Genomic DNA, 71391 nt, shown 5'->3' on the forward strand with positions numbered 1-71391 from the left:
CGAAGCCGAACAGGGATATAACTTCCACCCACTTAATTAAGGCCAAAAGAGGCAGAAGGATTTCCGTACAATTCGACGAACTTGATCTTGACTCTGCAGATGGTGACATGGTTACAGTAAGTTGTTCATACTAATAACCATACATAACACAAGACACAATACTTTAAACTTTAGTATGAGGAATAACTGGAAATCCACAAAAAAGGTAACACTTTGATATTATCTTTCAACTTTACGCTGCCGCGACCGCATCACAGATAACAAGCTGCACGTCGACTTTCTAGTAAATGTGTTTTCAATGTTTTAAGGAAGGGCAACCCGCATTGCAAACGTAAAAAGGCAAAACAACTAAATTATTTTCACTCTATAAATCCTATTGGTAAGATATCGCTTGTGTGTAGGTGAAGGACGGGCGTTCTAGCACTCTCTATCACGTCTACACAAGGAATAGTAATGATAGAAGAATTCACCTGGTTGTTGAAGACGCGTCAGGACGTGGGTAAGAACTGGTTCGGGATTTGCATTAAATACAATTAATGCCAACGAAGTGCATTCTGCTCAGCGGGGGGAGTGCAGACCGTGTGGTGGAAGAGCCGCTGGTGTTCCACGCTCAAACCAAGCGAGTGTTCGTCACCTACTACACAGAAAATTCGAGAAACAAAGCAGGATTTCGAGCCAGATATGAAAGTATGTCATTGGCGCCTTGAAATAAGATGACATAAAGAGTTTTGCGACTCATGCATCGAGCGTAATTGAATCACGCTTTGTCGTTTTCACATTTTTTACTTTTTAGACGCTTTGCTTCGAATTTTCAAGATAAATTACGGAATTATGTGTTGAAACATGAATATATATTTGGAGAAATACGTAAATAATGGGATATGTCGCAATTTTATTGATAATGACAAGGTTACTGAAAGAGAAAATTATTAGAAAACCCTGCAAGAACATTCACAACGCTATTTCGCACCATATTAGCCAAATTTCCTATTAATTCTGGTACTGAAAGCTGGTGTCGGAAGATTTCTTTAACTACTAATGTTTTTCAGCCTACCCAGACAACCTATGCTCAGTGTCTGACCTAAGCGTCAGAGACCCGAATCCCTCTTGCGACGGTTATGAAATCGCTCCAGTGGCCACTAGATGCTCCCACAGAATACAATGTAAAGAAAACTATGAACAATACGGGTATGTTGATGGCGCCTGACAACATCGGTTAAGCGCCCGACCTATTTACCAAAAACTGATCGGGATTGTTACTCAGGGCAACCTGGGTTCGAATTCCTGTGAGGTTAAATAAAACGGGTATTAGTTTCGCGGGGTAGACTATCTCATACGAAGCATTTGTCCAAGGGTTTCGAATGCCGCTTGGATATTTTTACAGAAACAAAATAATAAGAACATGAAGCTGAAAGCTTGTGACAGCAAATGTGATTCTTACATCAATTTACTACATCACAACTTTACACCGGAAAATAATTCCTGTTGCTGAATTGCAGGAATGCATTATGTGTTGCTGGAAGTTGGACGGACAATACGACTTGTCTGCCTAAGGAAACTCTCGTTGACCAATGCACAATCGATGAAACAGGGCTGGTAAGGATGTTATCTTGCGTTGGAAATAATCTTTACGAGAATGGACGCAAATGGATAATACATTAAACATTGCACAAACGTCTATTAAATGTGAACTGTTATTAGGGTTATTGGTAATTACCAAAAATAAACACGCCGCCCATTCGTATCAAAACTTTTTTCAGAAACCTCACCTGATTTTAAAGCAAATTATTACTTGACCTTCGTTTGAGGCGAACGGAAATAGTTTGAATATTTGTTTTGGTTATAGTCACACTGACTTTTTAATAAACCTCTAGAACGGCGTCATATCCTAAAAAAATCCGTGTTTGATGAAAAACTAAGTACGTTGAGATAAGATAACTGAGCACGCAAGTCCAAAGGAAGCAAATTTCTTAGAAATAAGCACCGTCACCCTTATTATATTGAATGTATTTCTAAAAACAGAACACAGACTGCCCGTTCAAGATTGAGGAACTGGTGGTGTTTTACGCAAAAACAGACGACAGTGGTATGATTGGCATGGATGTTGAACAAGGGCTGGGCAGGTCTTGGCAAAGCGGCTTTCGATCAACTTGTACCGACAAGATTTGTCATAAAATTGGCCGCAACTTCATTTTTAGCTGCTACAGTATTCGTGAGTCTCCCTGCTTAGAAAATGATTATAAACGTGTGAGCGTGAAGCAGCTTGTGCATTGTCACAATATATTTATTTGTATACGATTTTAGCGTATCCTAAAATCAGGTTAAGGAATACATTTCCGTATGTCAATTGTAACAAATGATAATTACCGCAAAAAACCCGAAACACGATTGCGTGCACGTTGTTTGAACAAAACTTACCACTACAGAAATATGGTTGTAAGCATATTGTGGTAATCACGTTGCTACTTTGCAGGTTATTATCAGAAACGTCGAATGTGCAGGATCTGTCAATATTATATATGCTCAAATCCTTGGGTCGCCATGGGCTGATCTCCTTTCAGAAACGAATTTCATCAGATCGCATTGGATTCTGTACAAATGTTTAATTTGTTTTCTTGAATGTAAATTGCAATAAATAAACCAACCAACATCGTGAAAAATCGCATTCGGATCAGAGATGCAGACAGTGTACACAGTTTCGACTCACAAGGACTTATCGACACAATATTCATAATTCATTATGATACCTGGTGGTCAAAGCCTATTTTCAGTTTACAATAAAGTTTCTTGAGCATCAAAACAGTACAATTCGCTTTTTGAAAAGTGGATGTTAGGAAAAAATTATGTGAGGGTCACATGTGGCGCATAGTAGTACGCAACCTTTTTATATAAAATTGTAGCGTAAAGGTTAAATGACAAGGGAAAAAATGTCAGATGTCATTTCAGCTGACTTAACGTTAACTAGTGGATGAAGTTTTCACGGGGGTGTTTGTAAAGCGGATACTCCCAGTCAAAACAGCTTGTATGAAATACGATGACATCCCAACAACTTATAGTACCCGTGATATAAGTACGTATGTGGACGATCAGTGTGTTGAATGGAGAGTGAGAGCCTTCCTGGCATTGCGCATCGACGAAACAAGACTAAAATGATAATGATTTCGCATTTGCAGTTGCTTTTGATGAAGCTAAGGGATTTCCGATGTTAAATCCATCCGTCATTATAGAACAGACATCGGCTGGTGTTATGACTCAAGCATAAAGCATGGTCGTCAAACTCTTTGAGTGCCTTAATACCTTTGACTTTTATGTACCTTTGGCAAAGCTCAGGTAGATATAATCGACATTTATACTAAGTTATGTTGCATGTACTTTTGCCTCCGCCATGTTTTAGGCAAACCAACATTTCCAAAAGAAACGTGGCGCAAGTTCTTTACTTAGGGTAACAAATTAGGCACCAGGAAGATTTCGTAGCAATCGTCTTTGATTGGAAGAGAAAGATAATGATTCTGTTTAAACTCTACTGGCCAAAAGTGAAAAATTATGGGGCCCTTAATATCTTGTACAAGGCAAAAGTTGTGCATGTCTCGCCTCAAATGTTCCCTATATGCTTTCCTATCGGTAATGTTTGTTCATAATTTGCAACGCCTTGGTGTGGTTGCTTGTTTTCTGATCACATGTCATATCTCTCTTTGCCTACCCGAAGCTTGTGACTCCGGCCTGTAAGCTAAATATTCGAAATCATGTTTCCGGACCAGAAACAACAGCATGTTTTCAAAACCGTGGCCCTGTACTTTAATGGTGTTACGCTGTGATCATGCGATGCCACACGCTTCATACACGCACCACCAAAACAGGTTGCACATTTAATGCAGCCACCACTAATTGTCATTGGGCGTAACATTATCCGACTAATACTTCGTCTTTGAAAGCCTATGCGTTATATGCCTGCACGCCATGCAAGAAAAGTTCCAGGGACTCTGGTGCTATTGATAGAATATGTTTACGATACAGCACAAGACAGCGGTAGTGCGGTCACTGATGGATAGAGCCGAGGCTCTGGTTTCCAGAGAAGAAGACCGTGAAAAAGAAGTGAAGTTCATCAAGAATGCATTGCGGAAGAATTTGTGTCCGTCATGGATGTTAAGAAGAAAGCCCACAGTCAAGTCACAAGGAACAGCGCCAACTACCGGTACGATCGTTTTGCCAAATGTACCTGTTTTAACAGACACGCTAAGGCGTATGATGTTGGACTATGGTATTGCGGTCTACACAAAGCCACACAGAACACTGGGCAGGATGTTGTCTCATCCTATCGAGAAGAGTACGGTCCAACCCAAAGGCGTTGTATATTACATTCCATGCAAGGACTGCGGTGGAGCGTACATCGGTTAAACCGGGAGAGCGTTGCAGACGCGGTTACAATAGCATCGCCGCGACGTTGCAGCGAAGAACAGCCAGAGGACAGCGCACTGGCAAAACAGGTTGCCACACTCGGCCACCGAGTTTACTTTGACGAGGTCCGAGTCCTAGAGAGGGAGGACGATCATACAAAACATCTGTTCCTGGAGACGCTCCACATTCACAAAAACGACCATTGTGTAAACGATAAGGAGCAATGTGTGTATTTTCCAGCTGTTTACAACAACTTGTTGTAAGTGTTACGCCCCGCTACACACCTGGTTCACGTGACGATGCAAGCGGTGCCAATGTTATCTATTCCTTTTTCCTTGTGTTTGTCTTGCGTTTTTCCTGCGCGTGATGCTTCACTGTTGACATAACGCTGAAGAAGCCTCGCCGGATGGCAGACGAAACGTTGGTTTTGAATAAAACTTTAGAAACTTAAATGCCAGAAGAACAATTCTTATCAATTAGTATGCCTGGCAGCAAAAATAGCAGTATGAATATGTTTACATATACGTGGACGCATAACTCCTATTCACAATTTTTATTTGGCTTCGGCAGCTTGCGAATTGCCCAAATCGAAGACGCCCAGGAGGCCAAACTGGAGGAGCAACGCTTGAAACGAAGCAAAGAGAAGATCGAGATACCACAGCTGCTTGGATAATTCTTTGGCCGAGAATTGAGCTGCTGTGCACGTCCTAATACCTTTTATCTTGTACAAGCCTTGGACTTTTTTCTTTTTCGCTTAGTTCCTTTTGTGTTCTTAGCGCAGCGGTTAAAATTGTGCTGATACGTCTATTTTATGTATTTTCTCACTATATGCAAGCGTTTCGCACGCCAATATTTTACAAGGTGCTTTGTGGCAAAGATTCCAGAGTTTAGAGCACAGCTATAATGTCACTCATTATCGTGCAGCATTTCTGAATAAACCAAAGACCGCAAAACTTATTTTTTGCTTTAACTTGTGGCAAATCATAATCGTAAACTGCTTTGTGCTGTAATAGATTCCGGTTTCCATAAAATCATATCCCTTCGAGCATCTTCATGATCAAGTGATACAATGGTACAGGTTCACCTAGACAGCGTTGTGTTTTGACATGTGTCTCGTTTCTGTGTGTTTTTACATCTATTTATTGCTTTCTTTTGTGCAATGTTTATGTTATTCGCCAACCAGTGCACGATGGCGGGTTATTTACGAGCAAGGCAGAAAGTTTTGTGCTGTGATTATTCTTTTTATAGACAACTAAATGGAGGTAAATTTCAACACCATACACTGTAGTATTGACAGGAAAATTACCTGCAATAAAAAAATTTCCAATTTTTTTTATTAGTGCAAAAGCAGTGGGTGTGATTGAGACTGACTAAAACATACAGGAAATAACTTGGAATATACGTTGTTAGTGAAGTTAGTGAAAACAATTAAAGGTAAACACTAATAAAACAAGGGAAATTATAAAATCTTTTAACTGTTCCCGTGTGTTTTCAAAAACAATTTGAAATAATTGTTGAGAGATTCTACATCAAGCGTCAATCATTGTGAACATACGCTAGACCTTTTTCGCTTTATTTGCGTGCGTTGGTCTGTCGTCCTTTTTTCATTCGTTTTAAGTGTCATATTGTCTATACAGGAAGGTATTGCAGAGCTGTGCACTTATTGGCGCACACTCTACTACGGCGTTTAGGAGTTGGGTGGTAGAGAAGCTCACCAGACAGTCAAGTTAATTAGAAATCTGACGACCATACAAGCAAAGCAATTTTTTATCTTTAGTCAGTGTACTTTGTAAGTTAAAATATTGGTTTTGTTTCAGTTCTTCCTTTAAGTGCATTGTTAAGTTTTTGCTTTGTGATTTTTAATTTTTAAGCGTGAGCAACAGCAAATCGAATATATACACAACACCACACGTTAAGCTTTTTATTTGGTCATGAACAAGATGACAAAACGTTGTCAGCACAATTGGAGAAAGTGGTAGCATCTATCCTTCACACACCATCGAAAATGTTTTTTAATATTTATTTTTTCACTTTTCTTTTGATGGTTTCTCCTTTATTGGGCAAGAACTCTCCAGGTATGTGGAATTTCAAAGTATACAGAATAAACAAAAAAAACTTGGGAAGTAATTAAGGGCAATTCAGGAAGTCGTTATCATGTTTATTGTCTTTGACCGGTTTGATGCCAAAAAAATTTAAGTAGTAACTCAGCATAAAAATATTTTTCTTAAAACTATCAATATTTCCATTCTTTTAAATTTTAGGTTTTCCTGAAGCTGTCGGTAAACATTTAAAATAACACACATTTTATATATACATACATTGATTTCAGGTTCTCCCTCTCTCTTGCTTGCCAATCATGCTGATATTCGACTAATACCAGCAAATGACCCGAATAACACAATGATTGTTGTAAATGGTTTGAAGCAGGCCTCTGCCATTGATTTCCTTTATAAGGATAGACTTGTCTTTTGGATTGATCTATGGGATGCAGGAAAGGTGCAGTGGTTTGCATTCATCAACATAGATTTTTAGACATTTTCTGATTAATGCTTGTTGAAATGTAAAATTAATATTGTTATTGCATGTCTATCAGGGTAATGAGTTACTGTTTAACTGCAACTACATTCATGTTTCTTTAGGGCAAGTTGCAGTTTGTTGACATGTCCAATCCAATTCGCCAAAAAAAGAACATCATTAAATCGGGTATGACAATGCCCGATGGTCTTGCCTGTGACTGGGTCGGCCGAAAATTATACTGGAGCGATGCACGAACTGATAGAATCGAAGTTTGTGAGTTAAATGGCACATCGAGAAAAGTACTCATTTGGAGTGACTTGGATCAGCCCAGGGCTATTGCAGTGGCACCAAAACAAGCGTAAGTGCAAAAACACACCCTATTTCATTTTGTGATGGCTAAGATAAAAATAAAAATGCTTCTTTTTTGAGCAAATAATTCTGTAACAGATGAGTCTTACGTTTACGTACTCGTCTTTCAACCAAAATTTTGTTGTAGGTACATGTTTTGGACGGATTGGGGAGAAAGTCCCAAGATTGAGCGAGCTGGAATGGATGGAAGTAATAGAACAATTTTGGTCGACAAGAAAATTTATTGGCCAAATGGCATCACAATTGATTATGAAACCAAAATGGTTTACTGGCTCGAAGCAAAGTACCATTTTATACACAGAATTAATATGGACGGCACTAACAGGTTTGACACAGTACCCTGAAATAATTTTAATAAGACTGTGGGTGTTTCTCTTTGGTCCACTAAATTTGTTTCTTGGCATATTATATCCATATGTATTTTAGGGTGGAAATTGTGAACAGCAATCAAATAGCACAAGCATTAGATCCAGCACCATCAACAAGAAGAAACAATAATTCGATGATGACTCCACCCTCAACTACCAACAATCCAAATAGCTTTGGAAGAGACCAAGGTCTGAATGAGGAATCCAAAGCAATATCTATACTGCAACACCCATTTGCCATTACCCTCTACAAGGATTATATTTACTGGACTGATTGGGAGACTGATTCTATTCACTACATGGCTAAAAATGGATCAGGATTACCTAAAGTTGTGAAGGGAAACTGGCAGGGAGACCTTTACCCTAATGACCTACAAGTTTACAACCCTAGAAGACAAAAGCCAAGTATGTATATATATATTAATCGGGATGATTAAAACAAAATCATATTGCACAGTAAATGTTTGGTTCTCAACCTTTATGCACGTCTCAGAAACACATGGCATGGTGGAATAATCTGTACCAAAGTGCTTTCACAACACTTATTTTAAAAGGTTTTTTTAGGTATATACATGTTTTCTAATTAGGGCTTCCAAATGAAAGATTTCTACAAATTTATTACACTTTTGTGTTTTTTTTTGCTCTTAAATGACAACCACAGTCACTTTTAGTAAGATGTGTGTCAATTCTAAGTGGTAGAAACTATTTTGATGCAATTGGATAGGTAAGCTATACCCAACAATAACCTACATCCATGTGCAGCCCGAAAAGTTGCCCGACTGTTGGCATTGCACAAACAGGCAAGTCACTGGGTTCGTGTCTTTGAGATCTGACAAATATTTGAACAGCTATTTGTCAGTGGCACGTGTATAAGACCAGATTGCTTGCCCACCAACCACATGTACTCTGCTGGTTCCCTCTATCTGCAATAGTATATGCCCACAAATTTGCAGGGTGTTAAACTTTGTGGATAGTGGTATTTGTAAATTTTGTACATCTCTTCTTGGGTCTCATTGCTTCTGAGATAGAGGGACAGTTCACAGTAAGTTTGGTGCGTCCAAGCTCCACACTAGTAAATTTATACCTGAGTTGCAAAAATTGGTTGATAAATATTTGTTGTGTGGACAACGTCTGTGGATCTCAGCAACTGTGAATTATTTCTGCAAGATACTTTGTACACAAGGGACCCATGCTTGTCTCCTCTCCTTTCCAAAGCTGCAAACACGCGAGACACAAAATAATAAACTAAATGCTAATAGCTCGTTGTTCACAAGTTACCACTAAAGACCCCAAGGGAAATTAGTTTCAATCAGGGGTCGAATGGTCCTTGTAGGTAGGTCTCTATCTTTGGTCCACAGGAGATGGGCTGGGCCTTCAACAAACTATAATTATATACTTGATCCACTTGTGGCTGTGCATGCTAAACTATTTGTCTTAAAACTGGCCTTCAAAATCTTTGGGCTCAGGAGTCAAAACTTAACTTGTATATGTCGACATACAAGTGATGGACAATCGGCAAGCAATATTTTCTTTGCCCCGCTGCCCCTTTAAGCACAGCAAACCGGCAAATCCCGTAATACCCGTTGTTTATTTAGATCCACGTTGTGATCTAGTAGAGCCCAAACGGCTGTATTTGGCAGCCAGCAGGTCTGTCCGTCTGCCCAGCCTGTATTGCCGTACTGCTTCGGGGTCCTGTCTGTATGGTAGAGCGGCTAGCTTTGATGTGATACCCGCGCGGAGCTCGCTGTCCTGTTGTGTGCGCGACGGTGCGGCAACATACTCTGGTAGTTAAAGTCTTCCACAAACCCCGTTGATGTTTCACAAAACAGACAATATTTTTATGTTTAAAGTTGACAGCCTAAGCTTGTTGTTGCTCAATAATTTTGAAAACAGATTGAAGTTAGTTGGTTATTGTAAACATTGTTCATTTTATCACATCATGTCATGTTCATTCCTGCAAAGTTAAGGACCAGTGTTTTTTCCTCTTATTTAGCGTCTTAACATGTGTACTCTTAATTTTTCCATGAAATCCAGGAAATTAATGTTTTTGAAGCACAATGGTAACACCAATCAGATTTCATTAGCGGCAAGTCCTTATTTGTAGAAAGTTTCTTTCAGCAGTTATTCGGTTGCAAACGCGTTCCCGTCACTCATTCGACCACTTTAAGTAGAAGAGCGTGCTGAAATTTCATACACGGGCAGCCAAAAGTTCAAGGCCGTGTCTGCATTTCTGTCATAAGTTGTCCTAAATGGAGCGTCACGTTTGTTGGCGGCTGGCGCGTGTTTTCCATTCTTCTGAATTGGCGACCTCCAAACTTTACTTGAAGTGCTTTAAGGGCATTTTCGCCTCAGAATCAGTTATTCGTAGGGGGTTTGCAGCGTATAAAATTTTGGGGTGTGGTTTTGTTTTCCAAAATCTATGTGATTCATTAGAGTTGAATGGTTTTTGAATTTGTCCACCTGCCCTAACAAATTAATTTATACAATCCGTTTGGACGAATTTCCACTGATATGTTGTCAAATTTCCGTGATACTTTTTAAATTTCCCGGTTGGCCGACATTATCTGTGAATTCTTGGACTGGATGAAGCATATGTGTTTGTGGATACAGCATAAATATTCTGGAACGATTTTTTATCGACCATTTCACGTGGTATTACATAATGAAAGGCGCATCCTGAAAGATATAAATGGTTGACAACCTTCATAAGCGAACAAAAAGCAGTTCAGTCGCGTGGCGCAGGGTGAGAAGTAATTACAAATCGCCCTGACTGCAAACTAGCGCGTTAAGTAACGGTCAAAATAACGCCCTGGATATCCTCGTGGCGACGAACAAAGGACTCCAACGCGGCAGTTAGCTAATTAACTCGGCGTGGACGGAGAACCAATTGCGCGGTGCCAAGGTCTAGTTCCCGCACTGACTTCTTGCTCTTAGAAGTGGTTTTTGTGGAATTTCGGCGCGATTTCGATTTTCTTGCCTTCTTCGCTTTGATCTTTGTGGAGGTGCGAATGTGTTTTGCAACTGTGGTTTTGGTTTATTTGCGGTCGCGGGGCCACCTCTGTGAATGGGCAATATTGCGCGGGGTTCTCATTTTCTTCGGCATCCTGCAATTATGGAAGTTATCTCGGTGGCTGCAGTCTGCTGTATACATTTTTCAGCTAAATCCTACTGTTCTGTATATTGTTGGCATTTAATCCACCAATCAGGCGCCAAGTTTGCAAAACAAAAGGTGGTTGTTTTTTGTTTGTGTGTAATCAAAAATTCACCCACTTTTTCCAGTTAACGTTCACCGCGTGTGCAAGCTCCCTCGCCTTTTTGGCAGCTGCCAATTCGCATTAATATCATGGAGTTTAGAGCTTTTTATTCGTCGTTCACTGTAAAGCCGAGGCGCTCGGGTAGTAACGGCGGCCCTTATGATGTTCCGCCTGTGTCTGATCGTTGTGCGCTCTTGTGATGCGATATGCGTCTCTTATGATCTACTGATCAATACTCCGCTAGACCGTGACAAAGCTTTACGACTGTTGCATTGTCCTGGCTTGCCTTTGTCGTCGGATGTGATGTGTTGAGCGACACGAATGTCCAAGGAAGTTGCAATTATTAGGATAATCAAAGGCAACTTTATTTATTCGCATATCTCAAAAAACGCCAATCCCTTACATGTAATTTTTCGGAACATTCCCCGAAAGGAGCTTGTGTAATAACTCATATGTTTATGACCGTCATAAATATACCTTATTTTCCCCGCTTTGCCAGGTGGAATGCATTAGCAAGTGATAATAAAATTTTTATCGTGCCGAAAAGACTATTTGGAACAGGTGTGAAGGTCAACGGCGGGTTAAAGCCGTTCGAAAGGGCACCTTTGCCACATGAGTGTCGTAATCCAGGGCACGGCCGTCGATTGTCGTCAAATGGTTGGCATTGGCCCACAGTAGGAGGACTCCTTAATCTCCCGGTTGAGTTTTTGTAGGTGCGAGTACGTCCGGCGTAAAGTTACTAGTTTATTTCGTCACTCGCCACTCGAAAATGCAATCCGGCGAACAGAAACCACTTCAGAATCCTCCCGGGTTCTCGGCAGTTCGTCTAAAGTTGCAACAACATTCCTATGCCCGAGCTGTGGTTTGACGTGCACAACGTGCCCAACTTGAAGCATAATGGTTTCAAAAATGGCAAAAATGTCCATTTTTACCATTTTATTCGTTGAAAACTCCTTGCAGTTTGAGAAATGATTGAGATAACTTGTTCATGTCCTTTGGGACTCGTTAGAGTTCCCGGGCCCGCTGGTTCTGAGGCGGATCCGTGTTGGTATAAGGGTGTTTTATTTGGCGAGTTTGAGAAATGGTCCTCGATTGAATTCCGATGAATGGCCACTTTTAGAGGCTTCTGCACATCGAGTGAACGATCGCTCAAAAGCACATTTCAAAGCCCGTTCAAAGCCCAAATACCTGCCATTCGTTTTGGCTCACATTGGTTGTAAGCCACACCTACACAGTTGCGCCACAAACCTCTCCCCGACAGCAATTCATTTACTTTAAAGACATGTGTTCGTGATTTGTCACTTTTTGAGAAATTTTGTCTGTTTGGCCAGCATGCCCAAAGGAGTTATATTATTATCCGAAAACACACATAAGAAATACTCCCGCCAAAGAACAAGTGTGCCAAGTTGCCTTTAAAGCATTCGAAAAATTATGCGCAAAAATACATTGACAGATATTAACGTCACACTGCTCGAAGTCAGTGTGTCAAAAAAACAACAACAAAGCGATATGGCCACTGTTCTAAAGATCTCTAAACGGTCGACTGGTTGTACTCCAATTATAGTGACGCCCATTCCCGCTGTGCCTGACATCATTTTGGCGGAACCAAATGCGCCCACAATTATTCCTCTCCCTCCTTTTCCTCCCGCAGTTCGTCGCAAAACGGGATTAACGTTAAGTCCAAGACATTTTAAATGTCGCCCTGCGGGAAGTTGGGTTGTGGCCAACTGTTATCGAGGTGACGAGAGGCTACTCCTCAACGACAAATTTCTCCCTTCCACTAAAACGTCATTTGGCCTGTTTTGCAATTTGTTCTTGTAAGTATAAAATATAGTTTTTGATCACGCTGTCGCTTTTTTGGCTACACAGCTACCACTTATATTGATATGCCGAACAGTGGCGTCTTTATGTTAAGTTGTTCAGGCCTTACTGTCATGTAAGGTTTCGAATCATGGCCATGTAAATGTGGTTTGGACCAGCATTCATAAAACTGATTCGCGTTTTTTACAGTAACTTAACAGTGTATTGTAATGTCGAACCTCAAGGACTTGTCGCCAAAACCATCCATGAAGCACTTTATTTCCTTTGCGCCGACCATTTAACATCGCGCTTTCGCAGTGTGATTGCCACGCACGAAATCCAATACGACAGTTCTCAATTGACCGAAGTTGATCCTCAAACTGCGCATCTGAAGCCCATTGCCCATCACTGTAGCCCCAGGCGGTATGACGTCAACAGTATCGTCCACAGCCCAACATTCGCTCTACTCGAAGATAGCACTTGGCAGTCTGCCCACGAATTGCGACTTGTTCTCCCGCACTGCTTAGCATTCTTCGACGGTCTTGATTTTAACAATGGATATGCCACCAACGCCGCCACCGGCTTCGCTTCTGGGTGGTCAGTTAAATGCTTTTTAGATCTTGCTTACTCACGGCCTGTGGTACTTGTGGGTATTTGTGTGTTCTGCTTGATGCGCCGCCTAAATCGAATTGCGCGCATACAGTAGCCATCCGAAATCGAAATTTTTTTGGTTTGGCTTGATTTTTTAATTCAACAATGACAGATAATGATTTTGTGTGGTGTTGAAAATGTTTTTAATGACAGGCCGAATGTAACATTTAACTCACTACTCGCATCAACAAGAAGAAGACGACCAAACAATTAGCGTCAGTAAGATGCAAAAACATTACAAAAAAACATAAATGCTAATATCACCTGGTAATGGCACTGTATGAGGTAAAAAAAAAACGGAGCTTGTTGTTGATTCTTGGGTGAAATTACCAAACTCCAAAACCAAGTTTAAACAAAAAACGACAAAATGGAGATTTCCGACAGAGAGCAAAAAGTTTCGAGTGTCACAGACATTGCCGCCGAGAATACACAGAAATAATTTGCTCCAACAGTGTGGAACGCAGTCCCTACAGTGCATACACCCGATCTATCACGAACTGTCAATTGCCACTAATGCCACTATTCGAATGAATTACTGAGTCAAATCTCCTCTCAGTAGTTCATCTTGAGCGCTTTTCTTGATACATCGCTGCCTTGTTGACATATCAGCGATCAACAAAAAGCGAGACTCCGTTTCTTTTTGTCGGTTTTGTCCATGGTTTGTTTTGTTAAGGGTCGACAACCTCAACTCGCGATCAAGGCGATCTTTGTGCGTACTGATTTAACCTTGCTCTGGGTTTATCGTAAGCATTCACTGCCGATCAGCGACTACACGGATGGTCGGTGGCTGTATTACTTTCCGGTGTTCAAATAGACGTTTTTTTGCAAAGCAACATGGATAAATGCTAAGAGAAAACTGCATACTATGTCGATGTATTGCAAGGTTGCTATATGAATATCTTACTCGTTGCCGACGTTTTGAATGTTGTAAAATATGTTCCTGTTCTTCCACGACACGACGCCTGCTGTGTGCGCAAAAAGCGTCAACATATTTTCCTAACATGTTACATTTGATTCAAAACCACAAACAGGGGTTCATGGTCAAAATGCTGTTCACATGAAGCTGTAGTTGGGTCCACACACGCTTGAACGAACCTATAGCGTTTGACGTATCGCATGGGCTCGTTTGTAAGGAACCAAACAACTGTCATCGCTTTACAGGTGCTTGTGGAACAAATCAGATTTGGTTCATGTCTATTTAGGTCCATTCGCCTTGCTCAATGTGGTAGTTTGTGGCTCGGTTAATCTGCGTCAAAAACGGGTTTTGAAATGTGTCCCTAAAAGATTGGAACAGTTTTTCGTAAAAACACGTAACATAAAAACAGTTTAAAAAAACGCGTCTCAACGATAACAACAAAACCCAGTGAACTTAACAACACCCGTGAATCTCGGCCAACGAGTTTCTTAACCCGAGAAAAACAAACTGTTCAGCAAAATTGAAAGTGCTCATCGCAGTTGATCTGTTTCTCTAAGGATAAAATCATTGTGTCCACCTCGGCTCTTACGCAACCACGCAACCCTTCCAACACATCACAGGTAGACTTGTTTTCCCGCCCGGTCGTATAAATGCACCCGGCACAAGCAGCGCTTCATCCCCAGCAATCACAGCACATAATTCCCGCGGGCCCACATTGAACAAACAGTCCCCCGGCCGATAGTGATTTATCGTGCCGATGAGTAACAGAGCACCGTCCCCCAGTCTTTGGAGTCGCGACAACCTCGAAGACGCGGCTGCTGTATTTAACCCACAGCAGGAGTCGTAGTTGCAACTGTTAATCCTGAGGCATTCGCTTATCATGTACACATGCGTCGCTCGATTTCGACTTGTCATGTTCGCAATTCCTGACGATTTTGCAATACGTTATCGTTTGCACCGATGACTCACGTTGTCGGCATTTTGTGGAAATGGAGTTTTTCGCTACCCCGGGACGTGGAAATGTAAGGGGTTATCGGCCGTCTGATAAATGGTGGTCTTTTGTTGCTCAATTGTCGCTGAGTGCTTACTCACCGCTATTTTTAACGTTTCATGTGTGGGGTTTTAGCCTGTTCAGGTAGATTCATAACAATAAACCCAGTAGAATAACTACTTGTTTTTTGGATTATCGTCTTTGTGTGGAAAATTCCGATACAACCATGACATATCTAAAACCTGTGTTAAAATTTATTGCAAAATAACATTTTCCGGTTACAGAAAGCTGATGTTCAAATGGCACGCTTGCTGTTTTTGAGAGATAACTGGCCTTGGAAAGGACTCAAATCTAATTGCTTGCCAGACGTCACCACATGGCTATACACGGTTTTCGTGTTGCCCAGAAACCGCGGCCATTTCCTTGTCGTTGGGCAAAAAATCTCTCTGTTACCGCGAGAAGCATTTTTCGTCCTATGTTGGCCTCTTTTTGCGCCCACTCGACCGTCCGTGGACTTGGCGCGTTGAAAGACGCCCTTCAAGTGTCTGCCAAACCAGTGCGCAAAACTGCGCTTGAGCCTGAAATGAGGTAATTTTTCGACTTGGCTAAACGGAAGATTCACTCGCCTAGATGAGTGGCATTGCTTTCAAACGTGGAGTGAAACCGGTCTGTTTCAACATTTCACCAAAATTGCCCTCTTTTTAGCGGTTGAGCGTCTGACCTTGTGTGGTATGGGTGACAGAACTGACGTTACTGCCAGTACTGTGGGATACATGGAAGTTTTAAACACGGCTTTGTATGTATTGCTGCCAGGTTGTTGGTTGATTTATAAGTTTTAAACATTTTATAGGTTTGTAAGTTCACGACATGTGGTACATCTCAGTGCGGTTGTAGCAGTGGCAAAAACCAACAATTTCCTCGTGTTGGCTCAAACTGCAGAGCAAGAATAACTGAACAAACCATCCAATATAGTTCCGCATACGCAGATTTCTGTATCGCAACGCGAATCTTTATCGCGTGTGTTTTCCGGCTTCCCCAATCCGGCTCTCAACACCTGAGAAAACCGCTCTCAGCGCCAACGTGTCTTAACGATTTTAAACTGTTTACAATACGCGGCGCTTAGCCGGCCGCAACTCTCGCCCAAACATCCGTCGGCACTCGCAGTATTCCAGCAAGTTCGCCCGTTGCGACAAAGCGTTCCTTTATTCGGGCATTTCGTCGGCCAACAGCGGGCAGATGGCGGATTTTGCCTGCTATCACACGTCGCTCAAAGCATGACCGCTGTCAACAAACAGAACTGTCGCGGCTGCTGCTCGTCGTGGGATTATGAATCTGATAAACAGATCGTCCGTAAACTTCTGGCCGGGCCGCGTTGCGCCGTTAACACGCCAAAGCGTGCTGTGATGGTATCTCTATTTGCTGGTTTGTCGCCCACAACAAACCATGCTTGCCACAGGTTTGCGACTATCTGTTTCCCGTGGACTTAATGTTGAGAGCTGCAACACTTTCTACTTCCTCTCTTTTATCGTCTACTACTTTCTAGCATCTTACTTTGTTTGGTTACATTACAAACGCCAAATAACAGACGATTCTTTTGGAACGAGACATACGTATATTCAATTAAACAGACACGGCCATTACGGTCACCTCGTCCGACTTTTTTAGCATGGTTATTGCTGGGTATTAAAAAACATTCTCAACAATGTTATAATTTTATGGCTAAATGCCATTTTTTGCGGTTTACAATGGCGAACACAAATTCATGTTATTGTGTTAAGGGCCGAACCCGTGTGGTGTTACGAACGGCGGCTGTTCCCATCTCTGCCTTCTGTCCCCTCAACCTCCGGGGTACCGGTGCTCGTGTCCCACCGGCATTCGGATGAGCAAAGACGGAAAAACGTGCAAAAAAGGTGAGTTACGTCATCTTGATACCATTGGTCTTCTCCAACCTTGTGCGTAGAAAAGGGTTCGGGAATTTTCGAAACCTCCTGGTAGCTGATTGCTTGTAATTGCGACGAAATTCTCCGCTGTAAGATTGTGTTTGCTCTAATTGCAGCTTGTAATTAGCAGCCTAAATACACCTTACCCTCTAACCCGAGATGATGATAGCGTAATTGGTTGCGAATGATCGTGTTTAAATGAGTTTCATCGAAAATTCCCACTTAAAGAAAGTACACTGAGTGGGCTTGTATCCGTTTGAACCAAGCACATCTTTTTATATTTTTGCGTCACCATTTATTCTTTCGACAATATATCCATATTTGTCACAACCAAACGTTCACAAAAATTGCGTATGACTACACGTTTTCACTTCTTTACCCATCAGCTTATTAATGCACCAATTTTGTTTGCTATGCGCCTACATGTAGCGTGCCCGCGGGATAGCATTAACCGCCATCACTATTCAGATCCAAGCGAGATTTTGCTGCTTGCTCGGCGCAGCGATATACGCATGATTTCCTTGGATACTCCGGACAACACTGACGTCATCATACCCGTGAGTCTGGTTCAACACGCGGTGGCGATAGACTATGACCCGGTGGAGGGTTTCTTATACTGGACTGACGACGACAGGAAGGCAATCATTCGGTCGCGATTGAATGGATCAGGTATATATACGGGTTTTCCTAAAATAAAGTTTTAGTTTCTGTGAGCTGCAGACGAAGGGTTTTAGCGAGCTACAGTGCACACTGTTTGAACTCTCATCAGTGACTGAGCCTGGTATTGCCGGTTCATTAGCCCGGCAAGACCATACCCAATCACCAGCTGTGCTGTTGAGACACGATAGGTTAAAACAGTGTTACAGCTCACTAATCATTGTGGCTCATTTGCTTCTAAAGACTTTTTGTCTTTTGCCGCATCCCATTAAATACCGCTTTGAGTAATTCGCATTGTAAATCGCATTTCTCCGGTAACAAACTTGGGGGCGACTGCACGTAGCGATGCAAAGACTCCTTAAACGTCCTTCAATATAAAATGGACGATCTCTGAAACGAAACTACATCGCAGATGGAATGATCGTGATGAAGGAAAACGTGGAGCAAGCGGACGGGATTGCGGTTGATTGGATCGCCAGAAACCTGTACTGGACCGACACCAAACGCGACTACATCGCCGTGTCCAGACTGAACGGTTCCTCGCCCAAGATTATCATTGAGAGCGGCATGGACGAACCTCGGTAAGATGGAACGCAGATGTAGAATTAGTATATGTTGTTGAGCGTCTTAGGTAAATGTAAATGGCGTGATGCGAGGGTGTTTGGGTTGGCATCTTGTTTTGTTCATTAATATTATTTGTTCAGACGTTTTCAAACACCACTGTGTTCATAATCAATGCTGGTAAGAATGAGTTGCAGCGTATGTAGGCAACCAACCACAGTGGTATTTAAACGCAGTAGTATTTGTGTCCTAAATGCTGGCGTTTAATATTACTTGTATGTGCATGCCATGTAAAGGATAATAGAAACTATACTGGATCTACTGGATCTATACTTACGTGCACGACGTGTATCTGTACAGTACATTTTTGTGGTGCACATGCATTAAGACACGCCTAAAACGTACACTTCAGCAAACCGCGAAATCTTCATCTGCAGTCGAAAAAATAATTGTGATTACGTAGGCATGTTAGGAAACACAAAGAAATGCAAGGCGTGTCCGTGTAAGTGTCAAACCGCACTACAAGATGCAGCAATTTACACGCACGTCATAGGGCGTCGTGTAAAACACTTTTAAGGTTCAAATAGGCCGGAATAATTCGTGCCCTTAACAAAGTTTGCACTTCTCGAATACAAGCACCCGCTTTTGATATGAACTGCTCGGTCAACAACGGCACAAACGGTACCATTATTGTGCAAAAATCAACTAAACAACGCTGTTTTGCCAATGCATTTTTGTCAGACACCATCTGTTAATCCCATGCCTTGGCTAATTCTATGTCGGATTATGTTGTCATGGTTCTGTGCCTAATTTGTTCATATTTACCCTTTGTTATAATTTGTTTGTTTTGGTCTTTGTTACTTGTCTCTGGGATGTGCAACCGCCCATCTGTGCCTGAAGCTATTTCCTCTCCTAACGTATAAGGGAGTATCCCGGCGTCAATTATTACAGCGAAGCAGTAGTTACTTTAATAACGACGTCTCGCTGTATGTGTGGTCGCCACATTAGCATGTGATCTCGAAAAGTTCATCCACAAGAAAGGCTTACTTAAGTTTTGGGAACGCCGTCGTTTACCATGTGCATTTAAAAATACTTTGGGCGTGGCTCAGGTGTCGAGGGAGATGTGTCTCAGCGCATTCGACGCCTTGTCGCTTGATAGCCCGCCTATGCCAGTCACCTTCATCGCACCGTAGCGGGACATGTTGTTTTTCATCGATCACCAATCCTTCAGAGTTTAACGCCTTTTGAATCGAGCTTACCGCGTCAAAACAGGCCAGAACGGCACGCACGTCATTGTTGCGTCTCAGGCACCGCCCACTGCATCTAGCAACAAGGTCAAGCGGCGTGTATGTCATTGTGGAAAGGTCAGGGGCTCGGCGCCACGCGGGGGCCAGCTTCGACAATTGCTGATGGAAGCCAGATGGGTATCGCTATCGGGGTACCCACTCCCTGGCTGTCGACGCCGAGTGTGACCGTCACCACGCTGGCTTCCCGGGGTCGAATGTGTGGGAATTTTAAATCGTGCAAATTGCAAACCTAACCGTATAAATTTGTACGCCTGTACGTGCTTTGGAAAGCTTATCACAATCTCAACTGGGAGTAACGAAAATATTTTCTATGTTCCGATAGAACCACGGTGGTGGAATTAAAAATAGCGATCGTTTCGCGTAACTGCCCTGCGTTTAGTGGAAAAGTAGAATTATTTTTCGATCGTTGCACAGAATTCATGACTAGTAATTTAACCGGCAGTGATTAAGGCTTTTAATTCGCATTGTTTTTGTTAAACTGTTACGCCTTTTTCGTCAAATTTCCTGTTAAAAGCAAATTGTATCTTGCTTCTGCTTGAGAGAGCCTATAAACGTTATGCTTAAATACCTACGAATTCTGTGTTGAAACGGAAAGCGCAGAAGTATTTGCTCCACTCGCGGACGATACTACGCAACAACAACAAATCCGCATACGGCGATCTTTTATCTGCGAGATAACTTGCTCGCAATACCACCCCCTCTATGTGTGCCGTTCCTATTTTCAATCTTATCGCACAATGTGATGCAGGAGGAACGAAAAACGAGCCCCTAGATGGAACCGCTTCCCGGAAGCCTAGCGCCTCAAAAAGCACCGTAAACTGTTATTTATTATTACAACCCCGAAATCGCCTGGTCGTTTGGCGCTGCGTCGACGCGCGGGCTTCGGCCTAATGGAACCGTCGCGACCTTAACAAGCATCAAGCCAGAGGCCTCACCGCCTCGAGCACAAGCTCACGTGCATTTGAAGAGCTTGAATTGGCGCCGCAAATGCATGAGCTGGAGATTGATCTGTCGTTGATCTTGTTCACCACCGCGGTCGCGTGCAGATTCGCGCCTTTGTTGACTGCAGTCTGTAATCCACTGGTCGACTACACGCGTAGCTTGCTGGTACTTTTCCGCTTTATAAAGATCGAATCCAGACTTAAAGATGATTAGAATTATGTAAGGAGTTCCATTGAAGAATTCAACACATTTTCTTGTCTGTGTTATTCGGCCCGCTTGGGTGTCAAGTTGGCTTAACTAGCCTTTAGCGGTAAAGATATTGGACCTTTTTTGTCATGGAGACCGTTTGCAGTATTGCCGCACCGGCAAAAACCTTTTCCTGACATTCCTATTCCAGTAAGAGGGAGGCCAGGTTCATAAAATGACTGTTGTCGCAAATACTGGTCGTAAATTACTTTTTTTTGATCGGTCGCATGAAATTACATGGCTCCGGACAAGTTAATGTTTCACGCAGAGTAAGGGCGGCCACCGACGTTCGGAGCAATGTTATAATCCACTTGCCGTCCGTAGGCCTTTAAAACTTCGTGTAGTCAACGAATTTAAAATGCTCCTTGGAAATGTTGATTTTGGCCATCGTCCAAGCAGGGGGTGCGCCAAATTTCCAGACACGATTTCGTACGATAAGACGTGTACAATGACGCACTGTGGGCGACTGTATTTGATTTGTTGGCTTTTTGTCAAATTCGTTCGGGTTCGATTTATAATCTTAAATCTTCCCAGTCTATTTATATCAAAAAGTAGCTAACGACAGGGTTTTTACAGTCGTTAGTTTCTCCAATGGTACCTTGTTTTGGGGGCACAAAATCACATATGTCCCGTATTTCAACACGCTCAACATATTAACATCAGGAACTAAGAGCTACAGCTTCTAAAAAAGTGTAATGATCACGTGGTATTTTCCTTACAGAGCAATCGTGGTGGATCCAGTTGCAGGCCACATTTATTGGTCGGATTGGGGCTTGGAGCCCAAAATCGAACGTGCCAACTTGGACGGGGGCGACCGGACTATCATGGTGAAGCGCGACCTCGTGTGGCCAAACGGTAAGACGTTTTTATTCAAAGTGGAAAATTGGTCAAATCTGTTTACGCAATTAGATTATTGTAGTGGAAACAGTGCCTTTATAAGGTGTGTTTTCTGGCATACTGCATACTTTTTTATCCTTGTCTGATAAAAGCACGCGGTAAAAGCGTTTCCAAGAATCCAACAACCCCCATTATTTTAACGCCTAGTAATTCACAACTTTGATAAGTGGGATGGGATTAAAAACAAAATAAATATCCGGAGAAATATCCTCAATTTCCAACGTTGACTTCAGGCGGCCAAGCGTGATAACAGTGACAGTGCTCGAATCCATTTAATACCCACGCAAATTACCTTTCGCTCAGCATAAGCGCTCGGCCGCCGTACCTCACACCACAGCAAAAACGCGCACTCATGGAGAACCTTTGATGCCTGGGCGCAGTAATCAGATCAGATGCAAGCACGCGTGGCCACTTAATCCCCCACTCACTCTCATTTCTATGGGCGGGCAGCGACATCAAAGTCATTGCAAGCGAGCGGCGGTCGCGAAATTACCCCGACCTTCGCAATTTCGCATTGCCATTGCCTATTCGTTTGATTCGGAAGCTTTGATGAGTGACCTGCCACCTTGCAAGGGAATTTAATTAGTTTTTAGTCTGTTGTTGTAATTGGGCTTGGGATTGAGTGCGTACTTTTCCATAGTGGTTTTGAGCGCTTCAAAACGTCAAACCAATAGATAGGCTTTGGCTGTGATTACTGTGCATTCCATAGTATGCAACATAGGATTTCTTTCGCGTAATTCTTGAAAATAAGGGAGTTACCTCATTGCTATATTTGGTTAAATTATTTTTGACAGGGTTGAAAACCCCATGTCTATACCATTTTAGCCCAAAATTTCTACAAACTGTTCTTTACCTGCTATATGGGGGGATAGTGCAACAGGGTGGGTTTGAGTTGGATGAAATTATGGGTTGGGTCAAGGGTTTGGCCAAGATACTAATCCCCACTCATGACTTACTTTCCTTTTGATTTTGTGGAAATTTTGTGTCCCCCAAAAATATTGCGTAGTGCAAACAGAAAAATACAAGTCAGAGTGTATGTCAAACTCCTTTGACTGATAAATATTAAAAAAACGTCTTTTTATTATTTGAAAAAGAGAATTTATTACCACACACAACCTCTGAATCTAAATTTTAATATCGCTATTAATGTTTTTGTGTGTCGTATACACATAATAATCCATTTTTCCAAAATATTTTGGGCAACATCTTTGTAGTAACTCACTCCTCACTAAAGACTGTTTCTATATTGCCCGACAGGATATTATTGTTGACATAATTTCCTCCTTACATAACAATGGAGTCAGTTTACGAGGCGAAAACCACATCGTATCCCACTAGTGTTGTGGTGTTATGGCTACCCGCGGTTATTCTTATGGCTCCACAGGCCTTACTTCTGGCACGAACAAAATTGTAAAGACTGGGTTTTTCCCTTGAGATATGTCACCCATATACTGCATAGTAATAGTTCCACTGCCAGAATAACTTCGAAAACTACCGGTATCCAAACTGTATGCAGCATTTTATACACCTTTAAGATGTCGTTTATTGTATTTCTGTATCGTTTATTTGATCTTTTTTCTCCATCAGGTCTGGCTATCAATCGAGAAAAGCAGATTCTTTATTGGGCGGATGCATCTGAGGATCGGATAGAAATGATCTTCCTCAATGGTACGGGCCGACGGATATTACTTGAGGGGCGCCTTCCACACGTCTTTGGTCTGAGGTAGGTCCTTGTGTGAGTGGATTTAGTGTGGTGCAAACGTTAACCTCGCAACGTGTGTTTGGCTTATCGGGTTTGAACCGATTGCGGAGTTCTGCTAAGAGCAATTTTATTCGGCTGCAGATGATGCCGTATTAGTGTGTAGTTTTGCAAAATAATCGATTGATTTATTCTGTATATTCAAGGTTTTGCGTCATTGTAATTAAACTGAAAAAGTACCTGCGGAAATTTTGCTTGTTTAGTTGGCATTTCTCTTCGTCAAAAACAAAGCCATGTTTAACAATTAAAATTCTTGTTGTAATGAACACTCAACGATAAAAAATTACAGCGGAAAAATAGTTTATCATATCTGCCATTTCACTCCATTTGAACCGCCAGCACTTACATATCACACCATTCCATACAACTCTTTCCATCAGCTGCCTCGGGGACGACCTCTTTTGGACAGACTGGCAGCGGCGTCGAATTGAACGAATGAAAGTCGGTTACCCGGAATCCAGAAAGGTGATGATCGACCGTCTACCCGACCTCATGGGCATAGCGGCCACCAGCATGCAACCTCTTCCAGGAAGCAACCCGTGTGCCACAAACAATGGCGGTTGTTCCCATCTGTGCTTATACACACCTCAGGTGAGTGGCCTGCAGTTGTGCAGCCTGTCTACAGTGGGTTAGACTGAAGTGTTTTTACGTGTTTTCATTACAACTGCTGTTCCGTAACTTTAGGTGACCTTGCCAATGTTGGGGGGGACGTCTGCTATCATGAAATTGCCAAATTTGTTGAAGCGTTTTTTGAACCAAAAATTGCGAATCTGTCCTCTTATCTAAACAAGAATCTTGAAACGTGCTTTTATCTTTTGGTTCGCGTGTCGCAGAATTTAATTAAACTTGTATTGGTTCAATGCAATTAATGACTAGTTTGCGTTGTAGTCATTCGCCTGCGGTTTGCTGTGTGTCAAAAACGCTTCGTTTCAAGCCGGGAATCCCGTCCTTTCATCTGTTATTTCTCCTTTTACCGAACCTTACATTCCTTGTGTTAATGCGAAAACAAGTCTGCGTCGAACCATCATTGAGTTTCAAGGATAGTCTGTTCTCCCATGACAGCCTTAGAGTTGAATATTGGCTGTAAATACATCGAAAAACCGTCAATATTGGCAGCTTGCCCCTCGATCAAACGTAGGTTCGAGTTGAATCACGTGGGTCAGCGTCACTCCTTGCAGTAGTTAAAGCTTTGCGTTGAACTGTGACTTCATTTTATCTCCTCGCAAACAAACGACTTACTGGTGTTTGAACAGCTTGCTTAGAAAATAACTCCTATAGTTGCTACTGTGGCCGATAATGTGGTAATAAGGCCTAGCTTCTTAACATATAGTCACGTTTCGAGAATCTTTAATCAAGGTGTTTTGTCCTCATGCGGGTCATCTGTTACAATAAATAAGCGAATACATGACCTTGATGATCTTATTACAGCAACCCTGAGTCTTATGTTGCAACTGCGTGTTGGTATTTTTATTTCTGAAACAAACCCTAATTCCACTTACAACAATAATGTCACTCGGAAGGAACATTTTTATAACACGGTGCGAGCAAGAAATGTAACAATTTGATTTTCATCTCACTTAACTAAACTATGTCACAAACGCAGGAAGATAATTGACGTCTGTCACTTGCCTGAACTAACAATCGCTCCGCTTCCCAGACGCCAGCAGGGTCACCCGGGGTTAGCCAGCTTTATTTTCCAGTTGTGTTTCCCTTCGACATGCTGCGAACGCAAGCGTTTCACGCAACACAATGCAAAAAAGCTGGCCCTCACATTGAGCTGATGGAAACCCGATCCCTGTTTTTAGGCCGGAAAAATACTGCGTGCGTTGATTCTAACCTGTGACATGCTTCATTCTTCCGTTCGCCCGCACAAAACACGTGGTTCATGATTTCGAGTCAAACTGTCATAGCGGCGTTTCCGCCACATACCCTTAGTCAGACAGTAATTATGCCTGGCGGTGTGCCGGGTCGCGAGGTGTGTTGTTGCTTTCCTACAGCCGGGGTTAGGTTACAGTTTTCCGGCGATCCTTCTTGACAAAAAACGTGATGAATTACCATTTTCGAAAGCCGTGTTTTGAGTTAAAAACCGCGTTTGTGTAACTGTAACACCACGAGGCGTCTTGGTCGGCTTGTGTAACCTCAAATGGCACCGGTAGGCTTATATCCCTTGGGTTCATTCAACCAGTCTCAACCCTGTGGGGCGGATGTTTCTCCAGCATTTCCTAATCCTATCATAAACATTTTCAGAGTCATGTACCCGTGTATGGCGGATACTGCAAGTTATTTCCTATATTTTATCGCAAGCAAACGATGTCTAATGCATCCCTTTGGGATTTCCGTTGAAACTAATTCTCAAAACGGGTTGTGAAAAAGCATATAAACACGCTGAAAATAACGTAAACCAAACAGAGCAAAAACCTGTCAAGACTACGGCCAAATATATTTGTCAAAATTCTTCAAAATCGTCCGAACTCAAACCCACGTCACTCATTCGCCTGCTACCAAGTTTTTCGCCAAGATGGATCCCCGTCAATAACAGAACGGTTAACGTTATTCGCTTGATCTGCATTCAATCCCATAGCTCACAGGGGTTTGGTTTGTCGTTATGGGCGATTGTGCGTGGCGGCCGTGGATTTTAAACTTTTAGTGTCGTTGCCGTTTTCCGACAGTGTTTTGGTGTGGTTACGGTTTGTGTGACGTCGAATATTGATGACGTCGTGTTTCCTCTCCTGTTGTGTTATGTCAGGAATGTGCGTTTGGGGCTTATGTAGTGTTTGCGATTTTTAACTGAGTTCTGTGCTTTAAATGACCTTGTACACTTGATTTCTAATGTAGATAAATTGTAGATTTTATATAATAGATTGAACATACGTATTTGAAATAATAGGAAAAGTTTTGCTGTATACAGCGCATAGTTTTGTTTGTATCGTGTTAAACTTGAGCTTTACCGTATGGTAATATATTTCCAATGTTAAAATACTAAACCTAAATTGCATATGCTCCTAGAAAACTACGACATTTTTTACCCGATTTCACCGTTCAAATTTTTTTGAAATATTCAGTCATCCAAATCGAACTGCATCGCTCTTTCTGATCAATTACAAAATCTCATCATTCATTTAAACCAAATAACCAATACCTCTCCATCTACAGGGCCCACGCTGTCAGTGTCCCAACGGCTTGGAGTTGGCTCCCAACATGCTGGGTTGCATCGTGCCCGAAGCTTACCTCCTCTTCTCACTCCCATCAGTCGGGAGCATTCGCGGGATATCGCTCGACACAGCAGCGGGTGATTCCCCCATTCCGTTCACGACCTCGGTGGACGCGAACGCACTCGACTTCTCGGTGGTCGATAATATGATCTACTGGATTGACGTCCAACATAAGGTGGGCATAGGACGTGTTTGTTGGTGTGAGTTGAAGGTCGCGTGTAGCTTTGCCTTTCCTGTTATCAGAACCGCTGTTCCCGGAATCGATTCCGAACGCTTTCTCCTAAAAGTGTGAATAAATCAGTTACAAGCGCATGTTTTATGCAATACGCTGTGGTGATCAAATTTATAGCAGTGCGTAATCGCAATGTATGATTTACTGTGTGCCACCCTGGTCAACCAATCGACAGGCACTGATGTTCGTAATAACGGAACACTCAACCTTTGTTCTGGGCTGGTCTCGCACAAGAGGAAATGGCGGCAAAATTTACGGCTTTTACTACATCGGTTATGTACACAGCTGCGGCGGGTACAATGCCTGGTGGTAATATGCGCCCAACCGTACGTTGAAATATAATAAAATCTCCTCAAAAGCGAACGCAGAGTCGCCTTCCAAATATCGTTCATTCCAATTTTCCAATAGGTTTTAATGTGTTCCGGCTTTGCTTAGATTATTTTCGTTACATTAATTTTTGTTTGTTATTTTGTGACAAAATTAAAGCATGTAAAATTTTGATTTGAAACATTAAGTAGTTCGCCTCGATAAGGTTTTTTGTTCCTTAGTTTAACCCTGAAAAAAATGCTGTGTTTTTTATTTCTTTAAATAAAACTTCCTTAAACTAATTGAAATAACCTCCCACAATGCCCACTGCTATTTAAAATCGGCAAAGCTATATTTTCAATACTAGAGCTACACAGTGTGTTTTTTTCTCATTTGTAAATCAATATGTGAATATCAAACAAGAGTCACTGTTGAAAAAATTCATTCTTTTGCCAGTAGAACAAACCTACACAACGTTGCAATAAACATATCATGCAGCAAGTCGATCAATCAACCAACCACCCATAATGCTCTCCTTTGTCCCTGTACACGCCTCATTACTGGCAATGACGTACATCTCCTCAAAACCGTTCCCTCATATTTAAACCCTTAATCACCCCGACCTTATTTCCGAATGTTCTAGTTATTATCTGGCCCCCGTTTTAACGGAGAAGGTCTGTACTCTGCAAAAAGAGTTCTTTCTATATTGATCACTTGGTGTTGGCAAAACACAATGTGGTTATTGGTGTGCTTGTCTTGTATCCAATTTCTCGATCGCATTACTCTTGCGCTTTTGAACGCAAACACCCTTAACGAGCCTGCTACCTATCGAATTCCCATACTCCGCAGCTGCCCGTATTTGTAACTTGCAGCAAATCAATTCCAGTTTTGGAAAATAACAAATAAGGTATTCGCTGTTGGTGCAAAGTTTTCACTGTTCCATGTTCATGGTTGTGCTCATATGTAATACACAAAACAGTTAAACTTTGCGCGCAAAGTTTTTCAAAACCGAAACGAATTGTCCAAAGTAGAATACGAAATCACCTCAAACCAAACCATTTCCAACCAACGCAGTAATGTTTCGTGCAATGGCATAATTGGCAGGACCGCCCCACTGCGCAGGTTCTTACTTAGCGACCACAGCTATCGTATCGAGATCATTAGGACCCAGCTAGGCTCCAATGTCCGTGCCACGAAGTCTGTACACCTATTTCCAACCATATTTATGTACGCAGAAAATATCCAGAGCTTTTATGAACGGTTCCCACGTGGAGGATTTCATGACGCTTGGTCTCGAAGCGCTGGAAGGTCTGGCTGTCGACTGGATCGGCCGCAACGTTTACTGGTCCAATGCTGCCACCAAGCGTATCGAGGTGGCGCGCATGGACGGCACTAGTAGGCGCCCTGTGATTTGGGAGGGCTTGGACGATTTGCATAGTCTGGCAGTTGATCCAAACAACGGGTAAGCATATGGGATGATAACAAGTATAATTGCCTTGGGGACTCAACCAAAAATTCTATAACTCCAAATCTTTTAATCCAGATACATATACTGGTCTCAATGGGGTCCGGACCCTTGCATTATGCGGGCCGAACTGGACGGTTCGAATCCAGTGCAGATCAGCACGGGTCGCATGGGGCGACCCAACTCACTCACCATCGACTACAAAGAACAACGCCTGTATTTTGTCGATCTCGATCTAAGGTCGATCGTCTCGACCAACATGAACGGTGGGAGAATGCTTTTAAAGTTCACATAGTTAATATAAGCGGTACTGCATAGGTTAGGTCTTTGTTATACAAAAGGTTTACTATCAGGTGGCCGTACACTTCCGTACAAGAAATTGTAAATAAAGTTAACGCAATTGTATGTTATAATTGAGTAGGTACAAAAACTAGCGATGCCTTGTAGTCGAAACGCTTTGGGCATTTGTAATCTTGGATATTAAAGTCCACCAAAAGCCATTGAAACAACACAGTTCTACAGTTTCCCTAAATAAACCCTGATTTATTCAGTTATGCTTTGGTACAAGCAAGGTTTTTCATCAACAACATCGCGTGCCACAAAAACATGGATGTGCTAATTCTGACTTCCTCATCATTTTTGTTGAGCAGGTAGCGATCTGGTGGAAGTGGTCCCCGGGGACAAAAACCAATCCTTCTTCAGTCTTACATTGTTCGGTGATTACATATATTGGTCGGACAGCATCAAGAAGTCAATCGAGAGAGCGAATAAAGTAAACGGTGGAAACCGGTAAGCCAGATGACGGTTATTTCACAAAATGCTACTTTAATGTAGTGGCCCCGAACCTTTTTTGCACTGTGCGGACTGGTATAACACAGGCTGTTGACTGTGGCACTGCGCTAGCTTTTACACTAGCAGCCACACTAATTTCCACTCTGTGGTACCTTTCGGTCCATGTCGATCTCTTGTACACCCTCTCTGCAGCTCTCAAATGAATATTATGGCCTTTTTGCACATATAAGACAATGTGTTTGCGGAATAATGTCACGCGCGATGTCAATTATATTTTGACTTAATTAAGTGTGCAACCTATTTTCAATGGACATTCTCACTCCTTTCAAGCTACTTACATTTGACCAAACGATTTTGTTGCAGCCGAGTCATCGAGAAAGGGCTGAGCGATCTGGAGGACATGTTAGTTTTCCACGCGTCCCGACAGAGCGGAGTGACGTCATGCTCACGTAACAATGGAGGTTGCGAACATTTATGTATGAGTTTGCATAGTGGTGATCACGAGTGTTCTTGTCCTGCTCACTACACACTGAATCCAGACAACGTTACTTGCTCTGGTGAGTTACTACTGCCTTGATCGTATTTAAAGGGGATTACCCGTACATATTGTCTAGATATAGGGCTGTAAGATATGGAGTAGGATAAAAAATTGCAGTTTTAGATGTGTCCATGTTTTATACGACTTTGATGTATTGTGTAAGCTGCAGACATATGGCCACTTTTTCGACCTAAAAGGCCTCATCAGTGCAGCTGGTGTCTGCAGGTTACACAATACATATTATTGGCTTCACTTTGCTGACTTTGATGTAGTTTGGAAAAAATAGTAGCATTATAGTTTGTATAGTTTATGTGAATATAATAAACGATCCCTTGGAGTTATACCCTGCTTATTTAACGTGTTTCAACGAATAAATTCCGCGTAGATCTCTATTCAAAATGGTACTAATCATATCCAGTTCATACCACGTTTATAAACAACTTTAAACCGTAACGCAATTTTCACAGCTCCGTCCAACTTTCTGTTGGTGAGTCGGACCAGTTATATTACCCGGATCATATTCGAATCGGCGGACGGGCGTAAAGGAGTCATTCCGGGCGGCGTTATGACCAACCGAGGTTCGTCACGACGTAAGCAACAGGCGGTCATTAGACCTGGCCCCGATGCGGTGCTGCCAATTCGTGCTATAAAGGTGAGAAAAAAGTCAAAGTCATGCTTAGTTATACGCGTATTTCGGGTATCGCAGTGTATTATTTGCTAATGTGTGTACAAAAGATTGATCTAATACCTTATTTTCGTAGGATGCCTTCGCCGTTGAATACGATCCTATGGACGAACGTGTGTATTGGTTAGACTACAATGTTTCCCAAATATGGAGTTGCCGGCCAAACGGAACAGACGTAAGTGCACAGATTTGAAAAAATACCGAGTCATCATCACGTGTTCGAGTCGAGTTTGATTAATTGTGTTTTAGTTTCACAATAGTCGTCGTTTTAAACTGAAAATAGGTTTTAGCCACCATGTGTCATGACGAATACTAAACTGTTCGTTCTTCCGGTGAAAAACAACAAATATACACCTGTAAAGTTGAAAAAATATTGTATTTTTCTGTCATTTTGCCTGTACGACTAGACTTCTTCAGGGAATAAAACAAACACTGTAGCGAAACCAAAGGCTAGAAAGTAGTGGTTTCAAATTCCACTTACAACGAACTTGTTTTTAAACTGCAGCGACAGATTTTGGTGAATGGAACTAAGACCGGGCACAGACCGTACGATATGGCGTTGGATCCGTACAGTCGTTCGATGTACTGGACTGATGCAGCCAATAACACGGTGGGTAATAACTCCTCAAACGGTGATGGGCTATATTGTTGTGTTTTGCCTCTTATATAAACTATTACCTCCTTTCCACCTTCCCCCCGTTTTTCTTTATCGTTACTCCATCTCACCATATTTCCGCTCGCCTGCATTTTACTTTTAGAATGGTTCTATATTTACAATCGAAACGTTTGAAAAATGAATTTCTTAGCAGTTTCATGGGCTTTACTGTTCCGTGAGTTAGGTTCCTATGTGTTGTTACATTTTAAGCAAAGAAAATATTTACAAATCTCGTCCAACGACACCGGAGCAAAAATGTTGAGTCATCAGAAAAAGCAGTTGCTTGATATAAAGTGAAATTGTCGCGTAGCTAATTTTAACTTTCGACTTCATTCGCGCAGATTAACTTGATCAAACTGAACGGAACAGTGTTGGGAACTGTGCTGACGGGACCGATCGAACCCGGGGTAACAGGTCCTTCCTCATTTGAAGCGATGCCACGCAAACTTGCCATCGACCCGTTGAGAGGGTGAGCAGTAATAATAAAACTATCTTCCCATAAAACAGTGCCAATGAATCTCATATCCATCGCATTTACAATTATTGTTACTTGAGCTATTAATTCACAATCTGAATGTACCGTTCATAGTTTGCTGTAATTTTTTTATTCGAAAATGTAACCTTTTGTGGTCAAATTGCACTCTAGTTAAGCCACACTGAAGAAAATCGTGTTTTCGTGCCTGCATGGCCAATTGCCTGAAGTGAACTAATCCTCTGAACCAGTTCATTTACACACAGCAAAAGGAACGATGCCTGTTGGCATTAACAAAAACATCCCATCGAACTGTTGCTCTATTCAAAATACAATCTCCTTTTCGCAGGCAAATGTACTTCACAAACATATGCAGAGACGTGCAGTCGTGCAGGTTGAAGATTGTGAAAGCAAGTATAGACGGATCCGATCCTGTCGTGCTTTTCAACCGCCGCTTGCGTAACGTCACCGCTCTGGCAGTCGATAGCAAGTCAAAACGGTAAAAATATATTAAAAAACAAACCTTTCTACATCAATTACAAGTAGGAACCGGTATTTCCTAAGGTTTTTATCAAGTTTAAGTTTTCTGGGCCGTACTTTGTACGTGATCGTGGGCGTATCGTAAAGCCTGGTTTCTTTTTTGGAAGTATCGTAAAGCCTGGTTTCTTTTTTGGAAGTATCGTAAAGCCTGGTTTCTTTTTTCGTAAAGCCTGGTTTCTTTTTTGGAACTATCGTAAAGCCTGGTTTCTTTGGAAAACTTACCAGACAGTGGTGCAAAAGAACTGGGAGTTTATTAATTTAAACAAGAAAGTCAAAAGCCCTCTCTTGGTTGCAGCTCATTCTCAAATTGTACCGATGATGGACGCAGTCCTGTTCGAAACGTTTGCACATAATGCATATAATCATGTTAGCTTTGGCTTTCTTGTTTAAATTACAAGACAGCATTGCACGCATATGTCAATGGTCTACTCTCGCGTTCATTGTAGGTTGTATTGGGCCGAGCGCAACATCATCGAATCTTCGAAACTTGACGGTAGTGATCGTCGCCCGTTCATCCAAGTCGGCCTCGTGGCTCCGGTGGGTTTGACGATCTTCGGTGAAAACCTTTACTGGGTAGACGCAGAGGTATGACATGATTGGTCACCTCGTGTTGTCACGGCAACTCACTGTTTCTTTATTTTTCAGGCGAGCGGAGGATTAATCGAAGGAGCCCACAGGTCGGATGGTTCGAATCGTCACAAGATTCAGGGCCGTGTCGCGCATTTAAGAGACATTGTTGCCATAACGTCGATGTCGATCGCCGATCTAGGTAAACGTAATGGATTTGTGTCAACTCACTCGCACTTTTTCGTGTTTATCATTTGCCGCCAGTTTGGAAATTTTGAAATATGCATTTATTATATGACCTCACAATGCCAGAATGCAAATAGTTGTTGCAGCCCACAATGAACCCCCTAAACATTAGAAACTTTAATCTAAACCCGTTTCACCAAACTTGTCGTAATTTGTTCTTTGGCCATATTCTTATGCGTTTGCTGAGAATCAGATATGTAGATCATATGAAACCCTTCAACTTTACACTTTCGCTGGACTACAGGGATACTAAATACCAATTTGAGTAACAAACATGCGATTGAATATTTCAGATAAACACCCTTGCAAGTTGGACAACGGCGGTTGCTCCCACATCTGCCTTCCTAAAGAAGACGGTACAAGCGAATGTCGGTGTCCGAACCACCTCACAAAGCAGGGCGATTTCATATGCAGTAAGTAACCCGAAACCACCATTCTTTACCCTCAATATGTGTCATAACGCCCAGGAATCGTAACAAAGCTAGATAACGGGCTATAAGGAATGGAGTAGGTTAATTTTAGTTTCTGCTAAATCCATTCAGGCGTTATAGCAAAACTTAAACGTCTTTGATATAGCTTGGAAAAGCTGGTGGTTTGATGGGTAATGTGAAAATACTGAACGATCGCTTAGAGTTACACCCTGCTATTTGGACATGTTTCGACGAGTATATTCAATCGTTGAACAAACATGACTCGGCCGTTTACATCCCGCGTCGCATTTTCTGGAGAACTTGCCCCTCAATACAGCTATTTTTTTTCTTTCAAGTCGTTCCACCCACCTGCGCCCCAGACCATTTCACATGCACTCGAACACACGGCTGTGTTCCCCTGAATTGGCGTTGCGACGGAAAACCGGAGTGTTCAGACCACTCGGACGAGACCAACTGTCCTCCATGTGACCCCGACCAGTTCCAGTGCGGTTCCATCGTGTCGGCGTCGGGTCGGCCGAGTCCCAACAACGAAGAACTACTCACCAGACTGTTGGACGTCGGAAGTCAGTGCATTCCCAAGGAGGGGCGATGTGACGGCAAAACTGATTGCCTGGATGAAACTGACGAGTTGCATTGCGGTATGTCGGATTGTTGATTACGAATGTCAAACGTTTATTTAAGTTGGTATCCACGTCCTTGACCTATTACACAACGACAGTGGGAAAAAGTACATGTTTTTTGCAGATTGTGCGGACAGTGAATTCCGGTGTGCATCTGGTCAATGCATCCCTGTTTCGATGAAATGCAACAACAAGGAAGATTGTGCGGACGGATCAGACGAAATTTGCGGTCCGTCTGGTTAGTGTTTAATGTCTCATGATCGCATTCTGTTACCTATGTCGCCTGCGTGTATGTTTGGGGAAGATGTAAAGAGAATATTTCATAATTACTATTGTATAAACCGACGTTTAGTAATGTAATTTTAGTTATTTCGCCTGTTGCTTGTATTATTCTATTAATTTCCCCGTTCTATTTCCTATCTTCTTTGGAAAGTTTCCTTTTTTCTCTCTCATTCTGTCGTCACCGCCTTCTTTCTTTTTCTGTCGCCCAGTTCGGTGGCGCTCTTTCCCTGGAAACTTTGACTTCCTCTTCGACCGTCGTCCTAATATCAACAAAACGACTCTCCACACTGGTATTTAACGAAGCTTATAGAAATCATAACGCCGCAACTCCCCGTACTTTACAGGAATATCGAGCGACCCCGACAACACCCACGTCATAGTGATTGGAATATTCTGCGGCTGCATTCTTCTCATAGGCATCGTCGTATTCCTGCGCCACTGCATGGTAGGTAGACACAGTTATCCAACGCGCTTGCTCATGTATTATTGGGTAAAGTTTACAGGCAACCGTTGATTCTACTGTTCTGACTGAACGCATTTGGCGCAAAATGTTTTATTCAGTTACACTATAGAGTAGACGATGCAGAGGTTTTAACTGCAAGCGTTTCCCTTTGACTTCGCAATAAAAGTAATTAAGTCAGTTAAATCGTAAGCAAGTGGCATAATACCTCCACTTCATCTCGTTACGTCACTCCACAGGCTCACAACAACACTCCTCCCTACCCCCTACTCACACTCACGCCGGGTTCAAACGGCAACTTCAACTTCAACGTCGAATTCCAACAAAGAGGCGACGAAGTCGACCAGAATGGCGTCCGCACCAGCGCCAGTGGCACCAGCGGCGACGTGACCAACAAGAAAGCATCCAGCACGGTCCCGTCTCACTCAACCACTTCATTCAACTTCTCCATTGTCCACCCCAGTGGTAAAAACTCGTCCCATACCAAAGGCATTCCGGTGCGTATGATCCACCATCAAGGGCACACGGCCTTGGCTCCATGGCCGGGATACCCGTACGCTATGCGGGGCAACGACACGGTGGTAGCGGACAGACCTGGTATCCCTGGAGCTTCCAGTAGCTCAAGCTCCAAGACGGTGATGAATGGGGGATACCCCGAGGTAAAATCATTGTTTTTTGAGATTTTCTTTGTAATGTTAATTTGTCATGTCGTCAATCGTGGCTGTTCCAACAAGCATATTTTTTTCTGTAAATACTTTAATGAAACACGTTAATTGAATCTGATTTTATATTTTGTTCTTGCTGGTATTTTAGTTTTATTTGTCAACATTCGACGTTCTTATTTTTAATGATAAACATGATTTCAGACTTGGAATCCTCCACCATCCCCAGCTACCGACAGATCGGACGGAAAGACAGCGGATTATTTTTATCCCTCTGACAACCAGTCCAACCGACCCTCCCATCACCACAAATGCAGGAACAGACACAGGTATAGGTGGCAAAATATATCAGCAATATCCCTCAAAATACTATCGTCGTATAGAGTAGCAAATACATGCGCTCATCATTACTGCGTTGCTTGATTATAGTGGTAGAGATCACCTACGTATATGTGAAATTTGCCTGGCAAGTTGCGCACCAGTGTCGCTCCCGACTTGTCGGAAAAAAGTGGCTGATCCAGCTATAGCCTGCAATGACTGGGCTGCCAAGCCTGCAAACCTAATGATCTCGATACGATAGCTGTGATCTCCAAGTAAGGATCTGCGCAGTGGAGTGATCCAGCCAATCATGCCGTTGCATGAAACATTACTGCGTTGCGGATCATTACGCAATGCACATACCACTTATATGAGTACTATGGTAACCTGGCTTTTCAACAGGCGACAACACCACCGCAGCAACTGCCCTCCACACCCTACACCTTGCACCACCGAAGACAATTGCGACGAAGCTGACCTCCGCTCCAAATCGCCTTCCCAAGGCAAGACCAGCAAGCGTAGCGCCGGTATCCGTTCGGGCGGAAGTAGTGTTAGTGGCGGGAGCGTGCCACGTGACCCCCCACCTCCGTATCGTCGCCACTATCAGTGTTGCCAGCACTGCCCGCAGCATTACGTCGGTGGCATCTCGCAGCGCGCTTGTTACCATGCAGCATGGAACGGTGGTTACAGGCATTCGCGATGCGACGGTGTAGAAAACTCGTCGAGTTCGTCGTCGCGCTGCCAATCGTGCGCGTGCCAGAATTCGGACACGGGCGATTGCTCTTGCACCGACGTCTCCCGTCCTTCCTACCCGCCCTCCTACCACGGTCGCCATCGTTCCAGCAACAGCAAACGTCGCCTGCATCACAAATACATGAGCGAGTTCAATTACGACTCGGACCCCTTCGCACCTCCGCCCACCCCTCACAGCCAGTATATGTCGGAGTGTTGTTACACACACAGCGAAGCAACGGAGGCGGAGGAGCCGTTGGAGGACGACGTCCCGGAGGAGGCGAATCGAGAGGTCGAGGAGATCACGTCCAGGATCGACGACTCAAACTCCGCATCTGAGTCGGATCGCCTCCTCGCAGGGGAAACCCCCGCCGGGTTGGGAGATCTTCTCGACGTGGAAGAGGTCGCAGAAGAAGATGACGACGAGGATGGGAGAACGACGGATGATGCGGATACAGTGCTCCTGGCTCCCAGAGGAGGATCCGCATCCGCCAGAACATCCCCGTCCATCACGGAACGGAGTTTCTTCGCTCCCAATCCTCCTCCATCTCCAGTATCTTCCTCATCTTGAATCAAGGTTTTTAATTCTTTCCTCAGTTCTCCGCTCTCATCTTAGGTGCCGACAGAATTCGTGCGCGCCACTGAATATTGCATTGTCGCCTTGTGTGTAATTACATGTTGTTCATTGTATTTCAGTTTTTACAAGCGTTCAAATGGTGATGCCCGTTTTTATAAATCAGAAATGTGGACGTCGCTCCGTTCGCTTTTATAACGATTGCCTTCTTTCATGCCTGTATATTGTTATTAATGCTACCCTCCCGTAGCAGAGAATATGTGTATTGTGTTTCTGTCACCCGTAACTTTGCGCGTGTGTTCGTGTGATTTTGCCTTGTCTTAGCCTCCCCCTGCGCCGTGCGGGAATCGAACCATGGACCTCATGCTCTTCGTCGGTCAATCTCCGCTGCCTGTTGAGTTAACGCTCAGTCCTATCTATGATTTTGCTTCTTTTGTCGGCATTTTGAAACCGGCTCGGGAACTTCCCAGACGTATAGCCCGCCCGAAGTTACTCAATTTGAAGTTGTTGCGCTTGTATAGTATCATTGTCTTGTTTCTACCCCTTGTGATTGCCTCAGCCTTTGAACCAGCATGCCAACATTCGCGTAAATGCTTTTTTTATATTATTGAGGCGAATTAATTCAGCTTTGCTCTCTTCGATGCCAAAACCTCTGCAGTTGAGAACCCGCCGAAGCGAAAGATTTTGTAGAAGTTTGTGTTTGGTTTTGTTGATGTGGTCAAATTTAAATGTAAACTATTGCTTCCGTTGTTCAAAATACCGCCATGTATAGGTTTATTAGATGGCGTTTCGCGTAAAGATATAAAAATTCTTCCTTTGGATTAAAATTTTCATTAAATATATTCTCATTTGATCCTGTCGATGAGCCTTATTTCACCTGAAAACCTTTTATTAAACTAATTTTTGTACCAATTTGAAGCAAAAAATGTGATGCAGTGTTTAAAGCAAAGTTTGTACAGTTGATAAAATGTTGCAGTTCGTTTCGAAACAACGATAAAAGGTTTCGCATTTGCTGCAGTTTGGTCCCATTTTTGCGTTGTTTTTTTCTGTACAAAGTTTTTTGAGTGGTTGATGTTTTTTTTGTCGAATAAAATCTCTTCCATTACTTCTTACATTCTACAAAACGTGAAACCGATAGGGCAAGAAATTTTCGCATCATTGAACGCAGGATTTCTTAGATTTAATGGCTACATAGATCAGAAAGTCGCGAGGAAATAAAATTTGTTTAACTGCATAATGTAAACAACTATTTTTTGCACTGGCTGCTCGATCGCGTGCTTTTGCACATTATGTTAATTTCAACCCAGTTCAGTTATTCTTCCGGTCTCCCCAGTCTGTATCCGAAAGCGTTTAGTCCAGTGGGTTAGTTATTACGCTGTGTCACAGCAATACGGCAAACGTTATTAGGTAAGTGCAGGGCGATTCTGCCAAGTTTAACTACAACCAAATTATTAAATAAACAATACGGTGATGAAAGGTTTCAATTAGTTAGCAATATTGTTGCCGAAATTTGGATTTTTGTTTTATATCGGCCATACATCTAACAAAATCAAATAAATTTATTGACAAATGGTTTTTTTTCTGGCGCAAAACACGCTGTTTACTTGATTTGAAATTGTTGTGACTCATTTGGGGAATGATTCCAAAGAAACAAGTTGAGCAACTTCATTTCTTGCCCTGCAATCCATCGTCACGCTTTGTGACCACAAGTCAAATTTTTTTGTCTCACAAGTTACGCTCTGCTGATCTCATGTGCGGGCAGTGCAACTGGAAGCAGCAGATGTTGCTGGAGTTGCTTGTTTACTTACACATTGGCTTATGTGTGTTTTGTTGCTAGAGAGAAGGGCACTTATGATTACTGTGTGCATATACTAAACACAAGTTGATAATTTAGTGATGAGTGTCATTCTGTTTACCTTGCTAACAAACTGTTGATGATTTGATAGACTAGCTTAGTGCAGATTGTAAAGTTTACCTTAACAAAAAGGCAATAAACTACTGTTTTTACTGGCGATTGTAGGTTTAGGACAAATGAAATAAGCTGAACAGGAACAATGGACGACTCTGTCGAAACAGCCAGCACTGAAGATGGCCCAGCCCAAAGCCACCCATTCTTCGGTTTGTTTTTGTCTGTATTGGCAGCCATCTTGGTGGGCAGCAGTTTTATTCTGCAAAAGAAAGGAATTCTACGCGAGAACGCAACTCGTTCAGGACAAAGTAAGTTTTTCTATTCGTGTGGTATTTCTGGTGGCTACATAATTCATGAAAAGGGAAAAAGCAGTTCGTCCAAATTCAGAATATGTTGCAACTGTCCCACTTTAAAATAGACTTACTGCCATGCGAATTACAGAATGTGTTAACTGTATTTGTGGGCTGTTTCGGGTACCTTCACAGAGGTTAATACGCTTACAATGCTCTGTAAAATCGCGGTTTGGCAAAAAAGTTTTGTAACTTATGTCTTAACATTGTCATGTTCAAATATGAACACGTATTTTTTTCATAATATTGCCGTTAAAAAGGCATGCCCACGAACCTCGTAAGGCGGCCAAGTAACCCGCGTTTAAAGTTCTTTTAAGAAGCTTTTTTGTCATCTGGGGCCGCCTTGGCCATAATTGGGTTAAGTAACAAAAGTCTGATGCATTCTATTCGTTATTTAGATGGGTCCGCCAAATCGGAGTTTGGGTATCTTCGTCAGTGGACGTGGTGGCTTGGCATGCTTTCCAGTAAGTTTTTAATTGATTTAGGTTTATGAGAAGGTTGTGAAATAATGTGTGTCAGTTGGCACATCTAACTTGTGTAAACATTTGGTAATCCCAGTTTGTTTTGGATTGCGTCAGTCAAGTGTTTATACAAGCAACTCATCTTCTTTTAGTGGCCGTTGGAGAAATCATTAACTTTGTCGCTTATACCATTGCTCCGGCAATATTGATCACACCACTTGGAGCTCTACGTGTTATCGTCAGGTAAATAATTGCCCTGTATTTTTTTTATCTCTAGTTTGTTTTCTAATTGATATGATGAGTAAACGTGGTGGGCGTAAAAAGTAGGGATTATTTTAGCGATATAAACAAAAAATCACCGCCGGACTTTGGGAAGATAACAATCATTCGTTTACATGTAAACGATGCGATGCATTTAACTGTTTTTTTTTGTCAAAGTGCTTTGCTATATTTATTGTCCAACTCAGTAATACCCAACCGGGGTGCCATTTGTAACTTTCCGCTAACTGTTCTTCATGTATTCACTGTGGAATTGTTTGTTGTATTTATGGTAATATTTCAATGCGGACTTTATTCGGTTTCCCAATGGGTGCCGAGAATTCTTTTTGTATTTTATGGGGTGCCGTTTGCCAAAAAAGGTTGGGAAACACTGGCTTAACTTGTTGGCATTTTATATCAGTTCTTATGGACGAAGTATGCAAATTCTAGTGCAGACCAAAATTTTCTCCCAAACTGTTGAAGCACGTAAAAAATTTAAAACCCTTCATGAGCACTGCGGGTTTTGGACGCCCATGCAGTTTGTAGGATTTGACAGCAGTGATATTTTACCCAAATTACACAGGTACAACTTTGCTGTATTTTGAGCGTGTATTACCTATGCTATACTCGGTAGCGTGGCAACCAAAGGCGAAGGTTGCCGCGAGTCTGTCGGGCGCAATCGCGATTTCTTTACAACGATCTTATTTCCGGCCTCGTTTCTCAACACACCGTCCTTTGCGCCCCCAATTGGTGGAAGCTTCGGTATTTTGTCCGTTGAGTCCTCGTGCGGTGCGGTCCCTGCACCCCCTTCCGTTCCGGCTTGTGGCGTTTTTCGTTTTCCCGGAGGGTTCGAGGCGCGTCGCAGGGCATTCGCCATCAGGATTTTTCGTTGTGCCGCATTAAGAGCATTGCGGGCCGTGTTCCGTTCTCGTTGTCGCAATATGTGGATTGGTGTTTGAATTTCGGCCGGGGGCGCGATTGTTGCAAATGGCAAGGAGTTGTAAATTACCGCGTGCTTGTTGCACCACCTGTAAATAACGTCATAACAAAGTGGGTTTGGTCATTTTCCGGGAGTTGCATTTGCATTGAGATTTTACGACTGGAATGGCAACATACTATTGCGAAATTCTTTTAACCTAGTAATGTTTCATGCAATGACATAATTAGCAGGATCGCCCCACTACGAAGGTCCTTACTTGGTGATCACAGCTATCGTATTAAGATTTCTTTAACCTATGTTTTTTTTTGAAAAAGCAATTTAATCTTTTCCTTGCATTTCCTAAATACATCTTTGAGCTTGAAACTAATTAATTGTACTTATAAAGTGGTACCAAAACTGTGCAAAACTCTATTAAAATTACTTGATCTCAGTGTCGATTCTCGGCCTTCGGTGTCGCTTCTTAGGCTTGTAGTTTATTCTGCCCAGTATCTCGCTTCGGATGCCTCCCGACTGAATCTTCAAAAACGTTTCTTCCACCTGTACAAGATCACAGTCAAATCAAACTCCTTGCTTGGCGTCGTCATCCGAGCACCTCGTCCAGTGGTTCTGGATGAACCATTATGGAGTGAGGAACATCTTCCATCCACACGGTGACGCTGCCGCGCCGCTGTTGACTCTTGACACTACCAAGCGGCGAGGACTCCTTGAAACACATGTGGTTAAAACATGTAAGTAGGTGGTGTATTGAAATATGTCGTGTAGACCATTTATTTTGCCAGTAATGCAGCCCCATAAGGAAAATGCATACCGTAAAGGTATAATGTAAAACCGACATTACTGTATCGTGTACCTCAAGCATGCTTTTTCTGACTTGGTTTAACCTCTCCTCGATGGATTCACGCCTTGTCTTCTCTTTCTGCAACATGTCGACCACCTTCGGCACGGGTTTCTTCCTTTTCATCCCCTTTCCCTCGTGTGACGCCAGATTGAGAAAGTTAACAGCATGTCTCACCTGCTTCCACTGCGAATGCACCGTTCCTTTGGCAGTGCGTAAAGTCGTTGGTGAGGCCACACGGCGCACGTCGCTCGGTATATCCACAGGCAGATCCGCTACCTGTAAACACAAAGTACATTCGTGCTATACAGTTGGTAGCTGGAAATGTGCTAAAGTAAAATGTTCATTCTGCAGTTTTCGAAAGTGTGGTCTACAGCTCTTATACCGCGACATTCTGAGCCGAGATATAATGTCTTGTACCTGCAGTATCGCTTATGGAGCATTATTCTTGTGTAGGAGCATCAAACTGGGCATGGTAACACTTTAAAACGTCGTTACAGCCCATATAATGACCAGAAATCGTTTCAAACTTACTTGAACCGGCAAGCTGATAGCCCAAGGGCGTAGTTGACCAAAAGTGCCCACGTAACGACCAGTAGTGGTCCACAAGCGCACGCTGCCATCCACGCTTCCTGACGCTATCAGTTGATGTTCGTCTACGTAAGCGAGTGAAGTCACAGATCGGACGTGTGCGCGCACCGACATCTTGAGGTTGGGTGCTTGGTTTGAGGGCATGAAACGGCTCGCCTGAAATATACAGATGGTTGATACTATACATAGTTAACTATGGACGCTGGAAACGCTTGCTCTGTGTTGATGTCGTCTTAGCTGCAAACCAGTCGAGATATAGTGCTTGAATATTATACAAATTGACAACTGGCGGTATAATAAATTACAGCATATAACAGATATACGAATTTCAATGGGCGCTGATGCATCAGAATTTAGGGTGCAACATATGTTTATAAAACCGCTCATCCTATGGTTCTCAACTCACCACTTGGTTACTGCACTCTGTCACGTCCTCCAAAGAGTCCTGGCCAGAACGACGTCGAACCACGTCCGCTCCGTTACAATAACCTGATACGTCCCAGGTGCGTATATACCCCCTGGTGTCGGCCGTTACCAGCAAGCTGTCTTGCTTGTCAAGCGCCATAGTGGTGACGAAGTCGTGCGTTTCCTTTTTCTTGCAAGCCTGAAAGTACCCCAACAAGCCCCCGCGCTGGTGCACCGACCAGGTACAAATCCAGCCTTCCGCGCAAGCCGTGATAAGGCTCCCGACCGTTTCGTGGCATTCGCGCGTCTGAAAGAAAAGGATCTTGTATATCGCACGGTCGGTAATCTTGGAGATAAGCTTGCGATCCTCGTGTTCCGATCTCCTGGAGGAGCTGCGACTGCTGTCACCGGACGCAGTGAAGTCCGACTCCTCAGACACTGCGGATGACTCGCGACTCGAATACGAGCATTCTGTGTCTGGATGACAGTTTTATTGTTCAAGACACATTCCTACGAATTTAGTGAGGAATTAAATAAAATTATGCCTCGGTGACAGCAAATCTCATAAATTATGTGTAAGCTGCATACAGATGGCCACTGTTTCGACCTATATGGCCATATCAGTGCAGCTGGTGTGACTATCAGACGACTTTACCGTCTGATATCAATGTTTAAACAGCTAACAATAAAGTAGTGTTATATTCACCGCTTTCGTAGAAGATTAATTTCCTCTTTTTAAGCCATGGAAGGTGGTTGGGAAGCCAAACATCCGACCACCGCACGAAAAACTTGTTGGTTGTCGCAGAACGCCGATCTTGAAGCCTTGTGAATAACTGGGACGACTGTGTACCTGTTTATACAGTTTGTACAGTTACACGCAACCTCCACGACCAACTTAATGTTATGGTAAAGTTGACTGTTAACCCATTATAGCAACGGTGTTTGGTGTAGCGGCGGTTTATTTTCAAGAAACAACTAGCTTCAATGCAGATCAAAATAATATTTAACAAAGCACATTTCCATGCGTAAAGTATTGAATTTGATTGTGCAAGTACAAGACAAATTCAAGGAAGTATTTGTCTGAAGCAAGTGACGGTGTAGAATAACATGCCTGGAACCAACACACAAATGGCTATGCTTGTAGTAGAAGCAGTTCATGTCAATATGTAACACAAGCAAAGTCACCGAAAAATTACACTTGCAACGAAAAATACCTACCATCAATATCAGTGTCGGGGATGGATTCCTTCCGGGTAGCAGCCGCTCGTAAACCAGATACCTTCTTCTTTCTGTGCTCTTGGCGCTCTTCGTGTAGGGGCAACAAGCTCATGTGCATGTTAAACATCAGTATAACCTCGCCCGTCTCCAAAGACCAGATGAAGATGTCACCGTCATAAGAAGCGGAAGCAAACAAGCAATCTGTGTGGTGGTAATCGAGACTGAGTATATCGTCGTCATGGGTCTGTTTCAGAAGCTGGTGTCGATCGTCGCCGTACGAGTCAAGGTAAACCCCGACGTGTCGGTTCCATCCAGCTGTGACAATGCGTTGCCTGCGCGCAAAAAGGTTGACCATGAGTAAAGGAGTTCGATACATACAGATAGTTTTGGTCAGAAAGAAAAACACTATTATCACAGACAACATGCGTGGTATTTAAAAACTTTTAGAATCGTAAACATCCAAGACACAATATAAATATATTAATGTAGATTGGTTAGGGTAGAAGCCATGGAAATGTTGTTCTGCAGCTCGTACCTCGTAAATACGACGTCTGAAATCTCTTGGTCGTCCATCTTTTCCAAGGAACGCAACTTGGCCCCGTTGTTGAAGTTCCACAAAGACGCTGTACCATTCCTCGCTCCTGTTGTTAAACATGCAGTTGAAATATTTTACTGAAACCGTTTTTATCGATCATGGTCGGGTCCTGTAGGCACATTTGACCTATTTGGCCTTATGCAGGGGGGGCTGCACATTACAATAAAGACTGGAAAAAGAGTCAAATCATATTAAGGTGGCCTTTTATTAGGAGAAGCACAGGGCCTGTATATTTTTCTTATCTGGCTCGGCATTTCCGATGGCACAGGTCCTGCTGATTAATCAATGCCATGTCACCTGCAAGCAATCGTCTGTTTGTGGAGTCGAATGCCATGCAGGTGATTTCTGACTCCGTCCCAGCGCAGAACTGCATTTGCTTTACGCCCGTCTTTATGTCCCACAAGCAGATCATCGAATCCTCACCGCCAGTTACTATCTGTCCACGCGTATGAACATATTACAGCCATTTGCAAAAAAACGAAAGTGACGATTCTACGAATAGAATTTTCGTGAAATGTTGCGTGAAATATTCGCCCGAAAGATAAAATTCCACTTCAATTCTATTCAAGCGCCTTTTGAACCTCTTTTAATACTCGGTATACGCATACAAATCCAGCCTATAACAAAATGCTACACTCGCACTAAAGAAAAGTGCCACAGAAACCGACTCAGAATATTACCTGGTTAAACAGGGGATTGTACAGAACTTGCACCACCGACTTTTGGTGGGTCTTCGCCAATTTCTGCTGGTACCCTGCAACCGACCCGATACGCGGATGAAGCACTCCAATCCGATTGGTGGCGACAATGAGTTCGGCTCGTCGCTCGTTAAAGAAAGCTGCCGATACGTCAAGTCTGCCCAGGTTCACGTTGCGCCCGTGTATGTTCTGCTTGCAAGAGTAGTCGTGCAGATCCCACACCCGTATATTCTTGTCTTTGCTAATGCTGTTGACAAGTGATTTGTATCGTTGCATTGAACACCGTTTTTGCTGCAAGGCTTTGTGGAAAGAAAATACAGTCATGATTTGTGGCGCATAGAAGGGCGGGTGTGTGTTTGGCCTGATGGTAAGTTGGTTTGTTGATGTATGATCGAATTTTGTATTGGTAACCTCAGTCGTGAACACTGTTCAGATCTGTGAGGTCTGCTATCCAAAAATCATTGTAACGCTATGAAGGCCTAGAAATCCATTCAAGCGCCAGACAGAGTACGCTATTGTGATAAACAAAAATCAATCTTTAGATAACAATTTGTCTGCCACCTTTACTGCAGTCTTATGGCATATTATATTCTAGCACTCAAATCACTTAATACATATTGTGTTGCTGTTGCTGCCAGGCATATCGTATTTCAAATATTCTTTCAAAACGTCGGTGACAAAAGTGTACGTTTAATTGTGCCAGAAAAAGAGATTAATTGAATCACCTAATTCATATAGTACCTAATAATCTGGTGGTCCACGCTCCTGACGAGTACTTGGAGCACTGTAGCGCTGTGACCTTTCAAAACAGCAGATGATTTCGCCACGACATATGGGTTCCAAACCCTGACGTCACAATCGCGACTTCCGGTTACAATCAAGTTCCATTCGGGGTCGTATGACAGGCACAGAACACCTTTCTGTACCTTGAAGTGAGACCGTCTGCGGAAATATTAAAAGGTGGCGTTTTGTGCCCTTCCCATGTTAAGCTTTTTCCTGTTTTTTTCAAACTTGCTAATCTATACCAAAACGACTTATTATAATGTTTACTATTTTCTGTAGCGGAAGGTTTACTTCACTCGTTATTTGCCACTGCTATGATCTATCCCAAATATTAATGTTTGACTCCTGTTTATCTGACATCCAATGAATGGCCTTTGTAGCTTAAACATGCCAAATGATTCCAGTTTTTAGTTACGCGCAACATTCAGATTTCTTTCTCTATGTCTCGGAGAGCAATGATTTTCTCACTGTTAGCGCACAAGTCATACCTGTTAACTGTAAATTTCGACGATGGAATTCCTCTTTCTTTTTCGGTGATGTCGGCAAAGAACAGAGCTGTGTCATCCCTAGCACACCCCGATATGAAGCATTCCTGGCCCTGGAACGATTTAGGGACATAGGACACCGTTGTATGTACCGTCCAACTGAAACGCGAGCCACTGAGTGGCCTTGATATGTGGGTTTTATTCTCAACCGTAATTTTGCAGTTTAGCCAAAGTTGGGGACTGTAACGTTGTTTGGGTATTGGCTGTAATACATATTGTCACACTTGTGGTGTCTTTTTTGTTTGTTGTGAGCGCACTTGTGTCACATGTATTTTTCGGAAAATTATCTTATTTGATGCAATCGAGTGAAGCAGTGTAACGGAGTTTGTTACCTGGCAACCCTGCTTCACTCGGCAGCAACTTGAAAGCAGTTCTTACCTTCTTGTTAACGAAATATCGGACCTGCTGCACCCAATCCCCGTGCACCTTTCCAAACTTTACTGTCTGTACTCCTGGGATGCGACCTCGCAGCAAGCGCAACATCGAGATGCGGTTATTTGGGCAAAGTGGGGCTGCAAACAGGCTCAGATTGGGATTGTCGAAGAATCGAATTACCACCACACTTCCGCTAGTGTCGCCCCAGAGCATTACTGCGTGTCTGGGATCTTTTATGTCGTAACTGTAGTCCATCGTCAAGGCACAATTTTTCATGTCTGTCAAGATGAAATAGGTTTGCAAAGATGTGTTACAGATCACTTTTCGCGTTGAAAACCTATTTAATTTATTATTTAAAGCTGCTTTCTTGCACAGCACAAAACTAAAATATTTCACAATTTTTGGTTTTGTCTTTAAATAGCTGTACCAGGTTTTCTGCCAGGTAAATCAAAATAGGCTCCAACGCTCCATCAATCGTTCTTGGTTACGCTCTTTTTTTTACTTTCACACAACATCTCACCCTTGATTTGGAAACGTTTCTTGATCATGTTGGAAGTCATGGCGTAAAAAGACACTTCGTAATCTGTGGTTGCCACGGCTAAAGTGTTACAGTTAGTCATGCACACCATGTCAGTGACCGCTATTGACTTCGCAGCCGGTTGGTTACCACACGGGGAACCCGCGCTCCCTCTAGCGGCATCTAGCGTCGTTGATTTTTGCAGTGTCCACTCGAGGTTCCAGATGTTGAGCACTCCGTCTCTTGATATTGTGATGTAACGACTGGACGCGTCATCGGGTTCTTGCACACCCTGGACGTGGTGCCGAGTGGAAAATGCCTGAGATTAGTTCGAGATTATGGCTAAGCAGGGTATCTTAACTTGTTTTGATCCGTATAACCCCTGATGGCCAATATTCTTACTCCATGGACCCCCGTCACTGATACAAGTTTCCAAGCCCTTCTGTTGAAGGCGATCCCGTGTAAATGAAATTAATCACTGTAACTATTGTGAAAGTCCTGTGAGCCTCGATAGGTTACTGTACTCTAAAGCGGTGGTTCCCGATTTGAGGTTTGCGAACCCCAAAGGGGTGGTTTAAGTAATCCGTGATGCATTTAAAAACTTTACATAAAGAAATGTGCAACTGAATTTGCTACAAGAAATCCAGGTAAATATACGCACCGGTCCGCTGACCTCATTAATAGGCCTAAACAGTCCGTGGGCCCACAGTTGAGAAACCAAGTCTCCGCAGTATTCATGTTGAGGTAAAAATGAACGACAACTGGAACTTACCTGTAACATACGAACACTGCATATCGTCTCCAGGTGGTTGCTTGCTTTGTATTGTGGTAGGTTGGGGAAGGGGAAGTCTTGGTCAAGTGTAAACATGTTTTTCTTCTCCTGGTACTCGAGCAACATGTAGGAAAGATACTCGTCCCAATCCACTGTCCCGTCACAATTGTTGTCAACCTATATTGTTTCAAAAGGCAATGGTTTATGCGGTTTCTTTGGAACTGGATCTCTTTAGAAGGAATATAAAAATCATTCGTCAAACCAAATCTGAACAATAAGTTGTATTGTATCGGATATGTAGCAAAGTAACGGTCCCTAAAACCAGACGAAATGTATATTTTTGACATAGTATTTTCTTTATTGCGATGCGCATGGCTCGTTGCTACATGTTCCAGCAAACCTTAGTAGTTTTGGCAATGATAAAAATTCACTTCAGAAAAAATTGCAACTCTTGCCTTCATGAAAATCATGTCCAGTTCAGTATCGTCAATATCATTCCCCATTGTTTTCTTCATTGCGATGCGGAATTGCTCCATGTCGAGGCCTTCCTCCCCTGCCGAGCCTTCAACAAACAAAAATTCTGATACGTCGCCTAGATACATTCTAGGTGTTGTGAAATAAAGACAAAACTTGTGTTTAAGGCAAACGTGATGTACTATTTTCTTTTGACCTTTGTGTGTCACAATTGTTCCTAAGTTACAGTGTCTTAAACCCGCATGTACGGCCAAATAAACGATTAATGTCATAACTCTGTGCCATGGAAACATTTTCCACGTCTTTAAATCACTTCACACGGGTTGAGTTTACCCTAGCGTTGGACGTATAGCTATAGTGCTCAGATTTCAAATTTGCGATTTCTATGTTCTGTCAACAACGTTTCCATAAAATTGGAAATCCCAATCTTACCCTCTTTGAAAATTTTCTCCAGCTGTTGCAGATGTTCGTGGTTCATTTGGTCGTCCACTTTTTTGTGCTTGTTCACCTCCTTTCCCCCCTAGTACAGAATATATTCGGGATTATGTTAAAAGCACACAGGGAAGTCCTGTTGAAGCGACATTGCCAACGTGTTACGTTATATTCAGTTTTTGTTAAAACGACATTGCAGATTTGCTGCAATAAAAATTATGCGTTCATGCAGACAAATAAAACTAAGGAAAAATTAACCTACCGTTTTTTTTTGCGTAACAAAACAGGCGCATTTTTTTTAACGCGTAACTGAAACACCAGACGTCATAACGCAATGACTTGCCTTCTTCTTGTTCGAAGTCTTTCCTTGCTCATCATCTCCTTGTGTCGACATTTTTGACTTTCTTCTTGTGTTTTTTGCCGCGTCGTTCATGATGGTATCAACATCTGACGATCTGTGAAGGTGGCCAAAAACTATTACGAACCAAGGGAAATACGTATAGGAAAATATTTCGGTACATAACGACGCGAAGCGTCTTATCATCTGGCGTCGCTGTTCTATTTCTTTGCAAGGAAATACGGGCAAAAAAACATTGGAGGCGGTTCACTTGATACACGCTCTGCTTGTTTTAAGGTATTCTGATCGTTATTGTAGACCTTACTTCAGTACAAGTATTCGCCAAAAGGTTTCCAGTAAAAAGAATATTGTTGTTAAATTCAATGTAATTAGAAGCACTGCGTTTCGTAACCAAACCAACCGACCTTAAACCCACCTGCGTGACGTAACCTTCATTGCCGACGGTTTCTCAACAGCAAGTTCATTCGCAAATTCCTTCCTTTCAACGCCTCCTTCTTGCTTGTGTAACACGTCGCCTTTCGCTGCCAGTTTGGTAATCTCAATACCAGTGTTGGATTTTTTCTCTTCGGGCTTCTCTGCGACCATTTTTTCTGTCTCCAACTGGAGCACAGACTAAAATTTTCAATGTAAAATCGATTTGTTTTGTTATTGAATGATTCCATGTCAGCATCGATAAATCTCGGAGCGGGTGTTTTCGTGCTGTAGTGCGGTATGGCCGTGTGGTTATAGCATCGCGGTAATGGTTTGAAACATCAGGATCCACTGCTTAAAGCTATTGTGGTTTTATTGAAAAACCATTGGAAAACGTCGAGCTTTACATTGCTTATAACTTACAAATTTATCAAAAAAGACGCGCTTTAATATGTGAAAAGGTAGGCACGGTCTGTTTCGACTTACTAAGTGTAAAAAAAACACCCTTTAAACATTGTACTTTAACTTGCATCGCACTTTAGTAACTTACCTTCTTTGGGTAAAAAAATAACCCCAAGACCCAACCTCAATACTAACCCTGCCAAAAACTACATGGCATTCGTCGCGCTGGTTCTATTTAGTACCGGTCATGACCATGTAAGACAAATGCACTTAATTTATTTCACATACTGTGAAATTTTCTGCTATAAACGGTGCTCTAACGAATTTTTTTTTATAACGCAGCCCAGTGGTTGAAAAACACCGGTTTAAAGCATTTTACCCACCTCAAAAACCTTTTAGATTGTTCTTGGGCGCCAAGTTCAACTTTAAAGACCACAACTTTTGTATACCTATACCTGCGCGGAACAAATACGCTAACCAAGTTGAACGTGGCTCTCTCTTTAGCATAGTTACGAAAATAGTATTTTGTTTTATCGTCTAATTAGTTTAGTTTGCCAACAACTGGCTGCGCCCTGGCAACGTTTGCAGGTCTTTCATTGTGGCCACTAATTAAATTGTTACGTAAAATTGGTAATTGTTTCGTCACTGGTAGTTTTCAGATTTATTAGGTATTTTAGGTTTTGTTTCATTCATTGAAATGTTATTATTTTTAGACAAATATTTGTCATACTTAGACTGTGTAGTGATAATAACAAACTGATTGACGGACCGAACAGGTCTTGTTATGTATTTTGCAATTTTAAATATTCCCAGTTAACATTAAACACCTCAATAAACAGTATTGTATCTAATGTAAACAAGGACTATTTTCTTCATTAAAGTGCCGTGCTTTCGTCTATTTTCCTCAACGAGAAGTTAACGAAGCTCGGTAAATTGGGAGTGCTATTGAGTCTGGTCGGTTCTACAGTCATCGTCATTCATGCACCCAGAAGAGAAAAGGTTTCTAACTACACAGAGTTGGTCGACCGCTTTATGAACTGGGGTAGGTGGCAGAGTTAATTTACTAATTGTATCTGGTCTTGTTTTTACTCTAAACATGTTCACATAGGGAGTTTGTCTTCTGATGACCATAAAACACAGTGTACGACGTTTCCTTCACTTGTTTTTCTGGTAAATGAGTATGTTTGACACAGCCATTGCTGGAAAATTAGTTTGTTTGAGAAAGCGTGTATCCAAACCAAACGCTCCACACAAAATCTCACATATCGTAAAGTCTTAAATCGGTTTTCCTAATTACTTCATATATGGTGGTTGTGTTGAGCCAAGCGCACCTCAACCACATTTGTTCACGTTTTTCACTCAGATACCAGTAGTTAGCATGATTCATATGGCAATTGCTTGTGCTTCTGTTACTGACATTACCTCCACCTTTTGGTTGATCACAGGATTTCTTTCCTATTGCGCCGTTCTAATCATTGCAACTCTCTACCTCATCGTCTATCTGGCGCCGCGGCGGGGACATCGCGACATGCTCGTCTACGTCACAATAGGCAACATCGTAGGCGCCCTCACCGTACTATGTGGCAAGGGCCTCGGCATCTCCCTAAAAGATCTTTTTTCACCACCCCCTGGGTCGTCGCCCGTCTATCTCCACTACTTGTTCTGGTTCCTCATTGCTGGGAATGTTGTCGGAATCGTCGTCCAGATTATTTACCTGAACCGCGCTCTTGCTCTTTTCGACACCAGCGCTGTGATCCCGGTGAAATATGTCTTCACCAACCTCTTCCTGATCCTCGGATCCATCTTGCTCTTCCAGGAGTTTGCCTACGTCACGCCGGAGGACTGTGTCGGACTGGCGTGCGGTTTTATCACCATAGTAACTGGCGTTGTTCTTCTTAATTCCTACAAGTCCCCTCCATCAGGAGGTGATTACTCCTCATTGCGACGTAGATCCAATGAGGACTTTGACGTTGACACGCTGTGACATCATTGAATTTAAATGGCGTCATAACTGACGCACAGCATTCTAAATGTAATTTGGCTGATTTGTCGCCGCGCTACCTGTGATATTTCGTCGGCATGGAAACCGTTTTGGTCCGTTAACCAGTTTTTATACCTGACTCTATTGAAGTGATGTGTATTGCTGATTCGCATAACATTGGTTTTATATCAGAGCAGTTAACACAGGTTGGGTTTTATCAATAGGCTACATTGACATATTCTAAATAGTGACATATTCGTTTGTAGAAGCAATGCTAGAATTTTACATCCTTCGAATGCAATTATGTCATTCCCGTTTCTTGTGTGTGGCGTTTGCAAGAAACCATCGTTACATTTCAGAACTTCTGCACTTGCCTACACTTCATGCAAGTATTTTTACTGACTACTTATCGTTTCCATATGCAGTGTGATGTTAAGATGATAGTAATGCTTCGTTTCCACACATTTTTCAACACTTAATTTTTACCGCCTTCTACCGTTTTTCTGATCTGTGGAAATAATTCGAGTTTCTACTCTCGCCTTGGTTGTTCTGGGTTTTATTTTATCGAATCAAAGTCGTATGCACCATACCTGTGCTAACCTAAATGTAAAGTTGTATTTGAAAAATACAAATGTCAAAAAAACGCTAATTCAGTGCTGAAATGTATCGGTTAAATCAGGGGGGTCCCCAACTCATTTGCCAAGAACCGGTTTAACGCAAGAATACTGTTTTTACGGAGAAAGCATTTTGGGAAGATGTTACAGATAAATACGTCATAACTAAGTCACGACTGGAAGAAGCACGAAAGTTGTAATAATTCGTAACGCTAAACCAGGGGGAACACAAAATGATAAGGCAGTTGTTTGTGACTGAGTGAAATCTGCAACCTGTTTCCGTTGGTGCGGAGACAAGAGTGAATCTTTTCAAATTATCCTTCCGTAAGACACGGTAGCTTGCATTATTAAACATTCATGGAGTTATCTGTTTAAAAAATCGACCATACAAAATCTGCACCTATTTAGATAAATTTTTCCATTTTCTTCTATACCGAATCAACACGAATGCTAAAAGCTGATCGGGCCATTTTTCCAAAGGATAAATTTGCATGACGTCATATGAAGTCAGGCTAAATCGGCAGGCAATTACAGTGAAACTTAATACCACAGCGACGAATACAGGATGGGCAAACGCGAAAAAGCTTTGGTTTGCTGCGAGAAAACAAATCACCGAAGAAAAAGCATACTCATATATATACAGAGAGTAATACAATCTGATTCCATTGCCGTAACTTAAAAAGCTCGTGTTAACACTGCTTGTTAAATTGACATGCACTCATGTAACAAATAAACGCGCGATTTAAACCCTATAACAAGCAAATTGTGGATTGGTGTACTCTGAAAAGCTGGGTATGTGGCTACCCAGACGTTTGGGCCCCTAAAAAGCATTGGGCCGTGACTACCCTATTTTGTTGGGTAGATTCCGTGCAATTGTATTTGTAATGGTGACCCCGATTTCTCGAAAGTCTGCTAGAGCGAAACCTCACATGCAACGTTGGAATGCGTTTTGTCCGTTCCGACGCTCAAACGGTTGCTTGGAGTAAGATTGGAATCTTTCGTTTTCGTATTCCCAGCATGTATCACATTCATTTCTGAGGACAGCATTCTTGCAAGTTCCGTTCGGCGCCAGGTGCCCTTGAGACATCCCATCACCTTTTTGTTAAAGATGCAGTAGACCAGAAAGAGGAATAGACCTTGCAAGCCATTAAGAATGATCGTTGTGAACAACAATTCCCTCTCCGTGCCTGTAAATATTCAAATACTTAACTCGCCATGCTGTACAACGAGTTTAGATACAAAAGTTTAGAAAGCAGTACAGAGTTTGATATGTCGTTGCTGCAAGTTATTTTGTGTTTTATAAATTGTTTTGAAATTGTTAAATTTTTTTTTATAGAACCTGTAGAATTATATCCAGCGATTTTACAGGGCATTTCGGGGCCAATTTTAGTTGTTTTCTTACCGGCAATAAAAAGAAAACACCAGGGAACTCCCAGGACAGGACAGAGAAGCAAAACCGCTCGCGCGCTTGCCTTGGAATGTTCCATTCTTGTCGACGCTTTAGAAGTTTCTTCTTCGAGATTATTCCCACGAAGTGCAATAGGCTTAAAGTTCGTTGCATTTTTGCTCTTTTTATATACGAGTGCGCCCACTCGCACCAGAATGCAGACATTTATAAACATCGCGAATCCCACAGGGACTGTCACGGTACCGATGAAAAGGCCTGAAGAGGCGTTGAGCCAGCATTTCTGATAAGTGTTAACTCCAGGCAAGTTAGACATGGTGATGGGACTTGCGGCCATGTAGGTGTTTAGCATAAAGCCTGGAATAGCGGCACAAGCTACTATCAAAGCTGGAAAAATAAACCCGAAGGTGAACTGCTTGACTCGCACTTTTCGGGAGCTCTCAGACCTCAGAGCGTGACTGGAAGTCTTGATTATTAATGTCACTCCCTCGATAAGCATCCAAAATGCTGATAGAAAGGAAAGCAAAAACATATGTTAATGGCAAGCATGTGCTACAAACCGGAACGTTTGCGAAATCGTTTTACCTGCGCTTAAAACAGATAAATGCGTCACCACAGCGACCAACTCACAAAAGTGGTCACGTGACAGCGCCGTATCGTGAACGAGGCTGACCACGTGAAGGAGCAAGAGAGCAGAACAAAGGCTTATCTGCACAACGGTTCGGTCGGTGTTAAGCTTCTTTCGCAAAGTGACCAAGATGGCCAATGTTAGAATCAACGAGACGACCGATATAGATTCTGCGATGTTTGCGATGATCTGCATGTGTAAAAATAATATAAGCAAAGTGGAGCCAATAATACGATTTCTTTGAGCTGCAGACAGATGAGACTTTATGGGTCGAAACGTGGTCATCTGTCTGCAGCTCACAGAAGGGAAATATAATGTTTGATATTTCGGTGTTTCGTTTTTGGTTTCAACAAGTCATTTGATCGTGGCCGCCAGTCAAGTTTACCACGTATTGCATACAGGAAGTCATCCATCGTTATACTTGCGTGAGTTTCGAAACGTCAGAAACGAGAGGATGTTTGGTGCAAATATACTACAGGGCAAAAGAATATACGTTTACATTATTTTACTTCTGTCGATCGCCAACGTACATCGGTGCAGCTCTGTATTTCAAAAGGAAGTGAGGAATAAATTTAAAACAAGGTAAAACATTCTTTAAATTTCACACTAAAGCCGTTCCATGACAGGCAGGATTCTCCGCAAGGAAGTCACAATTTACATGCAATTCTCAAGTCATTTACGAGCTAGCTGATCTAAAAATAAACTCAACTGATACTCTTTTATTTTAATGCAAATTTACTGCATGCGCTTCCATAATAGAACCACCCGCTTGATAGAAAATAAAGCAAATATCTGTCACCTACCGTTGCGCTGCGTGGCACCACGACCACAGTAACCGAAAGCAGGGCCGCAAATATTGTGGTGTGGTTTGAAATGCACGAGTAGGTTCCATCTGGGTTCGTAACCTTTCGCAAACCGAACGAGGATTGCCGTCCGGTGGTGGTGTCGATATACCGACAACTGATTTCAGCCGATAAGAATCGCACGCAGCCACCGCTTGATCCGTAAGTCAGCGGGTTTGAAAGCACGGCCTGATCCACAGTTTTTTCGTTTACAAGGATGGTGTACGTTATACCAGCCGGCACATTTTCAGGTGGCGTAACATCTAGTAAGTTGGTGAGCAAGATCTGCAGGCTTACCATGTTTCGTTTCTTGGGCACGGCAGGCGGCATTGCATCGTAATGAACGTAAATTGTCTTTGGTAATAGTATAAAGCTGGTTTTCGAACGTACATCAAGAAGTGCTGAATTTTTGTACTCTGCATGCACCTTTCGCCCAGGGATGTATTGAATTGGGTCTTGAGTAGTGACTTCATTCACTGAAATTCCTGTGCCTACGTGCATGCCACATTTAAATATAGTTTTTATTGCATTATAGTTCAGTGGCTTTCAAATGTTTTGATCCGAGGCCCAAATTTAAAACTTGTGGCCCACCACCTTAAAGAGCCCTTTCATTTTAGCCCTGATGTCGTTTTGGTCACACTGGCCCTTGGTGACCCTGTTTAAAAAACGAATCAAATCGACACATAGAGGCCTAGGACCAACTAAAGAAACTTGGCCTTCGTGCCCATTACTGGCCCAAGGCCCAAAGTTTGGGAACCTCTGGGTTAGTTTAAAATAAATGCAAAAAGGCACTATATTGTTACTACACGACAGGTTTTGCATGGCAGATAAGAGGAAATCCTTTTACCCACCCCACATTGAGTTGACATTATTTGCTGCGCTTCGAACTGTTGTTGTCTTTTGCGTATTCAAGTTTCTGTCCATCTGGGTTTCTGTGCAACAGAAGACGTACATTACGACCGAAAACGCAGTGGTGTATGCAGTTCATGCAAAGTCATTATATGAGTCCGATGCAGTTAAATCTGGTACAGGTTCTGGCCCTATTAAAAAAACATTTTATTGGTCTGCTTTATTCACTTCTACTCGTGCGTATATCACAAGAAGAATACACATACCGCGCCTATATGAACCGTCAAGCAGCACAGCGCCATAACCTGGCAAGTGAAATTAATCTCAACGGTTAATTATATGCCCTGAAGTTTTTTTTTTGGTCGCCATCATACCGGGAAATTCACATGCAAAAGAGGAATTTTCCCAGCAATCCTTAACCGTCCATTTCCATTCGCATTCGTGCGACATCGCTACACATAGTTCCGCCTTTGGAGGTTGGATAACGCGCGGACACCACGAAGCATTTTTCAACTGGTAAGGGCAATTTTGCCACCTGTATTGATGGGTGCCATTGGGTAATGTACTCATTCGCAATCCTAGTAAACGAAAAATACCTGTAAGAAAACCTGACAGGGATTCGCAACCAACCAGGGTTCGAATCCCGGTGTGGTTGAAAAATAATTATGAAAAAAACGACTTGAAAAGTGTATTTGCATAGGACACCGACGAAATGTGAAGGGAATTCGCCTTATGAAAGTTACCATTCGTTATTCAATTTGCAGTTGCCGTAACCGAGGAAGCGATCAATATAATTTGCGGAAGATCGTGTTGTTAAAATCGTTTTGAAAATCGGTCTATCACATCAAGTGCAGCAGAGAGTGATACAGCCTACGGCAGAGACTTTGCATCGCATAAACCTTCGGGAAAAGGGCATCGGGAGTCGGGACAGATAAGCTCCAGTATAACTCAACAGCAGCTTTCATAAACAACATAAAATTAAACCTTCGAACGTATATGTTCGGCACGTTCTCGTCACCTTGCACCGAAACTTTGTGCTATTTTTGAACGTGCAGTAATTTGCAAAAGAAATTACAAATAAACACAACAAATCACCTATCCACACATCAGTGTGCGATGTACGATTCTTTGCAATGAAACTGAGCGACTTTTCTTGCTCCGTGTTTTTGAGTTCGGCAATCCTTCCACCGCTTATCTCACAGGTCGATCTGGCATCTTTAAAACTTTTGGGACTGTCTAAGACTTTGTATCTTGCAGCAATCGCTGCCAAAAGGTTGTAAATATGCTTGCTAATGATAAACATGGTGTTATTGCATATAACATGCGATTGAGATTGAAACATCGTTTTTAAGTTATCCATCACAAAATCCTTATATGAAAATGCAAACAAAAATGACACGATGGTTATTTATGGCAAAATTACTTGTGCTGACGGAGCTATCACACAGCGACATATTCCTTTGTGGTGGTAAACCTGTGAAGTAAGCAAAGAGTTACAATTATTTTCAATTCCGCAATTAAAGAGTAATGATTCCAAGACCGAAATATTTAGGTCAATATTGAGCCCAGTGGGATGTATATATTGTTGAAAACAGACATTTTGTACAGTTAATTTTGCTTGAGGATGTTTTGCACCTATTGGCGCATCAAACCGTAGGAGAGTGTGATTTGTCTTACCTAGTACAGTTTTTCCATCAAAAAACAATCCCATGCTTACAGTTAGGATCCAAATAAACGCTGGATTTCGCGAAACCATCGTTTCAAATTATTCCAAAGTACACAACAACAACTGTGATCAGTAAAGTACTTTTTACAGATATGCATATTAGGTTGCAAATAACATATTAGTTGACAACCGCACAAAAGTGCCACGTACACAAAATTAAATTACTATAGGCTACATCATATTAGGAGCAGTTTTTAAAGTTCAAGAAACGGCCGCTATATCAATCCAGTTTAAACACAGGTACTTTTAACGCGGTTACGATTCACAAAAATCTTTTCTCTGTGCTTAATTGCAAACTGGAGTTTAAAACCAATCCTGCCTTGCGCAAAAAGCCTTAACAGGTTGTGACACAAGACAAATTGAAGCTTAGCGCTAAAATTGTTTGCGGATTCTGTGTCAAGTTGCACGCTCGCGATGAAGCAAAGCTTTGTTATTAGTAGTGCCTCCCGAAATATACCTGCTTCCGCATGTTGCGTGTTACGTCATATTAACTGTCGCAGAGTTAGAACTTGTGCAAGACAAGGGTTTATAAATTAAATATGGTTAAATCCTAGGGAATTGTCTTAATCCGAATTTTCGTTACAACGTTTACGCGTCTGTTAAAAATCGCTAAACATGCGAAACTGTGTGGCTGTAAACGGCAGCGAATTGTTCAAAGGGTGAGAAATAATCAAACTATCAAGCTGGTTTCGGGTTAATGTATTCCGTAAAGGTCAATAAGTCACGTTCATCCCTGAAAGGGTTGTCGGCAAAGCATCACATACACGGTACAGTGCGATTACAGAAACACATCTCGAAACGTGGACAACTTCCTCGAATATCGCTTGACTTACTTAGCGAGATTGTAATTTTACCACTCGGCTTCCAGTTTGTATGCTGCTTGATTAGAATTCAACTAAGATATACATATATTGTTGATGTATCCAACATTCAATTTTCAACTGACTAACCTTTTACTGCTCAATTAATATTTTCACGTTCGGGTTCATCTTTATGTAAGCCCATCGCATTTACAGCTCACAAATTGTTTCCCTGTGTGTTTTCCAGGGGGTTTTATTGCTTACATCCCGTTTTTCGCTACGTTTTCTGGTGGGCGCCTGTCATCTCTTCCTCGAATGCGACCCTACCAACCACGTAGGAACGAAATTACAATTGATTTAAAATGTTTGAGCAGATTTTCTTTTTGTCTAAACTCCGAATCATTGCATGGCCTGCGACCCCCGTATAATGATATTGTGTATCAAGTCCTGTCTCCGTCTAACTCTAAGCACTGCTAAATTAAGATAAATTACATATACTACAGGAAAAGTATACAGACTATTGTATAACAAACAAATACTGTGGAAGCGAATCAAGTAACAGTGAAAAACCGACGCTAAACGGAGGGAAAACAGTGGCTGAAATAATACATAATAACAAAAAAAGATAAAATAATGGCTCAGAAGTAATAGTGGCAAATAGGTTTCTCAGAAAAGAAGCATTTTATCCTACAAAGAAAGCGAGCTCGTGTGCATAACGTAAACCCAATGACGGAAAATATTGAAAAATATTGATTAAGATTTTAAGCGAGTTAATAGGCCATTTTGTCTCTTCTAGCGTTACGATTTTTAGAGGAGGTTAAATAGGAAATTGCGGCGGCGATAGGCTCTGAAATGACCTTCTTGGGTCTTGAAACAGGAGGGGAGGTGACCTTGTCGTTTTTAGTGACGTAGTAACCAAGTTTTGTGCGATTAACGACAAGGTGGTCTTGTTCGCGAACTGTGGTTCCATTTCGCGTGCGGTTGGTTGCAGAAACGGTGACGCCACCACTTGGGACGTGCGCTGGCAAAGAATGCCGGGTGTCACGATCCCTGCTGGTACTGGGAAAAAGAGTCCTGGCAAAAGGCCTTGCGGCGGTTTGGCTTTCCTTGTTAACAATAGCCGGAAGTGCGGTGTGCACCTTTTCTTCCCCACGATATTTCAGCCAGTCAGGAGTGTAGCGAGAGGGCTTAGCTGACGCTTGTGAAAAAAGGCTTCTGCGGTGAGCGAAGACTTTACTGGGGCGCTTTGCCGCTGCCCCATTTTGAGACAGGGGTCTCGGCGAGCTTACAGGATCTATTTCGTCTTCTGTCGAGTGCGTCTGTCCGGTTGTGGATGGACGACTCGGCACTTGTGTGGATTTGGGATTCGGTCTTCGTATTGAAAGTGGTCGGAACGGGCGGTCGGTCGTCCAAAGTGCCTCTTTGTAAGGCGAGTCTCCAACATCACGCACCTTGGTCACATCTTCTGTCTTACTTTCAGCCTTCTGACCGACTCGCTGCTTCTTCTCTAAAGCCTCGCGATTGCGCCGCATGTTGGCAATGAGGTTTTTCACCTCCGTGCCATCACCGCGACGCACGACAGGTGGAGATGCCAACTCCTTGCTTGCCTCCAAGTGCTGAGCGCTGAAAAGCTCTTTTGGACACTTCTCAGATTTCTTGGAAGTGTGCTCGGGGGCGATGTCGATCCTCAAACCGATTTCACGTTGACCTACCGTCGCGTTTTGAGGCGTCGAAGCAGCAACCGCTGAAGGTCGATCCGCACCTTTGGTAGCTTCAACTGCGTCTCGGCGTGGAGACAAAATGTGGTTTTGTGAAGCGTCGTAACTTGTGTCTTGGTGGTTGTTTTCCTTGCGAAATGATTCGACTTTTTCTACAGGTGCCGCGACTCCCAATCTCATCTCCTTCACTGGTGTTTCGGACTTAACCGCTTTGTCCTTGACCTCCGCGTCTATTTGGTGACGAATGTCGTTGACGAGATGCTTTGAGGCACGTTTCTTTGCTTTTTCTTCCAACTTTTTGCGCAAGAGAAGGTGGTAAGTGGTCAGCGCTGGTCCTGGCCGATTTTTCTGGACGCACTGGATAATATCAACACAGCTGAATCCAAGGGAACTTTCCATCTCTTTGATGACCAACGAGTTGAATCTGAGGGTGGGCGTGTGGACGCTGTAGCGTCGCGAGAAAGATAGATCCCTGTAAAATATTCACGCGTCAACTGTCTTGTAACTATATTTTTTGTTGATCGCAAACTACGGTTTGGAGAAACGTGTGACGTTTTAAGAACACAGAAAATTAATTTCCAGACCATAGAGGTTTAAATCCACAAGAATGCAATAAAAATGTAATACATTTCAGAAATTACAATGAATGGTTAAAATCTTTGTTTTTGGTACAGTTTTGTGGATATCAGATGGATAGTAGTACAATCCTTGTTCCCGTTAAAAATTGTATTTTTTTTCCTGTCGGAACTATAGCACTTACGTTCTCAGATGCTTGTCGATGGAAGGACAGTTTGCCACCCACTTCATTCTCCCCACTTCGGAAATAGACGGGCGCTGTGGGTAATAAGGTTGGAGCAGCTTTCGGATGAAGATTCTGTGACAAAGTGATGTTAAATATTTTGGTTTTAAGTCAAAGAAGATTTAGGGTCATTAAAGGTTGTTTTTCTTGTCACACCTGCATTGGGTTGAGACCGAGGCAGGAATCGGATTCATTTCCCCGCGTTGCATTTTGCTGCAAAGTTTCGGAATATTGAAAGGCTCGACGGTGAACGGCAGTTTCCCGGCCAGAAGCGCGAACGTGATGACTCCTCTGCAAAACGACATTAAATTACATTGGTCTGCCTTTCACTTTAATTTGACAATCAAAGGTGTATGGATAAATTTAGAACAAGAGAATATGACATGTTTATTGGAGGTGCTTTGGTTTACAGCAGTGTTTTATGGCCAGTTTAGCTTATGTCAGCAACCAATCATACAATCAGAAAATGAAATCATGACGCGTCGACATCAGTTAAATATACGTACATTACTTGAATAAACTTAAACATATTCATTGGCTACAGCACCGTACATCCCGACTAACTTTGCCTAATCTATATACTTGACTTACATTGACCAGACGTCGACTTTCGGTCCGTAGGGTTTCTTCGCCAATAGCTCCGGTGCGGCATAGGCTGGACTCCCGCATTGCGTGGTAAGAGGGCACGAGTTGTGGCGTTGTTCTTGTGTGAGTGTGTTGCTCAGCCCGAAGTCGATTATCTTGATGTTGTCCTCGCTGTCGAGAAGGATGTTTTCCACTTTCAGATCTCTGCGAAAAAATAACTCGGTTATGATTTTTGCTGTTTTAGTTTAATTTTTGGTTCGTTTGTATCTTTAAAAATAGTAAATAGGCAATATTAATGCTGCGTAATTCGCGTGAACTGAATTACTACAACCTTCAATGGAGAGTATTTCTGTTTGAAACGTATATGCTGCTGTAGTTGTGTTAACTGACTCACCGTTACATGTGATTTCAATCAAGTGCAGTTTTAGCCAAAGACTAATGTTTGCTAATCATTAACTGGTCCTGATGTGTTTATGCGCTATTTGTTCGACAAACTTGCTGAATGTCCACAATACATTAAATCGAGTTTCAAGCCCTTGTTTTGGACTTTCGAGGTTCGAAACGTCGAAAAACGCTCGAAAAACTAAATCGTTTGTTCAGAACCACGTCAACACGATCTCCCTTTCATGTTCACATAAAACACATCCAAACATGGCAGAAACAATCCAGATCAAAATTTACGGCGCTTTAAAACGGCCCTTGTTTTATCGCGTAAGGTCGGGTAGGTTGCTAAGGCCGGCCCGCGACTGCTTCGTGGCAACTCGTCGTGTTTGCAAATCTTGAATCAACATGTAATAAAGCAACGTTGTTTGACGACCTGGCACGCAAGGACAGGAGATAGATTCCGCGATCGGTTACAGCGCAATGTAAATACTTCGGCACTTCTTCGTTTGTGGAGCGTGTTCAATACCCGATATGCTTGCCTGTATATACGAACGTACATACACAAGGTACGATATACACAATGTATTGTATAACAGCGCTGTCCTGGACGTATGTATATCATGGGTGGCTAACTTTGGCATCCTTGGGGCGCAAAGAATGATATGTGTAACACATTTATATGTAGTGTATTTTCATACTCCCGTTGGAAACAAACAGAGAAGGTTTGGTGATTTTAAACTTGATATGTTTGATGTAAGGGTGTTGTATCTTTTGTCAGTAAACACAAAGTGGTCTTTGTGTAGTCCATAATCATTGAGGGTCTACGAAAAATTTAAAACCTCCGTCTTACGGCAGTTACATACAATGTCAAGGTCTCCAGACAAAATAAACCTTCACTGACGCCAGTAGCCGAAACCAAAGCATTTTAGCGGATTGTAAAGAAAATTGCAATTTCACAACCATCCTCTGAAAGTGCTTTATGGCCAGGCACGAAATTCACACCACTTTCAATATCGCCTGAGTCAATATTTTATCAGATTTTGTAGCTGAAAACCGTGCTTGCTTTTTCCTACGTCCGACAACCATATAGTATTTTTTTAGCGATAAACACACGCCTTGTACAAAGGGTGTCGATTTATGCCTTTTTCGCCATTCTAAGTGTTCGACACGCGACGCCACTGTTTGACACGGGCGGCGTGAATAAATTCTAAATTACCGATATGCAGTACCACGAACAGAACAACGCTTTGTTATCTACAAAAGTCCATATATTGAATTACTTTCACAACTTAATTTAGCGTAACATATCGGTCACGCCAATCTTGCAACATTCACATCGATCTGACTAGTGTTCTTTTTTCGAAGATTGGACGCCAACGATTCTCCCATTAACATGTAGTTGACAATTTTTGCAGTACATGCTGGTGGCAAAAGTGGTTCGCAGATGTTGGTGCCGGTATAACTCGTTTAATTTCAAACCGCAAACAATTATTTGGGTAAAAATTTGGATTTCGAGTCATTATTGAACAATAGCACTTAACTGAAAGGTTACCAGCTCCTGGTTTAGCGTTCAGCGACCAACATTTGGTTTAACGTTCAGCGAATAAGCGCGATAAACTAACCATTGTTTCCAAACATGGAGCATTGTTACCGAACACGTGGCATTGTGACCGAACATATGTTGCATTGTTACGAAACTAGTGCCATTTTTCGTTCAATCGGACCTTAAAAGAGACATAGCAGCCTACATCTTGCAAAAGTAATTGTTTTGTCGTTATTTCAACGTGTATTGTAAACTCATGTAAGTACAAGAATCTTTTAATTGTAATAGGCCTGGTCGTTCTCATGCGTTAGTTAAATACGACATTTTTACTACTCGAGATGTTCGACACGCAATAAAAAATCGACGCCCTGCTTGTACATAAGAAGATATGGTTTTTTGGCAAATTTCGGGTGCATTTACATTTATGGTGCAGCTCAACAAACAACCTTTTGACCTGCAACACATGTTTGCACGGAATACATTATTCATAAATGTTGCCCCGCCCAAAACATTACCATTCGATCGACATGTAATTTTAATTGGTAACAGAATAGCATCGAATCTTCCCAACACGCTTATGGAAATGAGGCTTAGAGTCCAAATTGTGACCTCGCAATAAAAGTCCAATATATTAGATATTTGATACATAAACTCGGAAACTTCCAGTCCGACGGCTTGTCATATGAGCTATAGTTCATAGTTTATGGAAATAAAATGTTTGCTACCCCCTGTAGGTTACGATATAAAAAGCATTAGCCGCAGGTCATTAATGAGACAGGTTAAGGGGCCTGTAAGGGCGCGCCCAGCTTCGAAATAGTAAAACCTAAAGAGCAAACATGGTGTCGTCGACGATGACTATGTCAAAAGGAGGAAAGTGTCTGCATCTAAGTATTGAGAGCCGCGGTATCGCTTCAAAATGTGTGTTCCACACCGCAGTGCGAGCAACGCCCAGGCTCAATAAACAAAATTGAACGGTGATTTTCGTATCTTTACCATAATGCCAATACATACGAATACTACGTCTCGAGAGAACACCCTCGTCGAATTGGGACGTCCTGATGATGTTCATATATACTATGGGTTCAATATTGTGCATCAGTGCGGAAAATAATCACCCTACGAAACCACGTCAATAATTATAGCATAAAGCCACGAGCTATGTCAGAGCCGCGTTGTACTCGCGGTTTTAGTCATGGTATTTGTTGATTAATGCAGGAAGGCTTTCAGTTAAGTCCGTGTTATCTTTTTAATTGCTGGGATGGAGTGGGTAGCGTCTATTTTTAGTCGGTAAAACAAAAGAAGCCTTCCATCAGCAGGCCGCAATAAAACTGTTGGCGGTTAAGTAATACTATGCGGTGATTAAATGCGCCAACTAGTGCTATGGTAGAATAATTATCTGTACGCGCCGAATAGATTTCCAAACCTATGGAAACTAACAGTTATCGGGAAAACAACGATATGATTTGCCACCCCCTAAAAATAACTTCAAATGAAGGAATCCACACAATATGTTGTGAACAGTGATTAGCGAACTTTCACCAAAACTTTTCACATCCTCAAACTCTTGTTAAGACCCTGTTTGGAAGAACGTGGATCACAGCACGCCCAAAGATTATCGCAACACGATGCCGGCCGTCTATCAAATGTTGCCGTAGTTACCATTATGACGTAACTAATCCGCTTCGCGATAAGCCCGACTAATTCCAGAAACAAGCTGATTAGAAAGGACGGCCGCGAAGCCCTTTCTGCCCGGTGGAAAATATCAGCTCCCCTCCCACGGGCAATATGACGTTTGCGATGTGCATGTGGCGAACATGTCTAGACTGTAAGTTGCATGCTGATTGTAATGTACAGCAAATACACATTTGCTTCAACAAAATCACTACTATTGGTTATTCACACAGTGATGGCAACCTGTACGATAATTCGTATGCGTTGCGAAATTCCTTTGTTGCCCAGTTATGATGGATTAAGACAATGGTCACCGCAATTACCCGCCACTGTTTTGTGCCGAAAGTGTGCCGCCAAGCGATTAAGATTTTACAACCCACTGTGACCTTAGGTCGACATCTTTTGGGCGCCTTGCTTCCTTGTCCACAGTTTGCACAAGGTAAGTTTACGATGGCAGCCTTCCCATGCCCCCTCTCCCCCCCGAGTACGGTAATAAAGTTACCAGTTTAAAGTAAAATGGAAAAAAGTAATCTGAGTTCCCCGTATTTCCCGGCCTGCTTCAACGATTTAACCCTTTTATAACGATCTAAGTTTGGACGAGAAATTCGGAAAAATGTTCACGAAGGACATGGAAACTTCCACGCAAATTATGGTTGTAATAAATTGATGGTAAACTCCATAAGGTTGATAAGAACGGATCAACAAATTTTTGAGAGTTAATGTAGATTTGGAGAAAAGTGTTGAATAGGCCAAATTACCTGTGGACGATGTTCTTGTCGTGAAGGTAGGCAACAGCGTGGACCAATTGGCTTGTGTAACGTCGAACTGTCGTCTCTGGCAACGAACCCTGGAAGCAGACAAGTAACTTTTATTACACAAGCCGCAAAATCAATACTGCTAAGTTCGTAGGCTGGATCCATTGTTCGCTAGTGGGTGACCTGCCTAAGCTTGCTGGCTAACAGCAATCCACATACGTATAGTTTTGTGCCCTAGATAATTGCATGTGATTTGCTACGCACTTCCATTAGCATAATAGCACATTTTCATTAGCATTTAGTTTCATGGGCAAGAGCTTACGAACTCTGCAAATTTAACTGCAGCGTTTAGCATTGATTTGTCCTTGACAGAATTGCACGCCATAAAAAAACTTTCATATTCTTATACTTAAGCATTGAAATGCCTAAACAGGGAAGGTACAATACTATACTGGCAACAGTTTGACTATGTACCAGTCTGTATTATGGAAGAAGTTGACGAGAGCCACGGCCAAAAGTTTCCACATACAACCGGGCCGCTTATCAACACATAAACAAACCTCCCAGCCTATAACATGTTAACATGCGCAGTAACACATTTAGTCGCTCCAAAATACCTTCTCGGTGACAATTTCAATCAGCTCGCCACCTGTGCACAGTTCAGTGACGAGGTAGTAGTTGTTTCCCGTCTCCAGGATGTCGAATACCTGGACAATGTTAGGATGACGCATCATCTGCATAATCTTGCCCTCGCGATGAAGGTTCTTGTATACGTAGCTGTCCTTCTTTGCCTTGGCCTTGTTTATGACCTTGATGGCGACCTGTAAGCATACAGTAATTGAGTATCGTAAATTTCCCACGCAGAAAATATGCCCTTAGCCCCAAATATATAAAAAAGTTGAAAATAAGGTTTTTCGTTTCATTATCTGTTGATCTGTGGCTAAAATATATTTTTGGTTGATGAAATTTTGGTGTAGGAACGAATTCAAATTATGCATTTACTACGACTTCAAAACTTTATACATGTGACTGTACGAGTTTTTACTTTGCAGGCAATTGTCTGTGATTAAGTCTCTAAGTTGCTTGTTGCATACAGTTGTATATAAACGGATTAGCAAACATTGTCGGATTTAGCAAGGACAGGCCGTCGCAGATTAAATTTGTTTAATGGAGCTTTGCGCAAAGCAGACTAATTAGCACCAACAGTAGCTGTGTAGGTAAATAAAAGTAAAGCTTTTGCAAACAAAATATGTTGCTTCTTTCTTGCAGGTCCTAATGGTTTGAGACAACCGCATGCATATAAAATTCTATAATTTTTTAGGAGTTAGCGCAACGCATAACCATCGAGCAATTAAATTAATAATTTAGAGGGACATCATGAAGGTCGCTGTTTGGTTGTTCATTATTGCGTAGACGAAATTTCGCGACAAGTCCTGACAACTGATCCCTTGACCTTTCTTTCACGCATTTGGCAGCACGGTAATTTGACACTCCTAGGGAAAAGGAAAGTGACAAATCCAACAGTCAACAACCCGCATCACCCCAGACAAAATTTGTCCCAACACTAATTGAGCTTCTGTACAACTGATGTAAATTAAAACTGTTTGTCAATGTCAACAAAAAAAACAAGCACATTGGTACCTTTTCCTTGGTGGGGCAGTGGAAACCAACTCTCACTTTTGCAAAGGACCCTTCGCCGATACAGGATCCAAGCAAGTAGTCCGAAACTCGCTTGTAGTGCGGAAAGTTTTCTTGTTCAACCTCCAAGTCATTTGCATTTGCATCAAACTTCTTGTTCAGTTTTGCGTCTGCGATTCGATATTTTTAATACATTTTTTTTTAATTTTTAATTGAGGTTTTTAGTGAGCTGCAGACAAGTGTCTCGAACTATGTTGGATCGGTGTAGTCTGTAAAGTCAATGTAAAGAGGAAGCACCGCACAGCCGCCAAAGCTACACTGATAAGACCTGAAATATGTCGAAGCAAAGGCCTTGTCTGCAGCTCAAAAATATGTCGAAGCAAAGGCCTTGTCTGAAAATAAACAACATTTAGCGAAAACATCACTAAATGTTGTTTATTTTCTTTCTCAGGTAACTCAAATTATGTAGTTATCTACAGTCATATTTATTTGACGAGAATTAAGTTTCAATTTCGTGACAACAATTCAACTCCACATACCCGCTTTATCGGTATCTTCCCGCATTTTTCCGTGACTGTCGTCGTTTGAACGCACTGGTATTTTCATTCTTCCGTCACACTGGGGTTGTGTATTAACAGAAAAGCGTTCTATATCTACTTGTGGTATATTTCCGAACAATAGTGTCTATACCTTTATTGAAAAGTAATCATGTATTTAGGCATTCGTTTAACAATATTAGACTAGCAAGAAAACACCGTCACCATTATGTATAATAAACAGCATAATAATATAAGGCAAAAAGAGAATCAAATTAATACAGTCATGCCGTCGGTTTCATAGCAGCATGGCGGGCCCAGGACCAAGGAAAAATAAACCTGTATTGATTGTTCGGTCTTTGTAACGCCTCCTATTATCGACCTAATTTAATCAATCACAGGCCAAAGCAAACTTGCAATGCGGACTAATTGTTTGGCATGCTCTGGTGGCTATACGGTAGGGGATAGTTGTACAGATTAGAATCAACCAACAAGCTCACTTAGCTGTTACTGTAAACTAATAATTCCCAATCATTTTAGCACTATGTACAGTTACTACCTCGGAGAAATTTGAGTTTAACATTCATAAACCAACACACTATGACCCACAGTGCAGGCTCGTGTTAACGAATTAGCAGCATAACTAAACCCTTCTTGCTTACCTGCATTGAAATCTTGGAAATGACAAACAAAAAAACTAGGCTTGTAAACCGCTATTGGCAAAACGCACATTAAATTCGTGAAATTGTTTTCGTCGCCAAGTAAAAGTGAAGTTGCGAAAAGCAAAAAGCAGGACAAAAGGCCAGACGTTATCCGTGTTAATGCGATTAGGGTCGAAATCCTGCAGCACCATCCTGTCGCTTTACACCAATGGTCGGCCGGCCAAGCATTCAATCTTGGACACAAAAGATTATAAGGAAACGCCTGCGTACCGTGTCTAATGCAAATTTCCAAATCAATAATGGAATATAACGAGCGGTTTGTACAATTCGCTACATCCTCTGGTTTATCAACTTGGCGCTGACAGTCAATGAGCGTGTGTGTTCACTGACTTCAACCGTCTGCTTGATAATTAGCAACTGTAATCAACACAAACCTGCGACAGTCAAGTGCCATTTAATAGTAAATACTTACAGCTAACTACCGAATAATCTGCAGCTAACTAAAGACAAAATAATAATAATATTTCCCGCATCTGACTTCACGCAATCTCATGAGTATTTTCTAACAAGTTTAATCCTCTTTTGTACCTAAAGCTGCTATTGGTGTTAGTTCGATATTATAGCCCCTTGATTCGGCGCGTGATTCGGAACCAAATTGCCTGTTGGTTAAGATAAACCTACTACACCAGGTCCTAGATTAGCCAAATCTTTTAGTGGAACTCGCGTAAGTACCAAAAACAGCAACGCGCTGTATATTATATACTCCAAAATGGGCGTGGAAAAAATGCATTGCATTACATCCCAAACACCTTTCTAAAATGTGGTCGTTTTTTGTTTCGCAAGGAAGCCCTGGGTCATCGCGAGTGACGGGGATCGCGCATCTCTCTCCGTATATAATCGCCGCAACAAATGCGCAGCGACCACCGCAGTGACGTACAATTTTCCGAAGTCAAATTACCAGCTTGCTGTTTTGTTCCTGCGCACCTCGTACAATGCAGACCTACGCTGCGTGACCTACTATACACTTGGCTCCCACTGGCATGTGAATGAGAGCGCGGCTGTTAATACGAATCTAGTAGAAAAACACACTTTCGGTAGTTGTGAGTAAAGTGTTACCGTTTTGAAATGGGTGCTAGCAATTTTGTTTCTATCCGTCCCCACAAGACAATTTTATTGATTGAATTCCAAGGTTCTCTAGTTTTCGAAGGGTGTGTTTTCTAATTTAGGTAATATATGATCAAGACTTTAAAACTCACGTCGATACCTTTGCAACGCATTACCTGGTTTATGCCTGTAGGTTGTACAAAGAAATCTACATATCTTGGCACGCAAAAACAAAACTCTTTGCAAACAGAGAGATGTGCCACTTAGTCTCAACTCGCAGCAAACCGATGACCGCCGTTCCTGCTATTGTTGCAACTTGACCGTCTGACACATGAACAAACACCAACTGACACAGAAAAGGCGCTTGCCGTGAAAGGCCACATTTGCCACACATACGACGGCTTTTACAATCAGGTTCGATGCTTACCGGGTACGAATACTAATGGTAACGTCTACCGGGTAC

General features: G+C 42.3%; 5 protein-coding genes across 6 annotated transcripts in view; 3 read left to right on the plus strand and 2 right to left on the minus strand.

Moving 5' to 3' along the window:
• The window catches only part of LOC145889652 (uncharacterized), a 2989-nt gene extending 338 nt beyond the window's left edge, over positions 1-2651 (plus strand). The window contains exons 2-8 of the mRNA XM_082980645.1: positions 1-116; positions 402-499; positions 563-687; positions 1050-1188; positions 1500-1596; positions 2023-2212; positions 2474-2651. The exon at positions 1-116 is cut by the window's left edge and continues 42 nt beyond it. Coding sequence (XP_082836771.1) covers positions 1-116; positions 402-499; positions 563-687; positions 1050-1188; positions 1500-1596; positions 2023-2212; positions 2474-2550 — 842 coding nt within the window. The 3' untranslated portion in view covers positions 2551-2651. The remainder of the gene's footprint in view (positions 117-401; positions 500-562; positions 688-1049; positions 1189-1499; positions 1597-2022; positions 2213-2473) is intronic.
• A 3565-nt stretch (positions 2652-6216) lies between these two features.
• LOC145890655 (low-density lipoprotein receptor-related protein 6-like) lies at positions 6217-38464 on the plus strand. Of its 2 annotated transcripts, none has more exons than XM_082981783.1 (30): positions 6217-6470; positions 6725-6891; positions 7035-7270; positions 7409-7606; positions 7708-8054; positions 17040-17171; positions 17670-17870; positions 18271-18439; positions 21636-21769; positions 23399-23534; positions 23951-24161; positions 26724-26957; positions 28556-28782; positions 28864-29051; positions 29436-29574; positions 29941-30134; positions 30583-30767; positions 30877-30975; positions 31306-31410; positions 31797-31924; positions 32277-32426; positions 32914-33052; positions 33113-33236; positions 33574-33693; positions 34047-34349; positions 34456-34569; positions 34958-35058; positions 35313-35732; positions 35940-36064; positions 36456-38464. In XM_082981783.1, exons 1-30 carry the CDS (start codon positions 6401-6403, stop codon positions 37354-37356), a joined length of 5997 nt encoding a protein of 1998 aa, XP_082837909.1. In that variant the 5' UTR covers positions 6217-6400; the 3' UTR covers positions 37357-38464. The 2 variants fall into 2 exon arrangements, with proteins under 2 accessions (XP_082837909.1, XP_082837910.1); XM_082981784.1 differs by having other exon boundaries at positions 34456-34560.
• A 926-nt stretch (positions 38465-39390) lies between these two features.
• LOC145889017 (magnesium transporter NIPA2-like) lies at positions 39391-53257 on the plus strand. The gene is made up of 5 exons (XM_082979891.1): positions 39391-39576; positions 40017-40082; positions 40232-40322; positions 51570-51730; positions 52134-53257. Exons 1-5 carry the CDS (start codon positions 39414-39416, stop codon positions 52670-52672), a joined length of 1020 nt encoding a protein of 339 aa, XP_082836017.1. The 5' UTR covers positions 39391-39413; the 3' UTR covers positions 52673-53257.
• LOC145888897 (WD repeat-containing protein on Y chromosome-like) lies at positions 40954-50460 on the minus strand. Its single transcript, XM_082979768.1, is given in 20 exon segments — positions 40954-41365; positions 41699-41814; positions 41870-41980; positions 42128-42391; positions 42647-42920; positions 43126-43579; positions 43815-43930; positions 44323-44658; positions 44862-44967; positions 45219-45357; positions 45602-45866; positions 46361-46561; positions 46891-47000; positions 47326-47600; positions 47843-48158; positions 48612-48788; positions 49067-49173; positions 49518-49605; positions 49861-49972; positions 50291-50460. Coding segments are annotated over 20 exon segments (4149 nt in total).
• A 6828-nt stretch (positions 53258-60085) lies between the features above and the next one.
• Positions 60086-69310, minus strand: LOC145889287 (uncharacterized). The gene is made up of 8 exons (XM_082980222.1): positions 69166-69310; positions 68630-68796; positions 67606-67809; positions 66992-67080; positions 62642-62839; positions 62207-62341; positions 62012-62125; positions 60086-61723 (listed from the first exon to the last, which is right to left on the minus strand). Exons 1-8 carry the CDS (start codon positions 69230-69232, stop codon positions 60304-60306), a joined length of 2394 nt encoding a protein of 797 aa, XP_082836348.1. The 5' UTR covers positions 69233-69310; the 3' UTR covers positions 60086-60303.
• Positions 69311-71391: the final 2081 nt, after the last annotated feature.

Source organism: Ascidia mentula, chromosome 2 (assembly GCF_947561715.1).
Source record: "Ascidia mentula chromosome 2, kaAscMent1.1, whole genome shotgun sequence".
Taxonomy (NCBI): domain Eukaryota; kingdom Metazoa; phylum Chordata; class Ascidiacea; order Phlebobranchia; family Ascidiidae; genus Ascidia; species Ascidia mentula.

Excerpts from the sequence above, each read along its gene's own strand:
- LOC145890655 (XM_082981783.1), top strand. The coding sequence starts at position 6,401 with ATGTTTTTTAATATTTATTTTTTCACTTTTCTTTTGATGGTTTCTCCT. Across the intron at positions 6,892-7,034 it reads ATCTATGGGATGCAGGAAAG|GGCAAGTTGCAGTTTGTTGA; the intron begins GTGCAGTGGTTT and ends ATGTTTCTTTAG. Across the intron at positions 24,162-26,723 it reads TGTGCTTATACACACCTCAG|GGCCCACGCTGTCAGTGTCC; the intron begins GTGAGTGGCCTG and ends CTCCATCTACAG.
- LOC145889017 (XM_082979891.1), top strand. The coding sequence starts at position 39,414 with ATGGACGACTCTGTCGAAACAGCCAGCACTGAAGATGGCCCAGCCCAA. Across the intron at positions 40,083-40,231 it reads GTGGCTTGGCATGCTTTCCA|TGGCCGTTGGAGAAATCATT; the intron begins GTAAGTTTTTAA and ends ATCTTCTTTTAG. Across the intron at positions 40,323-51,569 it reads GCTCTACGTGTTATCGTCAG|TGCCGTGCTTTCGTCTATTT; the intron begins GTAAATAATTGC and ends TCTTCATTAAAG.
- LOC145889287 (XM_082980222.1), bottom strand. The coding sequence starts at position 69,232 with ATGAAAATACCAGTGCGTTCAAACGACGACAGTCACGGAAAAATGCGG. Across the intron at positions 67,810-68,629 it reads ACTGCCCCACCAAGGAAAAG|GTCGCCATCAAGGTCATAAA; the intron begins GTACCAATGTGC and ends GTATGCTTACAG. Across the intron at positions 62,126-62,206 it reads TCGGTCTCAACCCAATGCAG|AATCTTCATCCGAAAGCTGC; the intron begins GTGTGACAAGAA and ends ACTTTGTCACAG.